The sequence below is a fragment of the Pteronotus mesoamericanus genome, unplaced genomic scaffold, assembly GCF_021234165.1.
Source record: "Pteronotus mesoamericanus isolate MK-2021 breed Mesoamerican mustached bat unplaced genomic scaffold, CSHL_Meso_final contig_657, whole genome shotgun sequence".
NCBI classification, from domain to species: Eukaryota; Metazoa; Chordata; class Mammalia; order Chiroptera; family Mormoopidae; genus Pteronotus; species Pteronotus mesoamericanus.
Window position 1 is genome coordinate 10271603 of NW_026555229.1, and position 72089 is coordinate 10343691.

A 72089-nucleotide genomic window follows, 5' to 3' on the forward strand; every position below is an offset into this window, starting at 1 on the left:
GCTGAATGAAACTGAGAAATACCATGTCACAAAAACAGGTCAATTTGGATTGGTAAAAGAGAATCCGGAAAAGTTAGAACAGAAGGGAAAGAACCCAGGGAGGTACCTGTTATTGTGTAATACCTGAATTGGCCTCTTGCTACCAGTCTAGAGAAAAAGACATTCCCAAAAATAGACAGTAGAGAGATGAAAATAACCTGATCTTTGATAATATACATCACTCAGTGCCCAAATCAATGAACACGAGAGCCTACCCAACTTTCAACTCTTGTTATGTGCAAAAAATAAATTTTCCTCATTATTTGATGGTTTAAGCATGGGTTTGTGATACTTGTAAGCAAGGCACCTCAACTGACATTGAAACTTTTTGTTTTTCATTATAGAATATTGTGTTTTGCCCAAAGAGATGTTTAAAAATTAAATATAAAATGTATTACTTTTATAATGTCTGAAAAATGTCACTTCTTAAGGGTCTTCTGTTAATCAAACATATTCTGCTGACTCTCTGAAAAAAATTATCAGATGATAGATGTTGTACTATAACAGTGTACTATAACAGTATTACATAATATAATCAACAATAGTCACCATGTTATGCACTGGGTACTCAGACCATATTCATTTCACAGCTGTAAATAGGACCCCTTTCACCAGCCTCCCCCTATTTTCTTCACGTCACCCTAATTCTGACTTGTGTTCAGATAAAAAATCTTAAGATTCCTCTGTATAATGACCAGTTTGAGCCCATTACTCTGTGGCAAACTAAGGCACCTGTGAATTTTCATAACTGAATTTTGCTGCGTCAGCAATTATCCTAAGACTTAGACTCTATTTCATAAATGTTTTGGACAACTTGCCCTTCGCTCATATTGCCTAAAGATTGAGCATCCACTGGCCTTTCTTGTTGAACATGTTAAGAAAAGCACATTTATGGGTCTAAGGGTTTTCTGACATTTAGATATATTCTCATTTATTTGTCCTCCAGATAATTCCTGCAGTTTTTGGCCTAAGTCTATCTGCCCTACTGAGAATTATATTATACATTCTTATTATGGAGTATAATGAGACTGGTTTAAATAAGAATATGAAGTCACCAGAAAACACCTAAAGTTAAATCAACAGTTTTAAACACCCCTTATTAGGTGTTGGAATATTGCTGAGTTTAATTATTTTTCTTTAACGCCCTTCAGCAGATTTGGTATGTTTTCATGATTAATTAACTATGTTTCATGATTTAGTGAAATTATAATACTGTTTTAGATGCATAATAATTTATCATCCATGCACAGAGGTATCTCTTTTTTTTCCCTCTAGTTTGCACTTTATCAGTTTAATATAAAACCTAAGATAATAATCTAACAACTTCAAACATCTAGGGATAAGAAGTTGAACTCAATTCCTTGAAACCTTTAATGTAGGTATTATATTGCCCACACTAAAAACAGAATGCTCCATGTGATAAATGATTTTTGTTTGCTGATTGATAAATATATTTAATAAAAAAGTTTTATTAACCTCATGAAAATGAATGAATTTAATGTAAAATTGTAGCTGTACCACCAATTTTATTATTTATTTGACTTAGAAAGGGAGGAAGCCCTTTCTTCCTTCTTAATAAATGATGTAGTCAAACTTACTCATTTTTTAGATGAAAGTAAGTTCTACAGAGGAGTAGCAACTCTCCAAACATCATATGGCTTTCTTTCTCTCTTTTTTGGGAGCTGGATGTAATTAGGGTGTTTAAAAATCAGGCTTTACCAAAGGCATGTTTTCTATAAAGTTCTTGGGATAGAGCAGTGAGAGTGAAAATACACAGAAAGAAGGCGAGGGCCGTGGTTGCAGAACTGACATGGGCAATGACTTCACTAAGCCAGAGAGAAGAGCATGGCTTCTTAACGAAGTGAAGGACTAGCAAAATTGCAGGGATCTAGGAGGTGGAGTCATAAATCATAGAATAATAGAAATGATCAAAGCACAGAGGATCAAGGCAGAAAACAGTGCAGGGCAATTGCCTCAAAGAGGTAATACGGTGGATGTCCCAGGACTCTTAGAGACAGACTGTTAAGTTCCATGGGAGAGACTTTGCACGGAAAGGGCATAGCAATAAGCGCAAATCTCCTGCTCTGTCATCCCTCTTCCGCCCTGCTTCTCCCACACAGGTTTCTCTCTCTGCAAAAATAAATTCAAAACCTACTTAGGAACTGAAAGCTTCTGGAATGAACTAACATAAAGGAAGGCAATTCAGGCTTTGGTAAGAGGGGGCACTTTGGCCTATGTTACTAAGTGGAAAGAGGAGATGATACTGAAATTCAAGTCAGGCGCGTACATGGTGTTCACGGAGCATCAGGACAGAGCTTACCCTCTACTTTCCACAGGGTAAAAAGGGACCCCATGTCTGAGTGGTCCAGCCTCTTCTTCCCTGGGAGGTGTCTCCGTCCTGGGAGGGTTCTCATGTGGCATTCAGGAGCTACTCACTACCTGAATACCTGAACTGAGAGGTAAGGTCTTTGAATTCTTTCTTGCCAAATTCCCACTACTACTAAGGCATAGGTAGATGATCTGAAGTCATTAAGTAAATGAAAAAAAAAAGTGATATGGGGGGAAAGGGTAAGCAATTTTGGAAAATAAATGACAAATTAAGTCAACTCAGTGATTTCATCACTAAGCAGTGTCTGCATGTAGGGAAAAAAATGCAGGCATGTATGTATTGAGTTCAGCTCAGAATTTAGTTAAATTAAGGATATTGTAGAACTTTGTAAAGCTCTTTACAAATGTTAGCTTATTTATTTAAAGTATAAATGAATATATGTCCCTGGGACTTGCAAGGCCCCAAAGCCTTTTTTTTTTCTTTTTCCAGGTTAAGCTTGCATTGAGTACACAGATCAATGCTCAAACAGGGCACAGTGGGAACCTCTCTCCTCTGCTGCTTGTGCATGTAGAGCAGCCGGAAGCAGCCAGGCAGCCTGAGCCAGCTCCCAGCATGGGGTCCCTCAGAGCTCCTCCAAGACTGGCCCTTTTTCTGTGGGGAGATTTTCCAGTGAAATGTCCCTACTGTTGACATATTTTTTTCCTGGGCAGGAGGGATTGAGGGCAGGAGGGAGTAGGGATTAAATCCAAGGTGAATCACCAGTTTCTGAGCCTGGTGGTGGAGCAAACATTGACATCCCACCTTCTATCTTGAGTAAAGGAGACAATGTAGCTTCTTGGAGGGAGGAAAAAAGGACTCAGTATCAGGAATGTCAGGTTCAATGGGAGTCTGAGCAGCCCGATGCCTTGGGAAGAGACCTGTATTTGGAGAGAGGAGGCCTGGTTTCCAGGTTGGCCCTTCCATTAGCTCACCTTGGAATCTTCAGGAGTTCATTGGATCTCTGTTTCCCCATTCTTAAAAAATGGGATATAAAACTCTGTTCTGTTTACCTTCTGCACTGGTGTGGAATTCATGTAAAAAGCAGGTACCAGTGGACAGGGAAACGGGAGCTCCCCTGCCTGCTTCCACGGGTGCTCTGCTCCGCGGGGGGAAGCAGGGCCGTTCCAGCCCTGCTTCTTAACACTGTGGGGCGGTGTGTATATATGGTTTTTCTCTTGGTATTTGGCTGAAGGAGGTTGGTGATTGCTACTTTTATTTTAGGACACTTATTTTTCTGGTCCTTTGGATAGGGGAAACAGGCTTTTCTTGGAGAATTTTTAGAAATATTTCTGAGTTCATGGACATGGACAACAGTGTGGTGATTGCAGAGGAGAAGGGATGGAAGGAGGTAGAAGAGGGTTTGGGGAATAAATGGTGATGGAAAAAAGAAAATTAAATTTAGAAAAGTATATTTCTGTACCTGTCCTGGCTCGGTGGCTCAGTTGGTCAGAGTGTTGTCCTATGCCCCCAAAGGTTGCAGGTTTGATTCCAAGTCAGGGCAAATGCCTAGGTTGCAGGTTTGATCCTGGTCAGGGTGAATATAGGAGGCAACTGATCAACGTTTCCTTCTCTCCCTCTCCCCTTTACCCCTCTTTCCCTCTCTCCCTTCCTCTTTCTCCAAAATCAATAAATTTAAAAAATATATATATATATATTTTCCCCATCCACTGGTATCTGCTTTTTACATAAATTCAACACCAGTTCATAAGAAAAATAGAACAGAGTTTTATATCCCATTTTTTAAAAATGGCGAAACAGAGATCCAATGAACTCCTGAAGATTCCAAGGTGAGCTAATGGAAGGGCCAACCTGGAAACCAGGCCTCCTCTCTCCAAATACAGGTCTCTTCCCAAGGCATCGGGCTGCTCAGACTCCCATTGAACCTGACATTCCTGATACTGAGTCCTTTTTTATATATGTACATATATGTGTATATAATACATATGTGATATGTATGTATTCTATATATACTTTTTTTCTGGTGCCTGGCAGCAGTTCTGGGTTGGAGGCTACTGCAGTGCCCTGGCCGAGATACATGGGAGAGAATAAGAAAACTCAGGAAACCCATTGCCAGGTTGTTCCTCAAGTCTTGAGTCCTCCAGGCAGTCCACGTTCTTGTCACACTCAAGGGTCTCCCTAGGCTTGTTATATGATGTCCAGGGCTCTTTAGTTGGGCCAAAGGAAGAAGGACGCTCCATCCTGACCAGAAACAGAAGTCCTCTAATAGTATGCTTTTAAGTTGTAAAGGTCAACACAAATATAAGAAAGTACTGTGAAGATTAAATTCCAGAAATGATATAGACAAGTAACAGGAGAGAAATTATATTATTTCAGAGAAAGGCTCTTTTTGGTCTCTTTAGGAGTTTTTTTAATTCTCCCCATAAATATGGTAATGATAAATTTTCAGAAGTACTTCATTAAAACAGGTTCTTTCCATGGACTAACTTCTTGTAGAACTTTGTTATACAGATTATGATTATTGTGTCTTTTAAATGTATTCTGTAACTCTTTTCAGAAATTCAAAATGCACATCCCTTCACTTAGTGAACAAGTATGCTAGTCATTTTCAATGCCTGAATTGACAAAAATAGAAGTCTGTGTTGAAGCAAACTCTTCCTTTGTCTTGTTAAAAAATTAAAATCTCCACTTAGCATCTGAAATTCCTTGTCTAGTATGATATCTTCTAACTAGAGAAGAAAAGGGGCTGGCTAATTTTGTTCTTAATCTCAGTCTCATCACTGTGTAGTGTCCTATGGTGACAAAGCACTGTCCCTCGCATCACAAAAACTGTAGCCTCTTACCTGTAGGTGATGTGTTCCAAGAACCCCAGTGGATGCCTGAAACCTAGGATAATACCAAACTCCATAGGCATGCTATGTTTTTTTCTATACAGACATATTTTTCACTTAAAGGAAGCACTTTACAACTTCTCTTTGGCATAGCCAAATCACCAGCATCACTACTCTTGCACTTTGGGGCCATTACTGAGTAAAATAAGGGTTACTTGAACACAGGCACTGTAATATGATGACAATCAGTCTGGTAACAGAGGCAGCTACTAAGTGACTAATGGCCAAGTGACATATACCCTGTGGATATGCTGGACAAAGGGATGATTCCCATCCTTGGCTAGATGGAGTGGGACTGAGAAAGAGTTTGTCTCACTACTCAGAACAGTACACAATTTAAAAAGTATGAATTGTTTATTTCTGGAAGTTTTCATTTAATATTTTTGGAACATGGTTGACCTCAGGTAACAGAAACCACAGAAAGTGAAATTGCAGATGATGGGGGACTGCTGTAAATTTTTAACTTTCCAACTGGATTCCATTTTGTAGTATATTATTCAGTGTCTAGAAATCATTTACATCTCATAAAAGTCTGTACCTTGGCTATTCAGTGGTTTCAACTAGTTGTGCTTGCATAATGTGCCTCATGTAAATGATGCTAAACCTCATCTTACCAAGATCTCTTTCTAAATATGTGTTGACCAAGAATATACTCAGCTTTATGTTATAAGATCTAATGGATGAAAAAAGGTAATTATTATTTAAAAATACTATTTATAATGATTATGATGAAAGTTTCATGAGGAATGCCACCCAATGCTTTATATATACCTTTATATGTTGATAAAAGGCAACAAAGTATGTTTGTGTGTGGAAAGCTAAAAATGCTACTTGAATATTATTTTAATAAAGATATAAAGATATAGAAGAGCTACAAACTGATCTCCATAAATGCGCTTTGCCTTTTCATCTTAGGGTTGGACAATTTCAGTAACATTCACCAAATCTTAATTTAAAGAAAAATACCTGATATATTATTAGGCAGGGATTTTTAAATGTTGCTAATAAATAGAAAACCTCAGTTAATATCTATAGATGAAAATAACATACAATAAATTAATAAATTAAGTAAAGGAAGAGCATACTATAAATTAATGTATGAGGAATCTGGCTGGGCTGTTTTTTAAAAGTTAATTTAATTATCCAATATTTTTTGGACTAACTATAGAAGTAGAAACTAATTGGGTTCCTGCAGTGAAAAGGATGAAATTAATACACAAGTGAAGAAACACAAAGCCCTTTAAACTTAACAATGGCCATTTATGACTTTAATTAAGCAGACCATCTCACTGATAATAAACTTTTGACCTTGTATTTTTGCTCATTATTTTCCTGTTCCAGATTTTAGTCATTGGTGTCTGGCTCTGAAAAACACTTGTGACTCATTTGTGAGGGGCTCTTGTGTTTCAACATGCTCATGCTGATGGTGACTTTTCTCTGTGCCTGCAAATATGGCTACAAAGTCCAGTAGATGTTCAATTGCACCTTCAATACCCTTCTCATTTGGCTGGCCTTCAATCTGTGGTCAGAGCTTCCTGTCATTGTATCTTACTCGACATTTGAATTCTTAGTTGACCCAAAGCACTCATTCAATTTTAACAGCTTCACATTTTTAAAAATTCCAATAATATAGACCTGGCTACTTCTTACCTTCCCACCCACATCCAATCAAGCATACCTCTAAGTTGACTTACAAACATCAAGACACTTTTAAGGTATTCTGTCTTCTTTATGAGGAATAATTGCACAGCCCCCTCTGGAAATAACTTGAAAGATCAGCTCTGCCTGAGGTGAGGTGGTTTAAGACAGCTTCAAGACAGAAGGCAGTCGGGGACGGGGCCCCAAATCATTGAAGACTGACCCATGTGGCATTCAAAGTCACCCCAGGCTCATTATACTCTACCTAGGAGACTGTAAAATTTAGTAGTTTAGAGAAAATCAGCTTCTAACCTAGGAGGTGCCAGTGACTCATGTAGCTGCAGGAAACCACTGAACATAATCAAAAACTGTTTCCATGGGCCTCGGTGAATAGATGGACAGTGGTGAAAAGTTACTTCATTATTGGTAGGTTGTCTCTTTCCTCCCTTCAGTTTTTTCTCCTCCTCCTCTAATTGAATGTGGTGTGTAAGGTCCTCATTTCATAAATCAGGTCATGCGTTTTTTTCCACATGCTATTTCAAAGAAAATAACTGGCCTTAAGAAGCTATCTCCACTCAGCTACGGCTGCTCACTCTCAACCCAAAGTCCCACAGGCTTTTCTGACTCTATGTACCCTCCACGGTGCCTTGAAGCACCTCCTCTTTATATTTTATCATCTCATTTCTGGCATCATTATCTCCTTGGCCATTCAAAGCAGAGAGCTTGTTCCTTCCTCCCTGGTTATACATTCCTCTATTTTTCCAATTTGTCACCCCTCCCTCCTCCCCCCATATACTCACACCCTGAGGGGTTTCTTACCGGCTCTGTTTCTTGCCTGGATTACAAGAGCCTTCAACCTTCTTTTTCTGCCATCAGTCTTGCTGGAGCCATTTTATCTTCTTATTAGTATTAGATCCATCATCAACAATTGTCTCTTGATGTAAATGTTACTGGGGACTGGGAAGGGCATACCACAGGCCTCCATTCCTTCGCGCTCTGTCAGAGATCCAAAGGTAGGGACCAGAGAAAGAGAGGGTTGGCTCTAAGCTGCAGGTTTTCTGAGGCCCTCAGCCTGGAAGTAATTTTTTTTTTGCCTCAAATGAAGATCCTGGCTACACCGGAATACTAGACTCTGAAAGGGAGAGGCAAGGCTTGGTCGTCAAAATCATGGTACTTGTCAGTGTCACTCTTGATACTCAACAAAAGTATGAAATCAGAAATAGAGCATTTGCTTAGAGCAAAAACAAATAAGGAAAATATAATACCTAAAAAAGGCAACCCATGAACTCCAGGGCCATCTGAGGTCTACTAGGAAACTCTTTTCAATTGTTTTTATCACCTACTGTTGGTGCCTGAATTTCCACAAAACAATTTAGTTCTCTAACTCAATGTACTGCTTTCTTCAAGAACAGATTTTTACTTAGAATGACCTTATACTCAGCAATTAATGTCAACTATCTCTCTATTCTCTCTCCTTTCCTCTCTTACCATTTTGTTTCTTCCCTCTCTCTCCCCTTTTTATCCTTCCTTTCCTTCCTTTCATCCTTTGCATCTGGCTTTTTTCACTTATCATAATGTTTTCTGGGTTCATTCATGTTGTATTATGTATCAACATTTCCTTCTTTTTATATGGTCAAGTAATAGGCCATCATATAGATAATACCAATTTTGTTTCTCCATTCATCAGCTGAATATCTGGGCTGTTTCTGCTTTAGGGCTGTGATAAATAATTATGTTATGAATATTCACATACAAGTTTCTGTGTGGACGTATGTTTTCTATTCTCTTGAATATATACCTAGAAGTGGAATTGCTGGGTCATGTGGTAATTCTGTTTAACATTTTGAGGAACTACCAAACTGTTTTCTAAGTGAGCATACCACTGTACAGTCTTGCTAACAATGCATATGGATTTAACCTCTCCTCATACTCACCAACACTTTTTTTTGTCTCTTTGATTATAGTCGTCTTAGTGGATGTAAATTGTTTTCTATATTGCCTGTTAATTTCACATATGATTCTAGAATCTAAATCTTTATTTTTTCTATAAATTTTGTAATTCATCATGGTTCCTCTTAAAGTAATTATATTTCAAATCCTTGTGATATGTTTACAGTGACTCTTATGTAAGGGGAAACCTAATAATAACAGTAGATATTTAATGAACGTACACCATGGGTTCAGCTCCTCACAGCCACCCTGTCTGCCTTGACAGAAAAATTTGACCACATTAATCTATTATTCTGAAAAGTTATTAAACAAAACACAGCTACTTTAAAATTTATTTATAAAACTCATCTTCCCAGCTCTCATTTTTTTCCCAAATATCTGGTTCCATTTCTGCCATGAGTACCCTTCAAACGTTTCCTCTTACAAAGGGAATTCTTTTTCCAGAAGCTTTGACACTGTAAACACATATGGCAAGTTTATTAAGCCCACAGAACCCCAGACAGTAAGGGGGAAAGCAGAGTCCTTAACATACCATTCAAACTTCCAGGAGGTTCTCACCATGTAACCCCAAATCAATGGCTTTCTCAGTAAAAGGGAGGGTGGGTGTTGGGGAGAAGCGAGAGAATGTTTCACTCTTAAAATGGTTCAAGGATGGTACCACCCAGGATGAAAGGACAGCTCTTAAATTGAATAGGGGGAGGACTCACTTCTTTTATTAATGAGGACAGATTATTTTTCACTTCTGAATCTTGCACCCAAGAGAATAATCACCCAAAAAGGATGATTCTTTCTCATTGTATACTTTTATTCTGTAAATGTTCGAAAGCCAGTGTGTGCAAAACCATTTAGCAAAATGCCACTGTGGGGTTCATGGTTCGTAATTTTAAAAAAACAACAACCAAAGGCTTTGCAGCACCTTATAAATTATGCAGTAAAGAGTTTTGAGTAAGATTGAAAAATAAGAATAAAACCTACACTCCCAGCAGGCAAATATTGCTTGACATTTTTAATAATAATGAAACATAAGACCTCAGTGGGGCTAAACTAAAACACATTTGCATGTCAAAGACTAGGTTCTATATAATTTGTTTAGGTTTCTTTGCTAGCTTTTCTCTTTCTTATGGAATAACTTCAAGGTTACAAAAAATATAATAAATGTCTAAATGGTTGGGGGGAGGTATGAACACAGGTGAAAACAATTGATTTTCTAATCAGACTTTTGAAGGTAAGACATTTGTATGCAAGAAGTGACTTCTACCCTTTGCTTCTTTAATGCAGTTTTATTTTCAGAAGACAAAATGAAACAAAAGTATTGGCCAGCTTACACTTATATAATATATATTCTCCTGACCATGCATAAATATAAGAGCTTATACTCTATTCCTTGTCCTGAGGCAGTTGGCATAATTGTCACATTTTGACCTCTCCTTGGGAGAAATGCTGTGACAACACTCTTCTAAAGTTTAATACTCTTGGGTTTGTTCACCCATTCTTGTTCATTCCTCTCTTCAAGAGAAAAGAGAAAAAATCAGGGCTGTGATTTATAGGGAAATTGGGTTTCATAGATTCAGATTTTGAATTTAAGCAACACGTTATGTAACATTGGTTAGCCTGAATGTTTAATGATATTATAAAACAAAACAAAAAAATTGTATTATAATTTTAAAAACATCATTTTTTTCTATATCATGATTGGGTTTTATTTTTCTCTTAGTAAATTGAAAAGTACTTTTAATGGCTGCTAAGTCTATATAAAGGGATAAAAGTTTTCTATAGATTTTTCTCTTTTTAATTAATGTCATAAATTTTTTGTGGTGGAGAAAAAGTGTTGAAAGAGACTAATTTATGCTTAAAACATTATTTTAACTTATCAGCAAAGCAACTTGTGGACTTGTGGCTAAACAGTTCAGTTGATTATAACAATGCCTGAAAGAGAAAACAGAATTTTTCAAGAGCTTACACTTGACAAATATTTTCCAAAATTAGGATTTTGTTGAACTGACCTTCAATGCACAGGAGAGATGTTTGAACTCCATTTGGGGTCATGTGCTGTAGGAGATCTCTGTTGGTCTGGGTTTGTTCTCTTCTTGACTGTTGCCCTGCTAAGGTGAAATCTATTTCTCCGGGGTGGGACCGAGTGTGCCCAAGTGCCTCACATTCACTAGGAACTCAAATATTTGAACAAGGATGTGTAGATACACAAATGAATGGGTGAAATGAAATTAGGACTCATCCTGGTTTCTTGGGAGTGATCGTGTTGATTCACACATTGCAATGGCATTGACAGGGCAGTTGGACTTACGCAGTTGGATACTCCCACAGAGTGAACTCTAGGTTATGGAGTCACAGCTCATTTACAGAATTTGAACTGACTCATGAATGAATCAATTTAAAATGGGAACCTGGATATCATTTGTTTTGCTGCAAAGTTAGGTGGAATCATTGTCTAAATCCATGGTTTCTCCTTCCAAACTCCTTCCCCCATGGGCACCCACTGTAGCATTTTTCCAGTCCTAGTGTTCCTGATATAGCTGGGTTTCCAATTCTGGCTCTGTCTCCTTCTCGCCTATTTTGGTTACATTATCTAATCTCTATTAGCTGAAATTAGTCATTTATAAAAGGGCATGCGAATACCTATTTCTCAAAGTTATGAGGTTTTAATGCAATAATGTATGTCTTCTACTGAGTAGAGAAAATTGTAACAAACAAATGCTACCATCAGCCACAGCTGTACTACCAACACCACCAATGAGGAGTAATATGTTGACAAAGTTATGAATTAGTAATATAACCTAATCTAAACCAGTCAGTGTCTTCTCTGACTATAGGATAATGCCCCTCAAATGGTAAAACACTGTGACTCAGGCATAATTATATACTTACTTAAAAATATTTTTAGTGAAGGAAATTATAAACTTTAGTACAAACTCAAATTTTTGGTTGTTTCTTGTGTATTAAGATTTTAGTATCATATTAATCCATGAGAAAGCAATATATTTTGACATGATCATGTCAAACACGCCTTGACAAAATACAATTTTCTTCAGATGTTTGTAAAATATTACTAAATATTTGTTACCCATGCTCTACTTTGAATATCTACTAGACTATAGAATACAGTCAATTTTTTTTCCTAGTTTTGATTAGACTACTTCTAATTGGGGGAAGATAAGATTTTTTTTTAAAGCCTGTTAGAATAAAGTTAATGTCTGTATCAGAACTGGTTACCAAAGCCTTTTTAAAAATGTTGTATTAAACTAAATAATTAATAATGATTTAGTGTTAAAAAATCACTGAGAGAACTGTTAGAAGTACAATTTAGAATTTCTTTTGAAGTCTATAATGGTGAAAAACAGATTATAAGTGGCTGAAATATCTTCTGCCTGCCCTTTTCCCATACCCATGTGTCTATAAGTAACGAAAATAAGGCAGTATACAGAAATACAAACTATAAATTTAAAAGAAGAAAATAACTTCAATTTAGTCATTTTATAGATAAATATCTATATTATTTTCAGCTTTGTTGAGTTATGATTGACAAAATTATACTATAAAAGTATGACATGATGGTTTGATATATGAACACCTTGTGAAGGTATTTTGACCAAGTTACTTAAAACATCCATCATCTCACATATTTACCTTTTTTTGGAGAAATACTTAATATCTTCTCCTTAGCAAATTTTTATTAGACAATACAGTATTATCAACTAGGGTTATTAAGTAGATCCTCAGACTTTTATAACTGAAAGTTTGTGCCATTTTACCAGCACCTCCCCATTTGTTCCACCCCTACTCCTGGAAAATATTATTTTATTAACTGTTTGTATGAGTTCAGCTTGTTGGAGTTTTTGTTATTGTTGTTTTTTTTAAGATTCCACACATAGGAGTGTTTCCATGCCGTATTTTCCATCCCTGTCTGGCTTATTTCATAGCATAATGCACTCCAGTTTCATCCATGTTGTTGCAAATGGCAGGATTTCCTTGTTTTATAAGGTTAAATAATATTCCGTTGTATGTGTGTGTGACATTTTCTTTATCCATTCATCTATTGAGAGATGCCTAATTGGTTGTTTTTATACCTTGACTATTGTGAATAATGCTGCAATTAACATAGGAGTACAGATAATCTCTTCTAGATAGTGACTATGGTTTTTTTGGATATACAACCAGAAGTGTGATTGTTGGGTCATATGGTAGTTCTGTTTTTAAGTTTTGCGTAATCCCTGTGCTGTTTTTCATAAGCCTGTACCAGTGTACATTCCCACCAGCAATGTAAAAGGAGTCACTTTTCTTCACATTCTCACCAACAGATATTTACTATGTCTTTTTCATAATAGATATATTAATAGGTGTGATATGTTATCTCATTGTGGTTTTGATTTACAATTCCCTAATGATTAGTGATGTTGAGCATCTTTTCATGTAACTGTCATGTGTATGTCTTTTTTTTTTTTTTTTGAGAGAGGATACTCAGTGAACTTTACTGATGCCTACAAAAAATAAAGGAAGAATTATAACTTTCATTTACTCATAGTTATGTTATATAAACTGTTTGGGGAAAAAATAAAGTCTATTCCTTCGCCCATTTTTAAATTGGGTTATTTGGTTTTTGCTATTGTGTTGTATGAGTTCTTCCATATTTTGGATATCAACTTGTCATTGGAAAAAATGTCTTTCCATTTCTATTGGGATCTATGGAAAACTGAGATGTCATAAGTCCTCAAAAAATATCTCAAGAAAAGGAATAAAGTATCTGTTTTTGTGTCTTTGGTAAGTGAACTTTCCTGACTTACCCATCACAGGAGAAATTTTCAAGATCTGCATATAGTCTCTGCAATTAATGTAAGAGATTTGATATGTGCTCTGTTAAAGATGTAAGTTAACTGCACTTATTCCAATGGTAATCATGTATTATCTATATCTGCAACTGTGGTGCTACAGAAAAATTCATAAATCAGAAATATTGCCATATAAGTCATTTCCTTGGGAATTTGCAATATAAACAAGAATACAGAAACTACCCTTGGCTCTCCATGACCTTACAGTCTGTGAAGGCAGGGGCTATATTCCATACTTTTTTATATGCTAAATATTATTTCAAGTAGTAAATAGAGAGATATTTATAGGGGAATTCTTTTACCCAAAAGTAATAAAATGCAGAACAGTAGTCATCAACTTCATAAAGACAGGGACAATGTCTACATTTTTTTGTTCTTGTATCTCCAATAGTATTTGGCACATATATTTGGCACACATATTTAAATAGTAATTTAAATACACTTGTTAAGTGAATTAATGAATCAAGGAATAAATGAATTGAAAGCAAAAGGGAAACCTGAGAAAACTTATGGCAGCTAAAGAGTTTGACCTGTGGGAGATTATTAAATATTTTAGATATATTATGTGTGCCCTTTAGAGGTTAATCCAGAATTTGTGATTCAGTTTTAGGCAAAGATTCAGTTCAACATAACAAGGAATACTCTTATAATTGCTGGTTTAGTAGCATCTCCTGCTAGCATATGGGCTCTCTGAATGTATGTCCATGTGTATCTAGTTCACTCTCGAGTCAAATGTCTCTCAAAAGCCAGCCTTTTAATAAATGTTTGCATAAATTAATATATACATAATTATTAAATTTGCTCAACTGTACAGGAATAATGATCTTCCTATCACTGTAGATGTTCTAGAATTGTCCAAATGATTATCCTTGGGTATACAGCAAGGATTAAAGAATAGAGGATAAATTAGAGAACACACAGTGTCAACCTCTTTAATCTAACTTTGACCTTCTAGGATTCTATTTAATCAGAACAGGTATTTTCCTGCACATGAACTACTTTTTTATCCAGTTGTTAGGTAGGGAAATCTACCTTCCCTACCTTCAAAGCCTTTCTCCAAAGAGTTACAATATCTTGATCAATGGTAAGGAGAAAAAGCTATGTGATTTCATCCTCAGCCAAGTGGGGAGGAATCTATTTTTATATTGGGACTTAATGTAAAGGTGCTCTCTTTCTAGAAGATCATCCATCTTGACTGCAATCTTGTTACCTATCTTTTAGAAGATTCATGTTGTTCAGGCCAATAGTCAAAGCCTCACTTGAGAGCATAACTTAATAAAAGGTTAATCCTGAATGATGCCAGAAAGGCTTGTGTAGATATCTCATCACAGAATTAGGGAAATAATTGTGGGAGATGTAAAAATGACCTAATTTATTACATATATACATATGGGGTTTCTATAAAAAAATATGGAGGACATATTGGGCAGTTAAAACTTAAATGCCATTTTGAGCTAAGTTAAAGAGGAAAGGGGAGTGGCAATTTGGGACATCAGAGGGCAAAAAGGCAATCACATAGAGATGGAAAAGTAAATGTTTGGTAAATAAATGTTTGCTGGGCCATGTTTAACAATGGGACACAGAGAGGACTTTGATCAAAGGGGCTTTGCCAGGTTCCTCCAAGTTTATCATACTAAGTTGTGTTAACTTAAACTTATCTATGGTGATATCTCCCTTCTAGAGAAATTCCTCTATCTGAATTCTTTTAGGCAGTTAAGGGGAAAACCAAAGTTTTTTCCTGAGTCTTTTCTTAAAAGTAACCAACTTAAAATAATCAATATCCCCAAAGGCACATTTTGGAGTGGCAAACTCGGCTTCCCCTCATAACCAATAGAATCCATATTATTAAATGTTCCTTAAGTGTTGCTCCTGAGTATCATGTGGAAGCTAAGTGTCACTCTGATGTCTGTAAATTATGTGTATGTGTGTCATCCTTGTGGACAAATCAACAGTGTCCAAGAGCTGTAACGGCTATGTCCTTGGTCTCTATTATCCTTTCAGGAGAGCTTTTTATTAATGGGAAGAAGTCACACTAATTGGATTTTTTTTTCCTGGGTGGAAATACTTTGAAATTGAAAGACATCCCCAGAGCAAGTACATAGCTCTTCCTTTCAATTCAGAAGAGCTTCTCTGATTTAAAAACAATACTTACTGAGATTCCTTAATCTGCCTGGAAATGATTGTGTGTCACTCAGACAAATGCAGCTAGCTGACTTCACTTGACCTCCCAACCACATGCCAACAGGCAGAAATGCAATATTAACTATTTTTATTATCCTTCACCTAATTATATTGGATTTTGCAACACTGAAAGAAAAAAATATTACAGAAAGCAATGAGTACAGAATACTAAAAGATCAGTAAAGATAAATAGTTAAAGCCTCAAAGTAGAGACTCTAAACAACACAGTTACAATGGAATTTGCCCAAAAAGACCTTCATCCATCATGAAACCATACACACAAATTTATAAGCTCTCTTTTAGGGAAATGAGCCAAAGAGAAACAATAACTGCTTGGTTTCACATAGCACTTAATTTTATGTAGTAGTTACCACTCTAAAGGTGCATTCTTCTGGTATTATACAATTTTTATTTGATGTAACAGTTAAGAGACATTCCCAGGGTCACCCAGTGGGTTCTTCACAGAAACTAGACTAGTGATCTCAAAGCTCTTTGGGTTCTAAAGCCACAACAGAGATACCCATTCCGGTGAAATTTTGCTATTAGATTCTAAGACTTTTCAGATCTTTCGAACTTATCCTGGGACTCCTTATTAGAAATGTTTCTTTACATGAGAGTCATTTCCAAGTTCAACATTTTGAAGGTTGTAGTTTCTTGGCCCCACCAATGCAATAATAGAAGTATAGTGTAGGAAAAAATAATTTTAAAAAATATGGAGTAAAAGGGTATTGAATTTATATATTTTGTATATGTGTTTGAAGAAATGTGAACAGTGTCCTGAAAATCCCTGGCATAATTACATTCTTGTTTTGGAACTTTTGGAAAGTAAGTGTAGGATGAGAATCAGGAACTTCTTTTCATCCGATGTCTTGGGCCAATGCTCCTGAGTGCAGGTTTGTGGGTCAGCTCCAGATTTTGAGAAAGTTTTCACCAATGAAATTACAAAAATCAGTACAGCACAAATTTTTTAATAAAGCCAATTTTTTGGATGTTCTATATTCTGAAAGTATCTCCTTTCCACTGTTCAATGATGATTTCTCCAGCGGCATCCCTTAATGAAATGTAAATATTTACCTTGATCAAGGACAGATCCATTTAGTCACATTGTCATTTTAAATCCCAAATTGTATAACCTGAGATGTGTTAATTAGAAGCTAGGAGTCTCAATTTCTTTTAATCTATAAATTGAGGATTATAATACTAGTAATTTTTTTAGGTTTGCTCTATGAATTTTGTAGTACAGTAATTTGGATAAAAGCTTAGCCTATTCCTAGCTAATAGTAAGGACTCAAAAGTTGTTATTATTTTTATTAGCATGTCCAGGATCTTTTTAGCACATATGATTTCATAAGACTTGAAGCAGTACACTTATCTTTTTTTTTAATAGCTCTTATTTTGTATGTTACTCTGAGAATGTTCCATCTTCTAAATACCAAGAGGGGCTGGCTGAGTTTGGTCAAGGCATGGTTGGAGAAACCTAAGAATATTGGTTTGGAACAAAAATACGGGTTTGGAATATTGGTTACCATCTCAGCTCCAAAAATTACAAGCTCTGTGCGTTGAGTGTCAGTTAGTTTCTCCAAGCCTGAGATGCCTCATGTAAAATGCATAACCAGACCTGCCCCAGAGGGTTTTCAAAGGACTAAATGAGGTTCCCCCAGGATGTCCCTACTGTACCTCCCATCACATGATATTCTTTAAATATTAGCCTGAATTGGGGACAGAAGGAACTCCCCATATGCCATGTCTACTATTTGATAATGGAACACCTCCTTGAATATTTAATTTTCCTTTTCCTTTTTTTTTTTTTTTTTTGTAGAATTTGAGATATAAGGTATTGGAGATTTACTACCACAGTTTATCATCTTAATAACTCAATTTTTTCTGTAATTACATGTACAACTAGAATTAAACCCTGAGGGAGTAAGTGGTGAGGGTGGCCAAGCCCTTTAATACCATGGATACAATCTCCTCTGTGAGAGCAGAACATTTTTCCTTGGTGCATGGGAGATACCTGGCCTCATAATGGAGCCCCTGGAACATAGGAATTGTTCCTTAGTTACCCTGGTAATGTGGGCTGAGTCTTGCTGATGAGACAGTAGGTTTGGAATGAGAACTCTCCAAAACAATCTATACCAGCATTTCCCAAAGAGTAATGTTCAGAGCATTCATCCCAAGAAATGTTTATAAAAATGGCTCCTTCCCTGAGGCTCCGTAAGATGTCGCTCTCAGGAAAATCCTGTGGTCTGAGTTCTAATACTGGCTCATACAGGGGCTCTGATTTGAATGTGTACAAATCAGTGATTCCCACCTAAGTTCTTTTTTTTTCCATTTGTGTAACTAAAGGGTAGAGCTATAAGAGATGATGCCCTAAGTCTTTCCTAACCTCGATGCTTTTGCCTCTATGAATACATATTTATCTATTTTCTTTATTTTTTCCATAAATCACCAGATAATGCCTTGAATGTTATTGGCATGATGTCAGCAACAGCATTATTTTAAAAATTCCTTTGTTTCTCCCACAAACATCCAGTAATTATTTTCTAATGCTTTTATTTCCTAACCCAAGCCTATGTCTGCTGAAATTAAAATAATAATGAAATATAAGAAGGAAAAAACTACCATGAAATTTTAATTATGTCTGTCTTATGGATTACAGATAATTTTCTATGCTTCATTTTGCTGCTCATTTGGTATATTTCCTACAAAAAACTGGTGTCTGTTTTATACCTTAAAAATTAAAATGAATTAAAATAAAATTGTTCATCTTCTGATATTAATTATTCTCATTTGTCCTGCTGCTGTTTTCTCACAGGTGGCATGTTTTTAATCTTTAACCCTTTATCTTATTTATTTCCATGTGATATTAATCCTCTTTAATTAGATTATAAGCTCCTTTAGCTCAGAACCATTGGTTGAAAAAAATAATTCTGTGACATATTTATTGCTCATGTTTCTTTCCTTTTAAACTGATGAAAATGGAATGTTGTTTTTTGTTGTTTTTTTTTTTTCCTGGAGGAAAACTTCTGTAGGTTTTTTGGTTGTTCCTAATTTTAAAATTTCTCTCTGTCTTAATTCAGTCCTATTTTTATTCATGATTTTATGATTTTCAAAATTTTAGTGGGTTCTCAAATATAGCGATAAACCTCTGCTTAACCCAGACAAGTTTTAAATAAAGGTCCATTAATAGGAATGAATGATAATGAATACATTAATTTGTGTTTTGTTTTACTAAGGACGAACCGGGTACCCTTTCTTACCGACTCCTCTTTTCTGCCCTAAGGAGTCAGTGTTGTGGCTTCAGGACCTAGATCTTCTGCCTCTGATAGGGAATTCAGACCTCTGAAGGGGAGTTTCCAATCTTGGTTTCAGAAGGTAGGGGAAAAAAGCCTAGGAAACAAGCACAGGTTCTCTTAGCCAGGGGTACCCAGTGGAATCTACCACTCTGTTCTAGACAAGAGTGATTAGCTGGTCCTCCTGTGAGACATTGGAGAAAACAGGTTATGGGGTGCATTGCAATCTTTGACTGGGGCAAGGTTCCAGTGAGGAAAATGAGGCCAAATCATGCAAGTGCAACCTTCGATCCTGTATTTATCTTGTGTTGATAATTTTGTTCTCCATAGATTTTTTTTCATTTATTTTGAAGATTTTATATTAAAATACTATTTATTTTGATAGCTGATTTTTCTTCCCTTTTTTTTTTTTTTTTTTTTTTTGCACTCCCTTCAAGTTCAATTGTGTGCCTGGATAGGGCCAATGTGTTCTTAGGCAGGAGCTTGAAATTACCCTGTATTCTCCGCAGCAACCCTGTGAAGTTGGTCTTATTATCATTCTTACTTTATAGACTGAGGTGCAAATACATTAACTAATTGCCCAAGACTACACAGTAAATGCAACCCAGGGCCTGAAATGAGTTAGCAGAACTGTTTCTCAAGTGTACTCTAAACACCACTCACTTTCCACTTTGTAATAGACCTCACCACTGACTATCGCACTCCAGTCAGCCCTCATCTCCCATTTATAGTACCTGCCTAGCTCTGGGAAGTATTTGCATATGTAGCAGCCAGTATACAGTCTCCTCTAGCTGTAGCCTTTTATAAAGGATGACATGGTTTCAGTTCAGTCCCACTCACTGCAAGGGGAAAAGGTGAAAGGCTAGATGGCTTTTTCCTTCAAGTTTATTTGAAAGAAGAGCTTTCCTTCAAATAGGAGTAGCTCGATCCCTCCATATTTCCCCAACAAAACAAGGAAAAAATAAAAGCAAAAGTCACGTAAAGGTAATGATGTCCCCAAAGGCACGGTCAGGATGACTGGTCTGGCTTTCTATTCTAAGTCTTCTTATTGATGTAGTTTGTTTGAAGGTTATGACAACTATGGGCTATTATATTTGTGTCCCCCTGAAATTCATATATAATACTCTAACCCCCTCCCCAATGTGGCTGTACTTGGAGACTGGATCTCTAAAATAATAATTACGGTTATGTGAAGTTATAAAGGAGGACCCTAATCCCATTAGATTATAGTCTTTGTAAAAAGAGACACTGAAGAGTTTTGTCTTCATCTCCCTCTGTGCCCACATGCCAAGGAAAGGCCATGTGAAGACATAGCAAGAAGAGAGCCATCTGCAAGACAGGAAGAGAGCCCTCACTAGAAATGGACCATGCTGGCACCTTGACCTTGAACTTCTAACATCTGGAACTGTGAGAAAAAAAAATTTATTTTGGTTAATCCACCCAACCTGTGGTATTTTGCTATGGCAGCCTGAGCTGACTAATCCAAGGGCTAACAGTTGCTACAAAGATGTTTGCATTTGTTTACATTTACTTATGCTGTTTAGGATACTCATGGCCTCCAGAGCTGGTGGCGTAATGTGGTTTTCCTGTTTCCTTTGAGCTGTCTCTGCTCACTTCAGATTTCTTTATATTATCTGAGGAAAAACAAAAATGTTCTAATACGTACCTTAAAAAAGAATAACAGCTTCCTTTTTGTCTTACCTATTGAAGAAAAGAACTCAGTTGCTACTATTGTCCCATCAGCCTGAATTGAGACATGGGAGTGTTTTAATCTCTATTGCTCCTACACTACATGGTTTGGCAATTTGGGGAAGTGTTAACTTTTCTGTATCTCAAGTCTGTATTTGCTAAAATGAGAATAATGACAATTACTTCAAGGGAATATTGTATACTTTTTTTTTTAACCAGAGCATTATACTAAATGAAGTGAAATATAAACACACTTAGCACCTAGCTTGGCTTCATTTCCCTAATTGAAGTTGTCCTTGCTTGCTCTCCAGTACACAGTTGCCTGGAATAACATGATTATGAGAGCTGGTGGCTAGTCCAGTGGTCTGCCAAGCCCTAATCTTGCCTGCTATTTCTTAAGTATGGCCCAGATCTAAACTTTTCTTAAGAAGTAGTCATTTATCCAGTCCAGACTAGAATGGCTATATCCTTACCTTGACTTAGTCCAATTACCAGACAAGATAATCTTGAGTGGCCTTTGTCTTTTTAATTAGTAAGGCTTACATTTTTAATCCATAGGAACATGAGACACTTCAAACCAATGTGGTATTTGATAATTCCAATCAGAAGCAGCAAAGTTTGATCTTTTTGCCTTATCAATAACTTCTTATACAAGGGCTAAACCAGTGGTTCTCAACAAGATGTGATTTTTGCCTCACAGAAAAACATTTGGCAATGTCTGGGAACATTTTTGGTTGTCACACCTGGAGAAGGGCAGCCAGTGGCATCTAGAGGGTAATAGAGGTGAGCAAGCACAGGACAGCGCCCACCCCAACAAATAATAATCTGGCTCTTAGTGTGAGCAGTGCAAGGTTGGGGAGCACTAATCTACACTGAGCTGGGCACCCAGCCCACCCCTTTAGACTCTCTCCAATGAAATAGGTGTTAATCTTTCTGCCAGCAGGAGAAGGGTGGGCAGCTTTCCTTTGCCATGATCATCATAGTTATCGAGTGCATATCATGGATTCAGCACACTAGAAATGCATGGGTTTCCCTCAAAACAAGATGTGGGGTAATTTCCACATTAGATTAAAGGCTACAGCTTGGAGACAGACAGATTTTGGGTTGGTTTTGGCTGTATCACTTACCAGTTATAATTTCATAAGTAAGCAACTTAAGTTTTTAGAGTTTCAGCAACCCTCAACAGGATGGATGTAACAGCATTAAGAAATTTTATCTATAATAAATATCTTTAGCACAGTGTTTGTGACATGGGAAACACTCAATGCACTTTAGGTGTTACCATTTTTGATACACTCTATCATTATTATTATCGTCACTTCTCAGCCTGGCTTAGAGCCATCTCTGTGATACAACCTGAGCTGTGTATTCATGAAATGCCACCTTTAATGAAAACCATCTGTGTCCGTTCACCCACATGTAACTCAGTGGGGAAGCAACCTGAAGGAGGTTAAAGGAATTCAAGCATCCTGGGAAAATGACATTTCATCACCTTGGCTCCACTTTCCATTTCCTTTTAGATTGATTTTCATGAAAGTATATGATGTGGGCTGACATTGGAGGAAAATGTCAACCCCTGAATGTGTTGGCTGTTGACAGACAGTAGTACCTTCCATTGCAAAATATTTTCATTTATTATTTTTCCTTCCAAGAGAATCTTCATTGTTTTCTTTGGCTATTTCTGAAACATTCAGAGCTTCTCCAGCTGCATGCATTTGTTATTTTTATTAGTTTTACCCATTAGGTTAAATTAAATTAAATATTACTGTTCCATTGTATGGAAAAATTCCAAAACTGCCTAGCTTTGAATGGGGTGTGATGTAAAGCCCAAATGATGTCCTCAGAGCCCAATCTGTCTGCTGTCTACCTCCTGACTCCAATCTCGCAGGAGTTTTAGTCCCAGGATCCATTGCTGCCAAGTTCCTTGCCAGCACCTCTGGATCTGTGCCTTCTCAGGTTGAATCTTATGACATGCTGTAATTTTTTTTTTCCTATTCACAATTCTCAAAGGCAACAGCTGTTCCTTAGTCATGTTTGAGCACTTTGCAACCTAGCATAGAATCCTATACTCAGCAAATACATGTATGCCTCAGTAGGAAAAACAAGAGAGTTGAGTCCCAGAGAGAAAATACATGTATCTTAAATTGTAAAACTGGTTAGCAGCAGAGTATAAGAAACATTCGCCTACAACACAAGGTAATCCAACGTCCGTTACCAATGAATGTGCTAAGATGATGTGATCACCAATGAAATCTGAGGAGAGGTCTGCTAGGGTGGTGTTCTGGGAAAAAAGAGGTTTGGTTTGGTTTTGTTTTTTACTTTTGATAGAGACCTTTTTACCTTTGCAGAGACACATGGAAAGAGACAGCCTCATTCTTTGGCACAGTGCTGCTTCCCAGCACGTGACAAATGAAAGGAGGTGCCACACACATTGTATGGCCATTGGAAGGGCCAACACAGAGCTGGAAGTTAGGAGGAACCTGGGCCGTGATGCCGTTATTTAATGATCCAGGTGTGTATTTAATAATCCAGGAATTTCTGGCTTCTGCAGCTTTTCATACTATGCAACACAATAACCTATGTTCATCACTGAAGCCAGCTATGATAGCACTTCTGTTCTTTGCAGCCAAAAGCATCCTTACAGGTACCAACGGAGTCAGGGCTTTTCCCAAGAGATCAGTTCACTTGTGGAGAAACAAGACCCTGGTCTGGAAAATAGAAGCAGTTTTTGCCTGGCTTACATTGATGTAACACACTGTCATTTGATCAGGCATTTTATGTATTCAGAGCCTGCAGATGGTACATGGGCCTCTTTTGATGTCCTTGCAGCAATAGAGGAAGATTAAAAACTTAGATCCTACCCTTAAGGAGCTTATAGTCTCCCCCAAAGACTTCAGGGCTGGCCTGTCCAGCCTGACAAGGTATATCCCAGAATGCTAGTCTGTTTCTTATCTCAGCACTACCAGGTACATGGTAGGCGCACATTCAACATACCGGTTAATAACTGATCAGGTGGCCTGGGCAATGTGCATCCACGGAGACGTATCTCCAGAAACAGAAGAGGAGAAAATAAAAAAAGTACAACCCAACTTTCTTTATGTTATGAAAACAGTATTTCGCTTTGAATTACTGGAAGCCCTGGTCTCAGAAATTGAGTGACTGGCATTTAGAGTTGTAGTTTCAGAGTGAATGAATGAGAAATGTATCTCTGATGAAAAAACAGGTGTTCTATGTAATACCTTCTAAACTAATATCCTAACATGGTAATTACTTTTTGTGTACTCTGAACGATTTTTTAAATTTTTTAGTTATGGTTAAAAAACACAAAATTTACCACCCTGACAATTTTTAGCTGTACAGTTGAGTGGTGGTAGGTATAGTCAGATTGTTGTGAAACAGGTCTGTTGAACTTTTTTATCCTGTAAGGCTGAAACTAAACCCATTGAACAATAACTCTTGTTTTCTCCTGCCTCCTGCTCCTGGCAATCACCATTCTACTCTCTATTCCAATGAGTTTGACTAATTTAAATACCTCATACGAATGTAAACACGCAATAGTTGTCTTTTTGTGACTGGCGTATTTTATTTAGCATAATGTCCTCAAGATGCATCTAAGTTATAGCATGTGACAAGATTTCCTTCTTTCTTAAGGCTGCATAATATGCGTTACATGTGTATGCCACATTTTATTTCTGCATTCATCCATCCATGGACATTTGGGTTGCTGACACCTCTTTGTTACTGTAAATAATGCAAAAATGAATATAGCTGTGAAAATATTTCTTTGAGATCTTCCTTTGAATCCGTTTGGATACATACCCAAAAGTGAGACTTATGGATCATATGGTGATTCTATTTTTAGTTTTTTGAAGAACTTTCATAGTATTTTTTTATAGTTGCTGCAAAATTTACATGTCTCCTAGTAATGCACATGCTCACTAACACATGTTATATTCTGTTTTGGTTTTGCTTTTGTTTTTGGCAGTGGCCATTATAATGGGTATGATGTGCTATCTTACTGTGTTTTTGATTTGTATTTCTCCAGTGATTAGTGATATAGAACATTTTATAGTGTGCTTGTTGGATATTTGTATATCTTCTTTGGATAAATGTCTGCTCAATTCCTTTGCCCATTTTAAAATTGCTTTTTGGTGGAGGGTGTTGTTGTGGATGAATTGTAACAGTTCTTTATATATTCTAGGTATTAATTTCTTATCATATATGTGATTAGCAAATGTTTTCTTCCCTTCTGCAGGTCATCTTTTCATTCTACTCTTTCACTTGATGAACAGAAATGTTTTAGTTTGATGTAGTCTCATGTGCCAGTTTTTGCTTTTTTTTTTCCTATGCTTTTGGTGTTCAAATACAAGAAATCATAGCCAAATCCAATATCATTATGCTTTTTTTGATGTTTTCGTCTAGTAGTTTTATAGTTTTCGGTCTTATGTTTAACCTACTCTGAGTTAATTTTTCCAAATGATGCAAAATAAGGGTCCAATTTCATTCCTTGAATGCGGATATCCAGTTTTCCCAAAAAAATTTGGTAGAGAGACTGTCCTTTGCCCATGGGGTGATCTTGGTACTCTGAATGAATTTGTAAGTCTTAAAACAGATAAAGAACTGAGGCTAGGTATATGTTTGGATAAATGTAATGCTGTTTTGTTTCGTTTATGAGTTCAGTCCCCTTGGAACTACTGTGTATTACTTGAACAAGACACAGAACCAGAAATTCCAGCCTTAAGGCCTTGAATTCTCACTCTTTTGTGGTTTGTTTTTCATGTGCTATAAATGAAACTACTTATTTGAATTAATTCTGACCTCTCACTGAGATGGACCAATTAAACCTAATTTCTACAGTTGATGTATACCATGTGGCTTTTTTTTCTAGAAGTAAAATATAGCTCTGAAGTTGCGATTTTATACAGCCTTTATGAGACCCTATAAGACAATTTAAATGGCATGGATTACATTTGCTCTATCTCTTGGTGAGTTTTTATTAATGGAATGTGAGACAGTATAATTCATCATGTATTTACTGAAATTCTACTTTGTATTTAATGGACTATTGGATAAAAGATTAAAGAGATATTTTTCTTTTGAAGGAATAGAGGGTTTAGTAGACATAATACATGTATTTAATTATAATATATTAATGCAAATGAATAGCAAGATCTGCATGCAATGGAGGAAGTTCTGATCTGGTTGAAGACACTCTAAAAGGCTTCCTGTTTTAGCTGGTACTTGAAGGATGTTAACAGCTACACTGAAAGAACACCTGTAGTTTTCCCAGCCACAGCTCCAGCTGAGATCCTAGAGACAGACAGCATTAGATATGTGAACAAGTGAATCTTGAGACAATTCCAGAGCCCGCAGTCAAACCACTCCAGCTGAGGCCAACAAGTAAAGATGAAGTCAACCCACCAGCTTCACACAAACTGCAGAATTGTCAGCAAAAGAAATGCCATTGCTTTAATTTACTGGGTTTTGAGGTGGTTTGTTATATAACAATAAATAATTGGAATGTATGTATACGAGAAGCTCTTAGGGACTGTTACATCTGGGTGTCTTCAATTTTGTTTTCCTTACCTATATTTTCTATTACTATTGGAGTGAAAATTAATTACTTATATAATTAAATTAATAAAACAGTGGAAGAAAGCTCATTCACAAATGTAATATTGCATTCCCATTGTCTCTCCAAGATATTGCAAATAATTTGCTGAGCTGAGACATAAATTGGGGTAGGAGATTAAGGGCAGAGAAAAATTGGTTTTAACATTAGAGGTAGGTTAAAAATTTTTAGTTGATAAAATGAAAATAAATTCTTGCTGATTTCCCTGAGCACACATATACTATCTCATTGTAAGATACTTAAAAATATTAACGGGAAATATGTGATATAGTTCATTCCTTCCAAGGACTATTGGCTATTTTGAATCTCATCATGAAACTAGATTAATAGAAAGGTTACACCTTATGAGTTAGTACACAGGAAACATCTATATATTTATTTGTTTACTTACATATTTATTTTTCCTCTCCTTTGAAATCATAATCATAGTAATAATTATTCCACTTATCACACAAAAGCCTGTAAGTCACCCACATAGATAGAACTTAATAGTACCAAGTAAAAAGAAAACAATATTAAGGAGACAGGGCGTTTATATGCTCATTAGATTTGAGGGTATTGGAAAGAGTAGCAGTATATAAGAGGTTGGCAAAATTGTATTACCAACCTAATCAATGCCAATGTGGCATTTTTGTTAGTGAATAATTAATATAAATAATGCTGACTTCATTTTAAATATCCTATATACTGAAGAAAGTAGGGGATCGATGGTGGGAAGCAGATGGATCATTTATTTCTCAGTTACAGCTGACACATTAGTTACAGAAATTTTCATATCATTTATTTTTTATAGTCCATTTTACAGCTGCGTTTATTGTTGTAATAAATAAATACATTATATCCTCTTATTAGAGCAGCAGTGGAAATTTCTTATAAGAAAACACTCACAGACTCACGTGACACAAATAGCCCTAATGAAACACCAGTGAGGGAGAATGTTTACCTGGCTGACGAAAGCCTGTGTGTGGTTGAAGATGAGGGCAGCAAAATGCAGTCCAATAAAAGAATAAAATGTTGCATTTTGGATAGAAGTTATTAATAGTGGAGAAGCTGTACATCTCACACAGTCCTTCTAAGACTACAGACCAACTTACAAATCTGTGTGTATATTTTTCCAGCAACAAGTGAGTGTTGTAAACTATCATCCAGGACACAGCTAGATAAGTTATTGCTTCCAGCTGAGATTCACCCTACAACTAAAACAGCATCTACCAGCCTGAAGGAAATAGCCGCACCAACTTGCTGTTTTATAGCTTTATTCATTTTATTAGGAGAAAGTGGTGTTTATTAACAAACAAATAGCTGGATTGCTTTATTTTCTCAGAGACCCCCTGTTAGAGCAATGTGGGATAGATCTTGGCCGAATCAATGAAGTTGCACACACTTATTGCGCACCTACAATCCTGCTAGTACTGTGTTGGGGACTCAGCTGATCTACTTGTGTCTGTGCTGACAGGGACTTGCAGAAGTAGTTGTGCAATTTGGAAAACATATTCCCTGGTTATCTGACTATAATATTCAATTCTATCACTATGTTGACATACTACCCATTTATTGTATCCCTTGACTGCTGTAGCCTTGATTAATTATTTACATAGCCCTCCTCTTGTCTTTTTTTCTTTAATCCTTGAAGAGTTCTTGGTAAACTGAAATTTAGCAACTAGTAAGGCCTTGAACTTGGAGCCACACAGAGATATGGATTATAATGCTGGCTCTTCCACAGGCTACACATATGACCTTAGGGAACTCATCTAAATTTTTTTCTTAGTTTTCTTATCAAATGTATCAGAATAATAATTGTATTTATCTCATAGGATAGTGAGATTACATGAAATAGTTACTGCAAAGCCCTTTGCAATGTTCTTGGCATATAGGAAGTGTGATTATGTTAAATGTTTATATTACATGTAATTGTAGTATAATGGGATATTTATGCTGAAATAGAGATACAGAATTCGCTGCTATGGGAGCACAATGTGCAGCTACCATTTAAAAAGAGGGTTTCTGGGAGAGCACTCAGTGAGCAAGAAAAACTATGCCACTTTTTAAACTGTGACTTTGGGAAAATCATTTCAGCTCTCTCTTTTTCTCAGTTTCTCTTCTTTGTAAGATGTATGCCACCAAACCAGAGGGCATCTGATGTGAAGTCTCAATAGGTTAATGCACGTACAATATCATGTATGTGGTTGACACCCAGTAAATGTTGATTGAATGAAAGTCTGAAAGCCTGAATACAGATTCTGTTACTATTTTCACCTTACAGGTGACCAAAATGAGGGTCAGAGAGGTCCATTTTTCAAATGTCTCACAGCGAGTAAGTGATGGAACTATATGTTCCAATCATGAAGCTAAATACATAGCATCTTTTCACAACAGTCTGATAAATACCAATTCATCTCCCTTCCATATTAGTGAGTTTGTTTAAAGACAAAAAAATGTAAGAACTGTGTCTGAATATTTACAAATGAGTTATTTCTAAATATCTCTAACTGACATCTTTGGCTCTTTGAAAACCAAAGTTTGTTACATTTCAATTTCAGTAGATTGAGTTAAGAAGATAAATACTATATCAAATTGTGATAAGTGATCATAATTATTTCCAAACAGGGCTTTATTTGACAATTTTTCTCTTGGACATTACTGTCTCTTTAAAGTAAATATTTATTCATTGTATTCAGGTCTCTGGGTGGGTGTTGCCAAGTGAAATGTATATGCAATAAAGAACATTACTGTGAATTAAAACAAGACCTGATGATTTCTGAATGTCTGTTAGATATACAGATTGTGCGTTACCTATGCAGAGGATTGCAATGTCATGCCAATAAAAAGAAAGTGGAAAGAAAACTTTCAAGTCTGTTATTTGAAGAACAGTAAACTGGAGGGGTTTAGAATGTTGTTAGAAGATCCCTTAATTTTCATCAAAACCAACTACAAAAACTTCACTTTGCTGCTGGGATGCTGGTGATGATGCCTGGCCCTGATTCCTATTTTTATTACACTTGGTGGTGAAAACCCTTACTTTAACACTCACAGCTCTATTGACATGGGGTGTGAATGCAAATACCTGGCTAAATTATTCAGCAAATCCATCAGTATTCAGGATCAGCCGTCTTGAGGGAAAAGGGGAGAAGAAAATCACTGACTTGCCCCCTGTAAATTCAAAATGATCAAGAGTCTGAATCTGCCTTTAAGTGAAAGGTAGGTAGAGTGGAGGCTTTCATTGTGGATCTTACCAGTTAGGATTCTGGGACTACTCTCGAGTCCATTCCAGGTCACCATTTCTGCCACCACTTCTCGTTACCTCCATATTCTCATCCAAGCCATTTTCAGGTCACATAATGAATGACATTTGTCAGCTATCGTGTTACAAAGCAGGAACACTGTAGCAGTCTTTTGTTTCCCATCGTTGTGCACAAATTAAACCTGCAGACATTTATTGAAACTCTATACTGGATGCATTGCAACTTCACATTGTGCTTCAGTACCTGGAGCTCCACAAATACAATACCAGAGTCTTTCCTATTCCTCTTGTTACATTTCCTCTATGTAAACTCCCCTTATGCCTCAACTCACAGTCGCCACTCTTGTCTTATTTGTTACAAAACAAACTAATGGCTCCATTCTTTGAACACACCCTATTATGTCTTACATTATTATCAAGTTATGAAAATTAATGAATTTTTCTTGGTTATATGCATTATAAACCCAATTAAACTCAATGTCTTAAGAATTACATAAAATCAAAGAACCATGCCTTTAAAAATTATAAATTTTTTGACTGTCATAGCCACAAATTTATTTGTTTTAAAAGATTTTGCTGATAGGATGTCTTGATTTTTTGAAAAATAAACATATGTGGTCCAACATTACACTGTGTGCAAAAACTCAGAGATTATGAGTCTTTATGTTGATAATAAGGACTGGTTCATGCAGACACCCTGTAAATGTTACTGAATTACACTATATAAGTGTATATTAAACTCCACAGATAATTAGTAAGTTCTACTATCTGGGGATATAAAGATGAAACAAACCAACCCTGTTTCTTTTACCATCAAACTCTTTGTGGCCTGATAGAGTCATGCAAATAGACAAATTTTAATATTAAACTCCAAGGGTAATTAATGAGCCTAAAGAATTATGTGTGGATTACAGATAAGAGTAGCAATTATCCCACCCACTCCAGGAAAATTAGCTAAGGCTGTGCCAAGGTCTTTTCAATTTTCTGGGATTTGAAGGATTAGCAGGAGCTTGCCAGATGAATAAAGATAGGGGGACATTTGCTGCAGGGAGAACAGAATTTACAAAATACATAGGATTGAAAAATTCACTGTGTGCTATGAGAATGGTGAGGACCTTATTGTGTCTTTAACTGTGGGCCTGATGGAGAAGTACTTTTTAAGGGGAGACAGGAGTTAGATAGGAGAGAGGTGAGGTGAAAGGAGGAGGAATTATCCCTCGAGTCAAGTCCCAAAGAAGGTGCTTTCCAGATCTTTCCTTATTAAATTAATTTGTCAGCATTATGACAATAAAAGGAAAGGGAAGTCATAGAGACTCTCAAGGGGCAAAAAAAAAAAAGTATGAGTGTCATGATTTTCTGGAAGGGAGTCAAACCTTCTGAGTTCTTTGTTACCTAGTCCTTAAAGAAAGGCAATAGTTCAGCCCAGTTCCCTGCAGGTAGTCAGTTCTCTCACACTGCGACTTGTAACTGATACCCACTTAATTTGCTCCCAGGATACACTCATTTACACAGAAAATTCCAGGTGTCAGCATGTTGCATTTTGCTTTGGGCTTTCAAATCACTTTCACAAAAGAAATGACAATAGCTGTGATTATTTCGCATTTATTCTTTGTGCCTGGAAATTATGCTAAGCACTTTTATTAAGTGTTTTTATTAAATGTTTAGAACAGTCTTATAGTTATCAGTATTACCTCTATTTTGAAAATTAGGAAATTTAGGCCTAAAGAGTTCACGCAACTTACCCAAAGTCACACACACAGCATATGTTAAAACTTGTATTTTAACCCATGTTGGGTAACCATTTTTGAAGGTGATAGAACTGGGCCAGAGCCCGGCAGTGGATTTGCAGTCAGAGGGGCTGAGTACAAACCCAGCTTTCCCACTTAGTTATGTGACCCTGGGAAGCCTCCCAGAGGAGGTACAGTTTTCTTATCTGAAATTTAGAAAAAAATTAAATGTAGGTAAACTTTGTTGGGCTTGGGACTCGGGAGCTATAACAGAGGTCATAAACACAATGCATTTTAGCCTTTACATGAGGCTGTATGGTCACTGCACGACATGAATCTTTATTATATTATACATGTAAGTAAGGAATCTGCTCTGATGTTATCCACAATGTCCACATTGAATAGGTGGTCAGACCCATATATCTGTAAAGATCACAAGAAGCAGCAAGAAAAAATCGCGCCAACTTCAACTGTACTGACAATATACAATTGAAAAGCTGGTATGTAATGTGCATTATATATTTTTGTGTATCTGAAAAAGCTTGTAGTAAATTAAAACATTAAAATAGTTTCACACTGAATCTAAAACATGATCATGTTTAGTATTGCTTTGGATTTTCTTTCCAGCGATTCCTCCCAGAGGCTTCCTTTGGGCTCTCTGCCTCTTAGACTCTGACCTTCTCTGAATGTTGTGCTTACAGTCCATACTTTGTAGCTCATTACTGGAGTTTTTGGGTCACAGAGGATGCACGTTTCCCTTGTCTCTCTCCTACCATTACTAGAATCTAGATGGAAAAGATTTTCTGACCTACTTTACTTTTTAAAAATATTTAAAGTATGCAAGAAAATAACTGTCAGTTTAAATTGACCTGGATATGGACCTTTAAGATTTGATAGGGAAGGCAGATTGATAGCTGACAGCATATTGGTGCCAGCCTAACAGCAAGGATGTCTCTTGTGCTGCAAAGCCTGACACTGGTCACATCACCTTCACTGCCCAGCATCACTCCTGACCACTGTGTCCCTCTGCCAGAGTAGAATATGGAGAAAATCCTACTGAATGGTGGCCCAGTCCCCAGCAGAGAGAGGCAATCAGGCTCTAATGGTTTTTAAAGATAGAGTATTTAAATGGAGAAAATAAGGAGAAGGGGCAATAATGACTATCAGCATTTATTAGATAAAACTGAAAGAATATTCTAGGATTCCTGTGGAAGAGGCAGGTATTTAATGTTCCTATATTCTTCAGGATAAAGTTCTGTTGCAATATTCTCTTTGAACTTTTATCTATATTAAAATTAACCATCAGGGGACTATCTTTTTCTCATTCTCTTTGTCTTAGCCTCTTTTGCATTATGGGGGTTGATTAAAGAGTTCTCTGGGATTCTGGATATTTCTCTGATCTAATACTGCTAACCAAAAAAAAAGAGAACCTGATATGCCACTATGTGGCACAGTCTGGATGCTAGCGAGCTCATGGGCAGAAGCAAAGAACCATATGAGAGAAGTATCTCAGAGTTTATATCCCCCAGTTGTATAAGACAGTGAGGCCCTTATGGGGCAATGGAAATGTCTAGAACTAAAAGGATGATAACATAGTGAAATAAGTTTTTCTCTTTCTTATAAAAACAACATTAAGAATGTCCATTTTGGAGCTAGGCTAAAGATGTGTAAAGACCTCCCTGGTCTCCTCTTTGGGATGGGGCCCGCCATCCCCACAGGGGGTTTCTGGAATCACAAAGGTTACTACACAAAAAATATACTATTTGATTTGAGGCGTTTTCTCAGGTTGTTCTCTCCCTCTCTCTTTATTAGTAAAGGCAGATACTGCTGGTTTTGTAATATTTGTGGGTTTTCGTTTGTTTGTTTGTTTTTAGCAGACACCAACTCCCATATAAAAGCTGAAAGTGTGAAAATGCCAGGAAGTTTTCCTGTTTTCTCAGCTTCTTTTGAAGTTAGGGTTACCAGCATGCAACCTAAGCCAGGCCAGTGGGACCCGATGGGAAGACTGTGGAGGGACTTCTGGGAAAGCTAGTGCAAGGAAACATTCTCTTCCCTGGATTTGGACATATTTCTCTAAGAAGCTGATGGCTGGAGAAGTGAAGACGTAGTATGAGCAAAAAGTGACCCAGCCTGGGTGTAAAGGTCAACTTGTTGAAGATGCTAAACGGAATCATGAAGCTTCTGGGTCTTTGATGATATAACTGAGCTGCCCATTTAACCAACCCTGGCACTTTCTGCCCCTTTTCATATAAGAATGTTCATGCACCAATATTAAGCTATTTTGTGTATATTTTAAACTAAGGATAAATGGTGTAGATATAACACCAAAGTCTTATACCTTGTGCATTCCTTGTAACAGTTTTTTTCATTCTTTCTGTCTGATTTACCACATTTTAGTTCACAATGAAACCCATGTGAAATGTCAGAGAGGCTCGAGACAAAGATGCAGACTCCTTAACTTCTGAGAAATGAATTATAAATGTTGAAAGAAGGAGCTACCAAAAGTACATGAAATATACTTTTTCAATTGTGAAACATAAATCTGGGTTTTGGTTCTGTTATGGTGTGAAAACTACAGTAAAATATAAACATGAATTAAGAAAAACAAAAATGAAGGAATAATGAAAAAAGAAAAGTAAACAGTTTTGGACACTTTAAGAAAATAGGGAAGACCACTGTCTCAGAATTAGGAAAGAAAAGCATGTCCTATGACAACACAGGAGCCCCCTTAGGCACCAGAGATATGTTCCAAGACCTCCATAGAATGCCAGGAACCCTGAATAATACCGAATCCTATATATACCATGTTTTTTAAAAATAAATACCTAAGTATTGTAAAGTTCAACTTATAAATTAGGCACAGAAATCAACAATAACCAATAATAAAATAGAATATTTGTAATAATATACTGAAGTAAAAGTTATGTAATTGTGGCCTTTCCCTGCCCCTCTCCCAACCTCTCTCAGAGAGAGGTTGATAACCTAGATGGCTAAGTAACCAACAGGAGGGGAGCATGTATAATATGGATACACTGGACAAAGAGATGACTTAAGTCTCAGATGGGACCGAGCAGAACTGCATAAGATTTTATCCCTCTATTCAGAACAACACTCAATTTTAAACTTATAAATTGTTTATTTCTTGAACTTTCCCATTTAATATTTTCAGACTGCCATTACCTGCAGGTAAGTGAAATCATGGAAAGAGAAACCATGGATAAGCGGGGAACTACTAGATTACATTTCATGATCAAAGCTAGCAATATTCATGCTCTATTTCCACCCTGGCATTTCAGCCAAGCACACTATCATGCCTGTGTTATGGATAGTCATCCCAATAGGATACGGGCAATGCAGACATGCTGATGCTTTGGAGAACCCACTTTCTCCTCTAGGTATCATAACCAGCACTCGTAATGAGAGTGACATCAACCATATATTTAAATTGTGGACATAATTTGGGCATATGCACATCTTTTTGCTTCTTTTTTTCTTATTGTTCAAATATATTTATCTCCATTTTCCCGCTACCACTTTCCCCTGCCCCCCTTCCCCACTTTCTCCCTCAATCCTTCCCTACTTTGGCTTTGTCCATGCATGCTTTATACATGTTCCTTGACTTGACTTTCGCTTCCCTTCCCTTCCCACCACATCTCTCCCCCGACGCCCGACTCTGTTGGTTTCTTTTTTCTTTCAATGTTGCTGGGTATATTTTCCTTGCTTGTTTTTTTGTTGGTTAGTTTCCACTTATAGGTGAGATCATATGGTATTTGATTTTGCCCCCTGGCTAATTTCACTTAACATAATGCTCTCTAGTTCCATCCATGCTGTCGCGAAAGGTAGTAGCCCTTTCTCTCTTCCTTTCTTTCTTTTCTTTCTTTCTTTCTTTCTCTCTCTCTTTCTCTCTCTCTTTCTTTCTTTCTTTCTTGCTTCTTTTCTTTCTTTCTTCTGAGTAGTATTCCATTATGTAAATGTACAATAGTTTTGTTTTGTTTTGTTTTGTTTGCAGTAACTTTTTTTGTTTTGTTTATTTTTTTGTTTTTTTATTTTAATTTATTTTTTCAAATACATTTGTCTCTGCCTACCCCCACCACTTTCCCTTGCCCCCTCCCTCCTTTCCACCCTTAACTCTTCCCCTTTGGTTTTGTCCATTAGTCCTTGCTATATGTTCCTCGACTTTCCCTTCCCTTCCTTCCCTGCCTGCCCCCGCCCCGGCCTTGTCTCTGTTGGTTTCTTTTCCTTTCAGTGTTGCTGGTCTTATTTTCCTTGATCCACTCATTTACTGATGGGCATTTAGGTTGCTTCCAACACTTGGCTATTGTAAATTGTGCTGCTATGAACATTGGGGTGCGTAAGTTCTTTTGAATTGGTGTTTTGGGGTTCTTAAGGTAAAATCCCAGCAGTGGAATTGCTGGGTCAACAGGCAGTTCCATTTTTAGCTTTTTGAGGAAATTCCACACTGCTTTCCACAGTGGCTGCACCAGTCTGCATTCCCACCAACAGTGTACTAGTGTTCCCTTTTCTCCACAACCTCACCAGCACCTGTTGTTTGTTGATCTGTTTGTGATGGCCATCCTGACCGGTGCGAAGTGATGTCTCATTGTGGTTTTAATTTGCATTTCTCTGATGGCTAGTGATGTTGAGCATCCTTTCATATGTCTCTGGGCCCTCTGTATCTCTTCCTTGGAGAACTGTCTGCCCAGGTCTTTTGCCCATTTACACATCTTTTTGCTTCTATCTTGCAAAACACAACTGTAGTTCTCAATGATGGTCTATAATGTCATAGATTTTTCCTTTTTTGAAAGGGTTCTAACATGATTTAACACTATGTTTTGATGCTTAAAGAAAACATGATTACACAATGTTTTCACCCAAATAATTTTATCCACAGCCCCTATTGCTATTTGGGAAACACTGACCAGTATGCATAAGCAATAAGTGAGTTATATTTCATTAGTATTGGCAAACTATTGTTTCATGAATGAACATATTTTCCAGAATTTGCCTCTCAGCTGTGTGAACCTGCTATATAATTTCTGTGATTCCCCTCTAGCACCTATGACTGCTCCTTGAGATACAATTTTTGAAACCATTATGTAACCTCTTCTAGTAAATAAAGTGTATTTTTTGCCTAAAAATGCACAAATGAGAGCTCTGAAATTTAGTTGCTGAATTGTTTTCCACATATGTCACTAAATTCTGTTAACTGGATTGTTGTTTTCAGTGGTAGCACTTACTGTTTAATCACCTTCAGTACACCAGATTTAGGCTGAAATAAACTATCTTGTTTCAAAATACTTTCCACTTAATTTGTGAAAACAGATTGATTTGCTTTAGAACTGAAGAATAAAAATGTGTAAAGGCATTTAAAGGGTGAGTTCTGTTTTCCAAAATATATATAAAACTCATTTTCGTATTTATTTCTAACCTGGTTGATATAGAACAACATTTTTAAAACTAAAATGTTCTCAACCTATTTATTAATGGACCATGGAAAAGGAAATCAAGATGCTGAAATTGTTCAATTTTTAAAAATGTTTCCTCAAAGGAAAAATTATGAAACCTTTATAGATTTAAATATATTACAGAAAAGTTTGATTTTGAGCAAAGATATTTTATATAGGCATGTTATTGAATAATCAATGTTCTGCACTACTAAAGTATCTTTTATTCCATAAACATGATCCAAAGCATTTGATTCAAAATCATTATTAGACATGTATTGTGGTTAAAGGAAATCGCTTACCTTCTTTCCAAAGATCAACAATAAAACTGAGTTAAGAGAAAATTTGTCACAGTTAGAAAGAAAAATACCATCATTTTATGAAGGGTACATGACATATAATTACAACCCTAACAATAGACTATCTTACCCCTATTTACAGTTATGAGATGCAAGGTCAAAAAAGTTGAGTGACTTGGTGATCATCAAATTCTGGTAGTAATGGAGACAGGATTACAACATAACCTGTCCTACTTCAAATTCATGCATTCAGTTACTGAATGCTGCTCAACATGTACATTCACACAAGATCATGCATAGTACATGTATGCACACCACACATGCATACAACAAATATGTGCACACAGAATATCCCATGTGTGTGAAGTGTAAGGGGAAGATTTTAGCAGTGCTCAAAGTAAAGGTAATGGGTATTAACAAGAACAGACCTCTCAGTTTTAATATTCTTCTCCAACCAAATCCTGGAATGTGTCATTTGACTCTTAGAAAAGACAATATTGACTTAGGTTATGTGAGTTCTATATTTTAAAGCATAAATATGATGTTAGGGAAATTTGTAGTAACTAGATAGAGATGTATTCAGAAACATACCGTATAGATAAAAAGAGCCCAGAACACAGATCCTATTATTTGGTTAAATAACTCTCATTAGTTAATAACTGTGAGCAAAAATGTGAAAATGTTGCATCTACACTGTGTAGTATTATAGATCATATTTTTAAATTTCAAATAAATATTAATAATCAATCAAACATACTAAGCCCAGAAGAATCATCCAAAATAGCACACACATTTAAATATTAAAGAACTGATTAAGGCATCATCCACATATGGCTTAAGAATAGGGAATAGTGAATACACTGTCTCCTTTTCTTTGGCTTGAAAAGAGACAGTGTAGAAGTAAATTGTAGAACTAGACATAATTGTATAATTAACTGTAACCTATAATTTCTTCTAGCATTTAGCCAAGGCTTAATAAATTATTGGTGAAAGCTTGAATAAATGATAATAAATTATCCTATTGTTCTGTAACAAGTGGAAAATATGCTAATATTAAAAGATCATTATGTAAGGCAAAATATCTAATGAGATCTTTTATTTTTTATTTATTTTACTCTTTAATTAAAATTTCTTCAATTATAGTTTACATTCAATATAATTTTGTATTAGTTTTAGGTGTACATAATAGTGGTTAGTCAATCGTATACTTTTAAAAAGTGTCCCCCCCAATATTTCCATTACCCAAGCAGCATCATACATAGTTATTACAATATTATTGACTGTATTTCCTATGCTGTACTTTACCTCCCCATGACTATGCTGTAATTCTCAAGCACTTCATCTTTTTCATCCATTCTCCCAAACCCTCTCCCCTCTGGCAGTGAGAGTTTTTTTAAATGCAGTTTCTAAGGATGTTTCCATTTTGTAAGCATCGTGAGTGTAACAAACAAATCTTACATTTGAGTCATCAGTAAATACTTGATTAAAAAATAGTACTGAAATTATATTTAGTACATGTTCCACTTTTGATTGTTTTAAGCAAAAATAACCATAAGCCCTCAAGAAGAGGGCTTGTTCATTTTCTCATAGAGTATTTATTTGAGAATAGTGTAATTCTTAAGTTCCTCTTAGAATATTATTTAACACTAATACTGTGGGACCCTGGCCAGCATGGCCTCAGTTGGTTGGTGTGTCATCCTGTGCACTGAGAAGCTGCAGGTTCAGTTCCTTGTCAGGGCACGTACCTGGGCTGTGGGTTGAATCCCTCGTCTAAGCACATCCAGGAAGCAGCCAATCAATGTTTCTCACTCTCACATCTCTATCTCTGTCTCTAGCTCTCGTTCCCTTCATCTCTCTCTATAAGCAATGAAAAAAATGCTGTTAGATGAGGATAAAATAATAATAATAATACTGTGGATAAAACAATTCTTCTAACTCATGTTTCAGAAATGACTGAGATTATTAAGTATCTTACAAACACCCCATGTGGGGAAAAATATCCAAGTTAATTTTACTAAGAAACTGTGGTTTCATTAACACTGATGAAATATAAGAGAGTTGCCTTAGATTCTGAATCAATCAATCTTTAATGGCGACTGCTCAGTGGCTTGCAGAAAATAAATTCATCTTGTTTTGGAACAACAGTAAGTATATAATAGCAAATAAAGTTAAACTTGATTCTAAAGAAAGACAGCAATGCTGCCTAGCTGGCAAAATAAAAGAAGAAAACATTCAGCTCAGATTTGTTATATTATTAATCTACTTCCTTTTTACAAAATTGTTAATATCTGTGGCAGGAAGCGGAGCCTCATAGACTGACTTCTGTAGTCAGCAGCCTGGTTGAAGAATGAAATTACCTTGCCTCAGAATATGATTTGTTTGCTTATGTTACTTGTAGTGCAAATAAGTTTTACTTCTAATTTAAGCTTTAATGTTTTATATGAAATATGTAAAAATATTTTGGATATTCAACATCTTTTCCTATATTTCTATCATTCTCAAATAATCAAAATTTTTTTCTGGATGAGTCAATGTAAATTGCAGAAGCTGCTATTTCATTTGTGTAAGTTTTAACCGCAAGATTTACTGAGTCTCAATGACATCTAAGGCATCATGCAGGCTAGAAACCAAAGATGCAGAGAAAACCTGTCCATGAGGGGCATCTAACCTCGTCAAGAAAAGGGAGTATGCGCGGGAAAAGATGAAAGCAGTCCCACGAAGTGAGCCCTGAGACCCAAGTTGGAGCCCTCGCCCTGTGCACGGGGGAAGCGAGGCTTAACCGCTGGATGGATGAGGGTCCTTTCAGTCTTCAGTGAAGAGCCCTCACCCCAGTTCTTTTCATATCAGAAGTAAATAGCCTGCTTCTTGCTCTTGCATATTTTTTAGAATTTCCCTTAGGACTTTGTTTTGGCACCTTGGGCTTCCTCCAAGATACTGATGTTTACTCATGGAAGGATATCTTGCCTTTTGTCTGTGCAGAAACTTTCATGCAAGTTAAGATTACAGTCCATATGAAATTACCACATTTCTGTGGCTTCTGAATGTGAACAAGAATGTGAATATATTAGAAAAAAAGATAAACACCCTTAAGTACCAATTAAACATTATAAAATAAAAGTATGTGTGTGCGTTCATCCATGTGTAAGATCCCAGACACTCTCAAGAATAAGTAAGAAGACATTAAGAAGACTGGGGCCGCAAAAACTAAACCACAGGATGAAAAATACCAGCAATTGTGTTTATTATTAAGATGAATCAACACCATAGTCAATCCAAAGATTTCTTACTGACTGTGGAAGAAGCCCACCTATTTTTCTCACTGAAACAAAGAGAAGCACTCTGGAGAGAACTGGATGGTTTAATTAAATTACTGCCCCCAAATTTCCACCTTTTCTTTGGACAGCCTTCATGATTTCATATGTCCTACCCTGTAAGGCCCCTACGTTTACCTTTAAGGATTAAGGGTTGATTATATTGAGGCAGATAGCAAGATTATTATACTTTATTGTATCTTTTATACGAGGGAACAATACAACACAAGTCAGACCATGAGAAAATATGGAGAGCAAGGAAAAGAGGAATCACCTAATCAGTATTTGGGGAAAATGGAAGGATTTGTTAATAAATTAATTTTCAAAACTTTTACATGAACTAACACATGCGCGCACACACAAACGTGCACATACACATATAATTTGTTTTTAAGAGCAAAGGACAATCACATTGACCTCAGGAGTTTGTTTTGACCACCTGATCTTGCAATGACGCAACTGATCCTGGGCCACGGTTTTCACGTCTTGTTTCCATCTTTCCAAGCAAATTTGGAAGATTTTATTAAAAACTCAACTCTTCTGAGAAAATGATACACCTGACAAAGCTTCTGCCATTTCTCGCTTATGACCTCCATCATGTGAAAATATTTTTAAAAATCTGGGTCCTGTCAGAGTCTCTTTTGCTCTCAAGCTGGTTGTTTTCATGATTCCAAGTCCAAGTGTAACCTCTGGCCATTTGAGGACAACAGCATACAATCAATGGTTTGCAATTATATGTTCTATCCATTTATCTGGTAGACTCTCTACTCTCTGCTCTAATTTTCAGTTGTTTGTTTCTAAGTATTGTTATGTAGGTCCATGCCCCGGTTAGGAAACAGAGACAAATGTACTCCTTCAATGAACCGAGGCTAATTCAAAGGTGAGGATCATGAAGGGAGGGGAATTTGTTTCTGCTCAGGAGATTGCCTTCCTGAGAAAGATCATTCTCCCCGCTGAAGCTGCAGGATGTTTGCAGTTACCAGCCATGCTTCTCTCTGTGGTATGATGTGAAGATTCACTCTTGACTTGTCTGGAATGCACTCCTGCTGTTATTGCTACTTTTAAATTCTAGTTTTTGGTCTCTTTCACTATGTACCTACATCCCATTCCAGCTTCTCTTTGTGTGTTCTCTGCTGGCATTTCGGGCTTTGATGAAAATGAATTCCTATGGTTGCTATTCTCTGGTTTTAAATTTAAATATTAATAAGCATGTGATGGTTCTCAGAGAGTAGCAGAGGTACATTTTTATTTTCTCCTTGCTTGAATCTTTCAGTGCTTTAGATTTCTCTTATGTACAAGACACAAAAGGAAAATAATCTGTCTATCTTAATACAAAATTAAAATCAATGAAAGACAACACAAATTCTAGGAAGAGTCATAGGATAACTTTTTGAAGATTTTAATAGCTAAAAACTGTTAACAAAGAGAGTGTTGTTGAAAGTTGTTGTTGGTAGTGGTTGTAGTATTAATGAACAGAGTCAGAAGCTAAGAGCTGGAACAGGAGGCAGATTACCTGCAGATAACATTAAAGCTGATTCAGGAAATCCAGGTTCCAGCTAGGTCAGCTGGTTCCTTTGGTCCATCCCCAACCTCTCCCATTATTACCGTGTCTCCAGCCAAACCTCCATGCATCTTCTTTCTCCAAGGCTTCATGTACCACGAAGCAGTGCACTAGATACCATGTTTGTAGCTCCACATTGGAGTTAATTTAAAGCCATAGGCAGCCTGCTAGGTTTGCATTAGAAAATCTAGAATCAGGGGCTATAAGAGAAGCAACAGGAGATAGTGAAAAACAAAACCCTTGGTATCATAGTACCAATATTCAAATCCTGACTCCACCACTCCTTGCCTATGAGAATTTGGACAATTAACCAACTTCTGTGAGCCTCCATTTCCCACCTCTAAAATGGGAAATATATAATGCCTACTGTGTAACTCTCTTTGTGAGGATTAATCGGTATATATGAAGTAGTAGAATTCACGGTGTAAACCGATTTCTGTGTCTCTCTAACTCTCCATTCATCATCACTCATCTCTCTGTCCCTCTGTCTGCCTAATCATCTGTCTCCAGACTGTGCCCACCGGAAGCCGAGTATTAAGGAGCCTTGCCAAAATACAGGAGCTTAGGTGTGATTTTAATTTCTGTTTACTTGCTTGTCACTTTGCACTGAGGAGAAAAATCGACTTAGTGGCTGCAAACTGGAGTCTCTCCCTCTTCCTGCTGTGAAAGGTGATGCTGCAGAGGTTTTCTAAGATCCCCATCATTTTGGTGATTTTTATCAATTTTTCAGTAAACAACATTTTCATTACTGAATTATGCATCTAGTTTCTTTCATCTCCTTTTTGCTCACGAAGTTCATTGTTGTATTTAATTATAATTGCTTTATAATTACCATGTTATGGCATTAATTGATGTTGCATCAAGCCACTAACAATATTATTCTGCATAAAACTCATAAACTCTCAATTACCATACAAAGCCCATAGTTGGTCAATTGTTGCCTGTTTCTCTTCTCTGGTGGTTACTTTTTTTTTCTTTCTAACAGATTTGAAATGATTTTTTAATAGCTTAGATGTTCTTAAAGTATTTTATGCTCACAGTAGGACCATCTGTCTACACTGTCCTTTCCACAGCCTCAGTCTCTGTTACTAATAGCATAGGCTAGTGGTCAGGAAACTGATCTGTGATCTATTTCTATATAGCCTTTGAGTTAAAATTGATTTTTACACTTTAAGTGCTTTTAAATGAACAAATAAAACAAAGAATATGGGATAAAGATCATATGTGGCCTGAAAGCATAAAATATTTACTATTTAGCCCATTGCATAAAAACCATGCCAATCACTGGACTTTACAGTTCTAACATTCTAGAATTGAATCCAATAAAATGCAAGAATCTTTAAATTACTTACAGGTTAAAAGAGCCCTATTCTCCACTGGATGTGACCAGAGAATTTTTGGCTATCTTCGAGTAACTATAGGGACAGAATACTCAGACCTCTACTGTCATATAATTTCAATCACAGGAAATTTCTTTCTTTTATTAGACTGATACTAGCCTTGCTATAGCTCGCATCCATCGGTCCCAGTTCCACTTCTATGTGGTCTCAGTACACATAGAAGTAGGATAATCCTGCAGACATTAGGACCATGAACTTAATGAGGAAGTCAACATGCCTTAGTGGCAGCGTCAGTGGCTTCACATGCCAGGATTCTTTAGCACTCTGCAAAGTCAAAGATCCATAATGTATCAAGAAGCATTCTAATTCCTATAGCAACAATCCTAATCATGCCAAAGAAGAAAATAACAATAGCAGCTTTATCTATAAATCCTGCCATTTACATGCAATGGCTTGTGTACATACTGGCCTTAATGATTCTATCTTTGGTATCAGCAGAAAAGAATTGTTTTGCTTTCTGAAACAAGTAAAATGAGAGGTTAGAATACATATAAAAATATTTCCTGCATTATGATGCATGGATTAATAAAAGTATTAGCCCTGTCTGGGTGACTCAGTTGGTTGGAGAATCATCCTGTACACCAAAAGGTTGTGGGTTTGATTCCCAGTCAGGACACATTTCTAGGTTGCAGGTTCAATCCCCAGTTGATGTTTCTTTCTCACATTGATATCTGTCTCTCTCTCAAACAAAAATCAATAAACATATCCTTGAGTAAGTATTTAACAAAAATTATAATAAAATGAAACCATTAAGCCATCCTAATAATACATTTAAAAATACTCTACTATGGATAAAAGAAGTAAAACCATTCTATGTTTTAAAAGTTCTGAAACTTTGCAAGTTCACTGAAAACATGTAGACAACAAAGGTACAAATTTATAACCCATTATAGAATATCTTTATATATCAACATGTATTATGTTTTGTTTTATTATTATTGTATGATCCCTCAAAATCTTAGGGGAATCATATTCTTCCACAAAAGAAGAATATATCAGGCTAACATTTTTAGAGGTGATGTTTTTATCCTTATTTATTAGCATAATGCTTTATTAATTATAAGTCATTGATATAATTTCCTGTGCTATAGCTTTGTCTTCAGCTTAAAATCATGGGTTTACTGGCCCCAGAAACTTACTTTGAATTTGAACTAAATTATTAGATTATAGATCCAAGGAATATAATTCTTGAGAAACAGTAATTATACACAGTTTCTTTAAATGGTGGGATTTGATGGAATTTTAAAGAAAGAGCTAGCACTAGCTCTAATAGAGATTAAAACTCTTTTTTAAAAAAATGGTGCTGTGTAAAGAGACTTTCAGGGAGTCATAAAACTTGCCTGGCCAGCCAAAGACGCTGGGCCATGATACTGAGCTAGACTATACCTGTGGGTGAGAACTGCCTGTCCCCAGGTGCTGGGATTGAGAGAGAACTAGAGAGCATATCTTACTTTTCCAGCATGAAACATCTCTCTCCAGCTCTGTCCCACTATCATGCCTCCCTCATGAGAAAAGCTGCGTGACAGGGACAGGTGCAGACCCATTGTCTTTCATGCGGAGTGTGTATGTGAAGCCCGGGTAAAATGGCTTTTGGCTCCAAGGCTTGATCTGTCTCCTATTACAGGCAACATACTATTTAAAAGTCTTTAAAATAATACTTATTTAAAATTGTGTTTACGGTAACTGAGTTAGCTTCCAGGAGAGAAGCCTGTATTTTCAGGAAATATAAGCAAGTGTGTATTTAGTATCCATTGCTATCACACGAAGGTCTTACCTAGTCCTGTCTGTTGGGAAGTGAAAGTTATTTGTTCCACTGAGAAAGGTTCTTATCCACGATATGAAGGATATCTTTACTCAGCTGTGAGTGTGTGTATGTGAAGCCTGAGTAAAATGTCTTTCACAGAAGAGTAAAGATATCAGAGGTTAAGGAACTTAAATTTAGCAGAGGTCAGTTTCCAGACTGCAGGTTATCAGGTTTGTTTTAGAGGAAGAGGCAAATCTCAGTTGCTGAAGAAAAGTAGATTGAATATATTCATTAAATTGAGGTATCAGAAGGAGGGGCAGGAAACTTAATCCTGAGAGGAAGTGTTGGAGGTCAGAGGCCCTTCGAGATTCTGGGAGAAGTTGATAAGGACGTAGAGTGTGGATATTCTGGCAAATGAAGTAAACAATTTCAGGCAACTTAGATGAAAAGGAGAGCTTTCTGACTTTATACTGTACGGTAAGCACTTCATACTTTCAAAACATGCTGCACACTTACTGAGTTAGAATATTCAGGGAAAAGCATTCTCTTTGGGGTTTAGACATCAATGGGAAAGAAGTCCGTAAAAACTTGTTAGAAGTATGGACTCATTGTGTTATACATGGCAGAAATATAATACAAACTGGTTTAAGCAAAGGTAAATGTATTGGCTCGCCAAATTAAAAAGTTTAGGATAAGCCTGGATTCACAGGCTTAAGTTACGTCTTCATTTAAATGGCTTCGCTCCCTCTTTCTGTTCTGCATTCTCTTTTGGCTTCATCATAAAGCTTACTCCCCATTTATATTGGCCCCTGCAGCTAGCTCAAGGTAGACATCCTGTATTATTTACAAACCAGCAAAAGAAGTATTTTGTCTGCCAGTGATTCTAATAAAGTTCTATGAATAATTCTCATTAGCTCAGGTTGTCTGAGCTTGGGCACACATCTGCCCCTCAAGCAATCAGATATGATATTCCAATTGGCCTTTTCTGAATCACATGCCAATTGCTGGAGCTCAGGATGGGACAAACTTCTGTATCTCAACAGCATGATTTGAGAATGACAGATGGGTTGTTAGCAACAAAAATGACCAAAAAAATGTGGAGGGGTTGAGTAATGGGCCAACCAAAACAATTTTTTCATCTGTGCTTTCATTCTCTCCTTTAAAAAAATATATTTATTGATTTTTAGAGAGAGAGGAAGGTGGGGAGAGAGAAACATCAATCGGCTGTCTCCCATACAGGCCCTGACCGGGGATTGAACCTGCAACCTAGGCACATGTCCTGACTGAGAATCGAAACTCTGACCTTTCGGTATATGGAATGACACTCCAACCAACTGAGCCACACTGGCCAGGGCTATGCTTTCATTCTCTTGACTTGACTTGCCAGAAGCTTTGGCAGAATGGAAGATGATGACAGTGCTTTACTCCTCCCAATCCTTTGCCTCAAAACCACATGTAGATCCCTTCTACTTGTTCTCAGGCCTCATTTACTCTGCTCTTCTGACAAATACATATCTCCTTACAAACAGTTCATTAGCTTTGATGTCTGCCTCAAATTTCTTATGTGTGTGAAGGACTTCTTAAGGTTTGCTGCCATCTTTTCTGAGTATTCTCGTGGGCTTTTTCCATTTTCCTGAGGCTCATCACTCTAGGGACACTGCTAGCTTCATCGATATTTGTTAACTCTGCTTGACATTCCGGGTGTGTGCATTGAAGCAGTGAGGGAGACGGATGGCGGTCATCAGACCCTTGCCAATGCATTGTGTCAAGTTCTAGGAAATCTTTATAATAAAGAGAGGGGCAGGCGATGACATCCTGATTGCCCAGTTTATCATAGAACTAACAGGAAAGAAGTAATAAGTGATGCTGCGTTTACTGAGGCAAGAGAGAGGGATGGCTTGTTGACAATGTCTGGGAGAGTCTCTTAATTTTTATCCAAGTGGAGACATATCCAGTCCTGGAAACTGGCCTGTACAGGATTTTCTGCTCTCCTTCTAGTTTGGATCTCAGTTAACAGAGTTTCTGGTACCCACCCTGCAGCTCACCAGCTCTACAGGGGGTCCTGTCACAAATCCTGCACTGGACAGGCATTTCATTGACTTATGACATCTTAACTGTACAATTCTGTCTCAAAAATGTTACTAGAGATTGAAGTTGATAAAATGCTGAGTCAACAGTGAGTGGTTCAATTCCCATGGGGCTCAGTTAACATCACACTGTTTTTTGGCTTCGAGCTGTAGATTGAATCCTCATTAGTCATCTTTAAGGAAGGGTGATTATGCCACAAGGAACTTGAGGGAAGAAGGCATATTGGCTTCACATGAATGGATTTTTCTTATGGGAAGAATCCTCTGAGTGCCTGTTACTGCCGATGAGCCAGGAGCATAGTTTTAAATATAAAGCACACCTAGCATCTAGAGCAGGAATCATACCTGGATGGCAAGGGTGGATGGTCAGCCTTGCTCAAGCCACAGAGAATTGACCAGGGTTCCTCTTCTCACCATCTACCTACAGCAACAAGATAGATTTCTAAGAGATTTTAATAATGGATCTTGTTTTCTGTTCTCCCTCTCTTCCAACAAGCTTTTCTATAAATACCAAGGAGAATGCACCACCTCTATGCAAACACTTCTAGAAAAAATTAGTTATTCTATAGTGAATTTTAATAGTGTGACTATATTTTAATTTCTGACATTTAAAAATACCTAAATTTAGCATATCAGTGAGGGAGGAGAAAGGTGGAATGTCAGCCGTGAAGCCTGGATATGCCCTCCTTGGGAGAATTATGCTAATTCTCATGGCCAATACAAGCCAAAAGTGTTCCTAAAGTCACATTTTCTCTTTTAGAATTTCTTTGGGGGCTATGAGAAGGCCCATGCTGTCTAGGAGACTGAAACTTTCAGGCAGGCTGGGTCTCTGGCATACAGCACAACGCTGGAATATAGTAGACACCCAAAACGAGTAAAGAGAATGGACCAACTGTCCTGTCGTCAAAGTGTTTACATCCCGGGAGTAAGGAGACAAAAATTATACAATACAAATAAGTGAAATACATAGTATGTTAGTGAAAAAGTAGAGTGAAATCAAATACTGATATTTTATTGAAGGGATCTGAGAAAGGAAAACAAAGATTAGCTCCAGCACTTTGCTCTTTCTTCTCCAGACATATCTGCCACTTTTCTTGAAAATATCTGACATGACTCTACCTTAGATCTTGTTTATTCCCTCTGGCTTTTCTTTCACATCGACATGACTTCCTTCTTCACCTGACCACCTAATTATACCTAACTCCCATCCCCATCTCTTTTTATCCTTCCCTGAATAAACAAACTGGGTGGCATGGATTTACAGTGTGGTTGAGAAAAAAGGAGGACTCATGTAAAATGTTAGTGATCTGAAATTGTCTATTATTAAGCACAAAGTTGCATGATGTAGGCTGTTGTGTGAGTTAAACAGAGACAGAGATCTGTTAGAGCAAGCCTAGTAGGGTATTAGTAGGTCTACAGGCAAAGTAACAGCATAAGAAAGGGCACTAATATGGGAAAAGCAGCCAACCACCTGGTAACTTTTCCAATGAGAACTGTATTATGATAGATGCTAGGAAGATAAAATTAGAACTAAATCAGTTACTGTGGGGAAAATGTAGATCCTCTTTGGAAATTGAAATGACCTTTTCTTTGTGGGATCGTAGATTTTTAAGGACCATTCAGGGCTGAAGTTCCTGGGCATTAGCTTAATACCACCAGAGAAGCGAGAGTCATGAAGAGGCAGAAAGCCAGTGATGGTTTTGAATAGTTCCTTCTTCCACAGACATCCTTTAGATTTCCTTCTTTAATTTTTTAAAAATAGTTTGACTTAGAGTAATTAAGGTTTGGCTAATATAGTACATAATAATGAAAGACATAAAAATTGATTGAAGCAGAGGGGCTGGGGAAATTATTGAGAAAGAGTATCCCAAATTATCTCATATTAATACGGAAACTCATTTCATTGTAAATAGCCACTCAATAAATACTTTTATTTGTATATGTTAATAAGATCCTGTAAAAATGTAGCCTAGCTGAGCAAATTTTGAGATCTCCAGGTAATAGATAAAGCAGGAAAGGGCCAGTAGTTGTTACGTAACATCCAAGACCAGTCTTAACTTTTTTTAATTTATGGGGAAAAAAACAGTAAAGGCGTTAAATACACACACACACACACACACACACACACACAGCAGTATGGTGATATCCAGAGGGAAAGTTGGGGGAGGGTTAGAAGGAGGTGGAAGTGGACAAAAATGGGGGATAAATGGGGATGGAAAGAGACTTGGCTTTGGGTGGTTAGTGCATGATGCGGTGTGCAGGTGATGTTTTATTGAGTTGTACACTTGAAACCTGTATGATTTTATTGGCCAGTGTCACCCTAATAAATTCAATAATAATTAATTAAATTTAAAAACAAAAAAATGATAATAACTTTAAATGTAAATGAATTAAATGTTCCAATCAAAAGACAAGAGGTGGCTAAATGGAAAAAATATATATATATTAAAGTTTGGCAGATATTGAGAAGAAATGCATTTTTCAATAATGAAGCATCATTTATTTATCTTAGAATAGCTGCAATATGATTTGTTTTATTAGTAACTTCACCAACTAACTTCTGCTTTCAGAATAGACACTGTCTTTCTGGTCTACATGCCCTCATTTCTTGTGTCCCTTCACAAGGTAGTCAGTCAGTCTTTCTCTTTTCTCTCATCCCTACTCTCTCATTTCTGAGAAAGAGGGAGAGAATGCTAATATAATTAATATGAACTGGACAGGTGACTGACAGATAACTTGCACATGATAATTTTTTTAAAGATTTTTAAAAATTTTATTTTTAAAGAGGGGAAGGAAGGGAGGAAGAGAAGGAGAGAAACATCCATGTGTGGTTGCCTCTCACAGGCCCCCTACTGGGGCCCTAGCCCACAACTCAGGCATGTGCCCTGAATGGGAATCAAACCAGGACCCTTTGGTTCTCAGGCTGGCACTCAATCCACTGAGCCGCACCAGCCAGGGCTGCACATGATATTCTTAAGGGAATGTCATTATATCTGTGCAGTATCTACTAAATGCCACACTTTCCACTCTCCATCCTGCATACACCCCAAAAGTGAGTAGTGGTTTGTTTAAATGAAAGTAAACTTTGCTGAGAAGCTCTGGTGTCTGATGGTGATATTGTATTCTGATAAAGGTTGATGTAATGAGTGGAAGGGAGGTATATTTGAGTTTATAATGAGGATGATCCTTCATCATTTCTGACAGATCCTGTGCTCTGAATAGGCAGTGATGAAATAAGAGCCACAGGACTCATAAAAACATAAATAAGCTGCCTAGGAACAAATTCATTGAAACTATGCCGTGATTAACTCCAGAATGCCCACATAGGCTTCTCTTGCCAGAACTCATGAAAATTACTCAGGTAGGAAGGAAATTAGAACAGTATTAGTGTTCCTTCCAAGGGGCAGCTCTTCCCTCAAATATCTTCACACACGTAGATCAGATTTGAAGGGAACTATGAACTATTAAAACATGTGTAGGACGTCCTCACAGTTTCATAAGGAGAGGTGAGACCGCAGAACCGCAGCTGTGACCAAGGCAGATGTAAATCCAAAGGCATACCCTCTCACGGATTCCTCACCAAAAAGCTATTGGACTTCGTTCAGCAGTCATGTAACTACAAGCAGCTTCGGAAAGGAGCCAACGAGGCCACCAAAACACAGCACGGGCACCTCTGGGTTCATTGTGAGGGCTGCAGATGCAGAGCCCCTGGAGGTCATCCTGCACCTGCCGCTGCTGTGTGAAGACAAGAACGTGCCCTACATGTTCGTGCGCTCCGAGCAGGCACTAGGGCAGGCCTGTGGGGTCTCCAGGCCTGTCATCGCCTGTTCTGTCACCATCAAAGAAGGCTCACAGCTGAAGCAGCGGATCCAATCCTGTCAGCAGTCCATGGAAAGGTTTAGTCTAAAATGGTAGCTTCTGCCACACTCTCCCACTGAGTCCTTCCCCTGGGGCTGGGTGTCATATTGTCTGTGTTAGCATGTAGTATTGCCAGCTACCTGCCATTGTTATAAAATATTCTAGTAAATCTAGTTTGTACATTTTTGTATTATTTTTTATTTTGTCTTACAGGTCATCACCCCACTCTCACCCCCACCCCTGTCCTAAGTCTCTGCCATCCTTGGTCCTTCTCTCTGCCATCTCTCCTCCCTTCTGAAAAACGAACTAAGGTCCAAAAGAGGTGGAAGCAGAGTGGTGACACCATTCAGCAGCATGGAAGAGTCAGGATGCAGATCTGGCTCCGGCTCTGAAGCACTAACACCCTGCTGTGTGCAGGACAGGGCGAAGTAACCACCACCCACTTGATTTCCCTCATGCCTGGCCTACAGAATCACTCCATACATGTTTAAATGGTATAGGGGTTTCCTCTGCTCTTTGGGGAATCATGTATCATTTGGGGAGGAAGCATGTGTTCTGTGTGGCTTTTAGTTGTATGCCCAGGTGTCATTTGCTAATGTACCCCTGCTGTTTGCTTTTGATAATATGATGTCATGTCCAACTTGCTCCACCCCCAGCTCCCAGCTGTGCCCCTGAGGGTGGCAGGGCAGCAGCATACCAAAGGGGCGTGTACTGCTAAATTCCAAAAGTGGCCTGGGCTAGTGAGACATGCGACGGTTGGCCTGGGTCTTAAAGAAGTCTGGAATGACAAGAGAAAATAGGGTCAGCTGGTGCCAGACCGAAGGAGTCTGGGCAAGCCATGGAGACCTGGAAGCTGCAATATAGATGATGCAATCCAAGGAAACATCCTCTCTCTGGGGAATAGAGGTTTCTTCAGTGGACACTTGGTTCCAGCTCTGAGAGCCCTTACCCCCACTTCCTGCCATGATGTGGGTCAGATGTATGTAGCTTTATCACATCAGGACAATGCTAATGTGTCATTCATGTGAGAGTTTTAGTAAAGAAATATGTTCATATTCCAAAAAATAAAAATTAAAAAAAAAATAAAGCATGTTCTTGAGACTGGGTCTCAAGAAAAGGCTTCAGACTAGGATGATTTGAACCAAGAGTCCAAAGGCAAGTGGACATGAGAGAGATGTCTCCTTGTGAAAGACTATTATAGGATAAAAGAGTGACCGGTAGAGTCTTAAAGACAAGAGATTAAGAAAGGGAACTGTTACCCACACCATTAAAGAAAAAAGGCAGCTGGCTTTCTCTGCATTATTCCTTTTCCCTGCCCAGGAGCATGAATGAGTTTTTCTGCCATTCTGAGAGAGGCACTTTTTGAGTTGGATTATATCTATATGCATTATAGGGAAAGGGCTTAAAAGCTCCTCAAAGGAATATTATTAATTTTTTTTGTTATTTTTCTATTCACCTTCATTAAATCTCTATACTGTGATTTAACTACTTCCCTCAGCTGTGAGTCAGAATAATGGCATCAGACCAAGCTTCCATGAAAGTAAATTTAAATAGGTACCTCTCCTGTGCTCCAATCTAATTATTGTAGGCATTGAGAAGGATTCTGAGGGCTGGCCTGGTCTCAGAGAGAGCACCAGGAATAAACAGTGGTGACCACTATGGGCATGCAAAAGTAGAGAGACATCGTGACTTACATTTTTTAACCCTTCATCTTTAAAAGTATACCTAAGGACAAATATGATTTAAATATATATTATAAAAACCATATGTTATCAGGACTGATGCTAGGGATCTGAAATTATATGGACTAGAGGTGGCCCTTGACATTCTGTAGGGAATCTATTTAGATTCCCTACAGAACGTCATCTTTGCCTCCATCTTTGTAACAATGTTCAATTTTTACTAATCATTTACTATGTGTCAGACAATGTTAGCAGTTCTCTATATGTATTCTCTTTTTTTAATCTTCAGAACAGCATTATGAACTAAGTATTTTTATAAATGAGAAAACAGGCTTAGGGAAGTAAAGTAATTACTCTTGGTTACAAAACATGATTAACTACAGTACCATTAGGAAATAGCACTAATTGAGATAAAGATACCAGACTGTCAGGTAGGAACAACCTCCAGCTCATAAATGGATCTTTCTTACCAATCTCAGTACTAACTCGTTCACACTCCTGCTAGGTATGCCGAGTGCGCTGTCTCACTGAACCTGCACAGCGACTCTTTTGGGTCACTGAATATTCCTAAACAGTAGCTGGCATACTCAATAGTAAATAGTTAGAACTTAATTGATACACGATAAGGAACAGTCGTAGTCCTGATTATCTCTCTTGGCTACATTTAGAATATTACCTTTTTGAGAACAGAGGAGCAAGTGGGCAAGATATTGAAGGACGATGTTCATTCCCTATAATGGAATCATTCAATAAACTTGTGCTCAAGTATGACTATAGAGGAGATCTGGAAGTAGTGGAGTGCTGTATTTGTCTTTATTGGAAGATAATATCAAACACGACTTCAAAGCAGGTGAATATTTTATAAATCTCACTTGTTTTTATACTTTATTATGCATCTCATTTCTTTTTTTTTATTTTTTTTAAATTTATTTACTTTTTAAATACATTTGTCTATGCCTCCCCCCTGCATCTCATTTCTTTTTGGCCAGTTTTATATGGTTTACTTTAAGGGCCAAAACAGCAATGGAAATTAAAACATTAATAAAGAGGAGGAGGAAGATGTTTTCTGTCAGCTATGCCTCCATTCCTTTATATAAAGTGTCTTGAGAATCCAGTTCAAGTGATGAGTTTTCATCAGAACTTTAAAGTACCATTTCTGATTTGACTAGAGAGGTCAAATCATGCTATGCTCATCCTCAGTCCTTTTGCCAGAAACCTCACATACAGATGGTTATAATTCATGCAAGTAAGCAACAGACCACATAAATAATCCTTCAAATTCAGGCATCATTATGAATAGAGTAACCGCTGACTTCTTCCACTATTTCTCACATGCATCCTCTTTTGAAAGGAAAGCTCTACTTTCCTTTACTCCTGTAATTATTCTGTTATTACACCTGAGAAACAGAGAGCATGCTGGGAAGAAGACTCTATAGATAGAAATGTAGTCATTTATGTACCAGGTTTCTAGAAAGAAAAGGTCTTTTAATTAAGAAGTGACAGAAAAGAGCATAAGGCCTACATATCAAATAGAAAGCATCCAAATTATCTAGATGGAACTGTAAGTGCAAGTGAAATAGCTGACAAGGATGGTAAGCACTGTGCTGTCATGAATGGAGAAGGGACTTTGGACTTCCACACATCCCGCATCAAATCCTGTAAGCAGATCTAACCAGCTAGGAGACTGGGCAGGTTACACAGTATTGCTGAGACCTTTGGTTCACCTGTGACATTGAGACCTGACAAACCAGGATTGTAGTGATCATTACATGATTAAATGTGCACAAGTACTCTACATCATAAGAAACAAAAACAAAAAACAAAACAAAAAAAACAACCAACAACAACAACTTGGCAAAAGAGAAGGGAGATACATAATGAACTATGATGACAAGTGAAATTTATAAACTATAGCCGTTAGTAGTTCGATAAACACTAGTTCCTTTCCTGGCACTGCCCCACGCCTCAAAAAGACATATGGGGTTTCATTTTTGCTCTAAATCCCTATCATTTCAGGAAAGATTTGATTATGTAATAAAAGAGGAAATCAGAAACAAAAACAAATCTGCCCTGGACGGGAGGGAGGTTCAGTTCTTTGCTGAAGAATGTTGATGGCCACCTTGGGGTAGAATAGAAGGCTTATCAAGTTTTGTATTTTCCCAAGAAGACTGACAATTGATCTAGTCCACTCTGATGTCCTCTCATCTTTTTAGATAACAGAAAATAAATATCTCTGTAGGAAACATGTTCTCCCACATACCCCTGTCTCCCATCTGCCCAAATGTTTAAAGCAGATGCTGGTTCTAGGTTTAGGCTTCTGTCCTAAGATTCATCAAATGAAAAATTTCAAGAATATCTTATTTGAAATAAAAAGAAAAAAACATTTCTCTTCAGAGATGGTAAGCCAGGGGCCACCATATGATAACATTTAATCCAAAAGGAGCCGGGTACAGAAATAGAGGTGTAGCCTATGTAAATATAAACATAAACACCAGGAGGTGCTATAGAGACACAAAGGAGGGGTATCTAAACCAATCTGGATTTTGGGAGCCACAGAAACTTTCCAGAGATGTTCTGAATTAGCTAGAAATCTAATGCTGGTAAAGGACGTCATAGAAAAGAAACAACACGTGCAAAGATGTTGGGGAATCATAGAAGAGATTGGAGGTTTTAGAAATGGAAAGAAATTAAGGATCTTGGAGTCATAAATTATGAGCAAGGACCTTGTATTTTTGTGATGTTGTAGGGCTTCACATAATTTGTTTAACTTTATTTTAAATCCACATCCCTTAACTGCAAAAGACAAAGTTAATATCCACCGTAAATAAGTAAGGCAGATAATAGGAGTCCTAAATTCTGAAGTGGAGAACTAGAATTTTTTAATAATATGCCAATTCAAGGATATGGGATGGAATATAGTTATAAAGAAGGAAGGTGCTAGATAGAAGGTACTACCAGGAAAATAGTTTACACTCTTAGTAAAGAGATACATTCAATCTTACTTCTATAATATTTGCTTAGACTGTTTTCTTGTGTGCATATAAAATGCACCCCCTCCAACCTCCATTCTATGTCTTTTCCCTTCTTTAAACCCTCAGATGTGACATCCTATACAGAGCTACGGGTTGGCAAGTTCTTCCTACCTGTGCCTGACACACGATTATGACTTGTCTGTCACAAATGTGGCTTTATCATTTTCTGTATTATCACAAAATGCCTGTACATGAAGCTCTCCTAAGTGAAAGAAATTCTGGGTTTGAGAACCATTCTAGGAGAAAATCTTCAGAAGCAGCCTTACCTGGAGCCCCTGGAATATATGATTTCAATTGCTATGTATCCTGGCCACAAAACATTCTTTCCCTCTATAATAGTTCCTTGACAAATATCTATATTTTTTTAAAATTTCATTCTAGGTTTTATACTGGGCACAGGAACAGACTTTGAAACAAAGTCATCATTTGTATAATTTCCGCTCTCACAACAGTTCCTTTCTTATCTAGGCTATATCTTTTTTTAATCTTGTATGACAGTTATTATAACAATGTTGTAGTAAAATGAACAGGGGTTTTGGAGACAGGCTTTCCTGAGTTCAAACTGGAACTCTTAACGCAGATATATCTGTGAACTTTAAATATTTTTGCACATCTCCAAACCTTAGTTACCTTAGAGAATAATAATACTGACTTTGTGGTAGAGTTAAACAAAATAATGCACATAAACTGCCTTGCCCTGTGCATAGAAGTGAACCACAATGGTGGCTTTTTGTTTTAACCTCCTATTAATCTGAATATTCCTTGAAGGCAGCAGCCTTTTGTGTTTTGATCTAAATATCTTCCAAAGCACCTGGCTGAGTGCTAAGCAAATAGTGAAGATTCAATAAAAAGCAAAAGGATACATAGCAAAGAATATATTCCTGGGAGAAGTAACTTAGTTATTGACATTTTCAAATATATGGAGTTTGAAAGTAGCTGGGGGGTTATGAGAGACATCTGCGTGCGTGGGTGTGGGTGTGTGTGTGTTTGTGTGTGTGTGCGTGTACCCCCTGCATGCACAATGGGTGAAAAGACTGAAATGTCAAACTAAACCAACCTTCACTATTTTACCAAGATACAACTCTACCATAGTTTGCTATGAAAGTCCAAATTGCCTTCTTCTGTTGTTTGGTAGAGGGAAGAGCATTTTTTTCAGAACCAAAGCGGGCATCTGGATACAACCTAGAAACTGATGTGACAATGGCACTTCTTTCAGGAGCCCATGCCATTCTCAGCTGGGTCACAGAGTCATGATGAAGAGTATCTGGTATGATACACAAGTAGAGACAGGTATCCTCCAATCAGGGATGTGTCTCAGACAACGGGGCATTCTGTCTTGAGGTGCTCTAAACACCCAACATATAACCTCGCTAGAATTGACCTTTCCCCCACCTACCATGATACTGCAATTTAAATGCTTCCTATGGTCATGGAAATTACATGTCAGAGTAACTAATTACAGATTATAAACATAAAAAGGGAACAGGAAAGAAGACTTACAGTAACTACTGAGCAGACAGAGTTAGGGGTGGACCTAAGCTAATTGGCTTCCTGATAGAATTCTTCTCCAGGGTCTCCAGGGAGCCCTTTAATAAAATTAGTGTTTGCCAAGATTAGAGGCTCCAGAAAGCCCTCAGGTACAGTGCAGAGTGGCTCAAAGGAATAAACTGTACTAGGCCCCAGGGTTTCTGGACTCAAACAGGATGGCATCCAAAAACGTCTGATACAGCTTAGTTTCAATTATTGTATTCAATTTCTCCTGTAATGAGGAACAAGGAAACCTTATTTGCATTTCATGGGTAAGATGAGGCTGAGAAGCAGAAATATTTACTCTGTTAAACAATTCTTGAATTGAAACTCAAGTGGTCCCATGATCACAGGTAACACTCTACCTATAATATCTCACAGCCAGGCCATTAATAAACGACTATTGTTTTAATAATTCATGAAATGTATATTGCATTCAACTCTGTCATTTTTCTAGTTAAATGTGCCTAATCACTTTAATTAGACAAATGATCAAACACAGATAAAGCAGAGGTTTTTACATTGAAGTCATTGTTACCCTCCAGATGCTCTAATAATAATATGCATTCAGAAAATTATCTAACAATACATTCTGAGTCAGATGAATTGTAGAGAGTAGGTACACAGAGATAAGCCCAGGCTGTGATTCTAAGGGATATATTCTCAAAAGACATGGCATTAAGGTGAATAAGTCCAACTCAGATGTATAGAAAAATGAAATAAGAATTTGTAAGCCTGAACATTATCTTTACTGATGTATAATCTTGTATGATGGACTGGAAGGGCTCTGTTTGCCTCTGAGGCTTTATCCTGGGATAAAGAATAAGAAACAACTGGCCAGCATGGTTATGCCACATTAAAAAAGACTTTGCTTTTGGGCCTAGGGTGTTGGATTCTTTTCCCATGGAAAAAGAAAATAGAGTGATTGTCAATGGGAGAGACAGCCTTGTGAAGTAATTCTGGCCTATGTGTGCTGATCATGAATTAAAATGAAGGCACCAAAACTGAAGCTTCAGAGTATATGAAACATCTAATGGTCTAAATAAGATGGAAGAGTGAAAGCAAAGACAAGGAGAAAGATTCTAGACGTAGTAAAGAGGGCAATCTCACTGTGACTACACTGTTTTCAAGGAGTCCTGGTTTGTCTTGTTTTCTTTCCTCAGGAAGCCTTACCTAGGTTGTATACAAGGTAAGCACTCAAGGTATTTGTGGTACAGAGAGTCAGGGATTGGCTTAGAGGAAAGAGCATCGAATTAAGACAGGGCAATTTGTTCTATTTTTTGAAATTATCATTTACTGGCTGCGTAAACAAAAGACAAATTCATAATCTTTGGTAACTAATTTTTCTCAGTGTAAGTGGTCTCAAAGAGCTGCTGTTGTTCTTCTGGCTTTACCACATCCCTCATCCTTCCCAGGAAGCTGTATTTTTACCCTGGCTTTTGTTACCACTTAAAAACAGATAATATCTAAACTGTCTCTTCAATCCAGATTTCTCTCCAAATTTTGAAATCATTCTGCCAGCCTGATTGCCTAACAGCTCCAGCCAGATGAGCGGAGCTGTCTCCCAGTCAACAGGTCAGAAAACAAAAAGAAAGACCCCCTTCCCTTTTTCGTCCCATCGTCATCAAGAGTCTACGTCTCCTCCTTCACTCTTTATCCTAATGGATAGTGACTTCTCTCCTTCAAGCCTTTCCTTTCTCAGAGGAATGTGTATGTAAACTAGCTGGGGAAAAAATGAATTTTTATCAGTAGCCTAAAGATGGTGAGTAGAGACAAGAGGGAAGGGAGGGGCAGGGAAAGGGAAGGGAAGGGGAACGTCAAGGAACATATAGCAAGGACTCATGGACAAAACCAAAGGGGAAGAGCTGAGGGAGGGAAGGGGGGAGGGGGCAAGGGAAAGAGGTGGGGGGGAGGCAGAGACAAATGTATTTAAAAAGTAAATAAATTTTTAAAAAAAGGAAAAAAAAGAAAAGAAATACAAATGGCCAATAAATAAATAAAAGATAAAAAAAAAAAAGGTGAAAACCAAATACGTTAACTCTTCCAAAGGCACTTTTGTATTATTATATATAATACTTTACATTGGTAGGAAGCTGTGTAATCTATGAAATGTATTTTCAAAGAAAATCATGACTCAAAGACATAATAATCAATTTTAATGATAAAATTTATTCTGTAATGAGAGATTATTAGAAAATAAAAGTGTTTGATTAGGAAAACCATCAGACATCAATTATGCTTCAAGAGACATGGAACCAACTCTCTTTTCTATCCAGAAACAGTCTGGACATATTTACCACAGTTTTTTAGTACTTGATAGTTGTTTACAAAATACTGACTTTAAAAATGAATAGATGCTTGTCTAATTTTCATTGTGTAAACATATGATTCAAGAATTAAAGACATATATACCATTATGCACAAGCAGCTAAAACAGCTGCCTCCCAAACACAAAACTCCAGGATGCCAAATGCAGAGTAGGCTGAGGACAGTGAGCATCATCCCTTGATTCATAAAACTATACATTCGTCCCTCTATATTTTCTCCAGCTAAATCTCTATGGCTTTTGTTTATAAATTTCAAAACATCGCAGGGACACTAGACTCTGTAGACTCCCAGGGATCATGAAATGAGAAATATAATAGGGTACAGGATATAAAGGGAGGGGGGAAAATGAACCCCTCTCTGAATGAAAAATATAATGCATTCAGATCTACCTTCCTAGATTCAGAGTGGAACAGAACCTAAAAAAATCTTCAAGAGTTATTATTTTGTATATTCTGTGTTAAGATGACAGGGATAATTGGACCAAGAGATTGTAATCTTTCATTTTATTTTATTAATGTATTTAATAGCTTTATGGTGATATAATTCACAAATCATAAATTTTACCCATTTAAAGGGCACAATTCAATTTTTTTGGAATATTTCAAAATTTTGCAACTACCATCACTATTTAATTTTAAAACACAATCTAATTTTGTCACTCTTCAAGAGCAGTTTAGAAGTTAGATTGATCTATCCCCTTCCCACAGCCCCAGAAAACATTAATCTACTTTCTGTCTCTATAGATTTGCCTGTTTTGGACATTTCATATCAATGGAATCATACAACATGTGCTCTTTTTGTCATGAGTTTCTTTTACCTATATTAAAGTTTTCAAGGTTTATCTAAGTCTCAGCATGTATTGATGCTCCATTGATATTACTACCGAATAATATTTCCTTGTATGAATATATGACATTTTATTTTCCAGTTAATGAGATGACAGACACATATGGGTTCTTTACACTTTGCCAATAGTGAAAAATGCTGCCAAAAACATTTAAGTACAAGTTTTGATGTGGAGCTGTTTTCGGCACTTTTGGTATATATCTAGTATTTAAATTCTTAGATCATATTGGTAACTCTATGTTTAACATTTTGAGAAACTTCTAGACTTTTCTGAAGTAGCTGCACCAGTGTACATTCTAAATGGTGGTGTGTGAGGGTTCCAATTTCTTCACATCCTCATCAAAACTTGTTATTATCCGTCTTTTCAACTATAGCATTTGGTGGGGGGTGTTATATTATGGTTTCTATTTTTATTTCCCTAGCGACTAATAATGTTAAGCATCTTCCCACAAGGTTATTGACCATATGCATTACATCTTTGAAAAACTTGTATGCTTTGAGGATGAATCATGAGCCTAGATTTTTGGCACAGGAGAATTCTCTAGATTGATGATTTATAATGATAAAGCCAAGCATCTGGTAGACTAATCAGTTTTTCAAGGCTTTTAGAAAGATTTGAAAAGGACCTCAGCTACAATCGTATGGCCAATAATTTACTAACTGAAGTATAACATTCAATTACCCAATTTTTAAAATATGTATTTTACCTATCATTGTTAATAAGTCACTAAAACACATTTGGTCTCACTCAGAATCCACTCTGAGTATATGATTCAGGGGTTGGCCTGCACACACAGCACTTTTCACATTTCTCAAAAGGGAATAAGGGAGTGAGTTGAGATGTTGAAGTCACTCATCTGGTACCAAACAATGAGAGACTGCTCATTAGCAGCCCAGTGGAGGCTTTCATTTTGAGAAACTCCAGAAACCAGATGCAAGAGATGAACATGAGTCGTAGTGGGTATGACTAGTATCAGCTTGCAGGGATCCTTTTATTATCTACCAGAACATGGGTTCAACTGCCTAATCTGAAAGGAATGGCCATAGCGAACATTTGTTAAGAATTTGTACTCTAAATCAGTATGCCACCCTATCCCTACTTAACGCATTAGACATCTCAATACAACTAAAACACATGTGTCCTGTTACAACAGTCCCATATATTATATAGCATCGTCATGGGCTCAAATAATAAAGGTAGATGTGCAAATGCTTATAAAATTCTGTGACACTGTACAAAAAGTAGCATAGTTAAGTTATATGCACACAGAAGCTATCCAGGTCACATGGAGAGAGCGATCCCTTCCCTATGTTTCCCTATGGCACAGGCACCATGGTGCACCATTAACAGCTGAAGTGCAGATTCAGAAGTTCAGATGATGCACATTTTAAAAGAGTCTAAAGAGCTATAACTTTAATGTAAAATCTGAATTTTATCTTAAAAAAAGTATTCAGATAGAAAAAATATGTCTGGGCTCTGTCTTGAGATAATAATACCAAGTCTGTAGAAAATTCTATTGTTATAATGAGCCCTTGAACAGTGGGGAGGAAACTATTATTATTGCATGAATTTAGGCGCGTGAGGCATACAATGATTATGGCAACAGGAATTTGGGCCAAGTGTTCTTTTCGATGGATGCTCTTCACCCCTACTCCAGTCTCAACTTTAAGGTCTTGGAGCGTAAATTTAATAGAATAGTCTTTGTCTTTAAATATCTTGCATTACTGGAAAATATAAAATGGATTTTAAAATATGGAAATCATTTCATTGTCCCGCTCCCTGAATTAAGTAAACAATCCTGCTCCCTGAATTAACTTCGGTTTTCACTTATCAAGGAAAACAGTGATTACAACAGAAAAAAGAGAAAATTCCAAAGGTGGATTAATTACCAGAGAACAGTAAGAACATAGACAACTAAGACATGGAGATGTATTTGGCAAGAGCATTTTAATCAGGAAGGTAAACAAAAGGTTGATTTCAAAGCCTGAGATGTCAGGACAACATACAACAACCTTAGAGGAGAGAAGCCAGGGGAAGACATGGTAGGTGTCTTCAAATATCTAAAAGGGTGTCAAATGGGAAGAGAGGTTAACTTTGTTTTTTTGGACCCCAAGGGTAAAATGAGTGTCAGCAAGTGGAGTGCCCTGGGTTCAGCCTTGCTTGGATCCTAGAAAGATTTTCAAAACAGCTCAAAATGGACAAGGCTTCTGATAAAGTAGTGATTTGCTTCCTTCAGTCAAGATATGTAAATGATGTTTAAAGGAACACTTGATGGGGCTGTTCCAAATGAAGACTAGCATTCAACATAGTTAGGGTGAGGTAGATAATGACAGAGGAGGGGTCGAAGACCCTTAGCACTGTCTAGTTCATTTCAAGCCTGAGTGTCCCAGGGAATAATATAGAAAGCAGATTTTTAAAGCCTACTTTAGCCCAGATATTCCCTTTTAAAATACTCCGTGAAGTATATACTCTGGTCTAGATATTGTGATAGTTCTCTTTATATTCATTATATTATCTTTATTCCATCTCTCAGGGGTATACAGGAATTTAAAGATGAGAAAAGTGAGGCTTTGAGAGTTTATGTAGCTGGTGCACAACGGAGCAGGGATTTTATTTTAGACAATTTTGATTTCAAAGCTTCTCAAGCACTACACATACTGCTCACGGTGTCTTTTTTATGCCTAGAAAACACAGGATGCTCTTGAATACTGGGTGACAGATTTGCCTTCAGGTTTGTTAGCAGAGCACTCAAAGAAAACATTTCAGATTGCCAGGTTCCCTACCTGCCCCTGGGATCTCAGCTGGTTCCTTTGGGTTTATGAGTAAAAATTAATTCAAGGGGAAAGGACAAGAGGCAAGGCCAAGGAGGCAAAAGAAAATCTGAGAAAAATTTATTTTTAAATGGAACGTTGTTTATGTGATTAATGCCCCAGAGTGCCTGCCTATGTGTAATGCAACTCCACTCTCAATGCAACACAGAGCTTTCTCCAAATGAGCTGAATGGGCAGAATGTGATGTACATGTAAAGCACCCCCCCAAATACAAACACAATCAGGACGACCTGTTCCAAAGGTGGGAGCAGGCCCTCGGTGCTGTAAATTTCAATTTCCCATGTCTTCACATCAAAGGAAGGGCAAGTGCCCCTTTGTGATAACAGACAGCTCTGTTTACTTCTTCATTCTTTCCCCCAGGAAAGGAAAAGGGAAATAAGAAAATCATGTTTCCTTTTTTTTCCATTTCAAGCTGATGAAATTTTTCTAAATTAAAATGGGATCTAGATAAGTAAAGGTTGGTTCAACCTTGACACTTTCTTCATTAACAATAAATCGACTTCTAGCTGTCTCTGCTTCTGGCTCTTTTATTAAATCAAGAGGCTTGAAGCTGCCAACACTATGGGCTAATGCAACATAGAATATATATCCAGAGTTATCAAGAGTAGAGGCAAGAGGCCATTATTATTTAGGTAAGTATACTTATATTATATGTATAACAGCACTGTAAATATACTGTCCTATTAACTTTAAAGATAACTACTTTTCTGCATAAAACAGTGAGCTATGTTAAGAGAAAATACTGTTTTTTAAACACCTTTTTAAAAATTTTTTATTGATTGATTTTATAAAGAGAGAAAAAGAGAGAGAGAGGGGAAGAGAGCAAGCCATCAATTTGTTGTTCCATTTATTGATTCATTCATTGGTTGATTCCTATATGTGCCCTGACTGGGCATCAAACCCACAATCTTGGCATATTAGGATGATGCTCTAACCAACCGAACTGGCCAGCTGGGGCTGAAAGAATACTATTGACATGACTTATCACAGTTGTTGTGAACCTGACTGTCTTACTGAGGTAGTGTTCATTAGCTTCCTCTGCTGCAAAGTTAACTTCTTCCCCAGATGACTTGCCTTAAGAAGTGGGGAGTTATGCACAACCTCCCTGAAGGCAGAGTATCTACAAAAATTGCCAGTAGTTAAAATCCTGCTCATAAGAGATTTGAGGAGTTTTTGTTTTTATTTTGATGAGATGCAATGTACTACTTTTCATATTATGGGTTGTACCTTTGACATCAGGCTTAAAGTAATTTTGCAAGCTTAGATCCTGCATATTTGCTCCTGTGTTTTTTTTTATAAAAAATATTATAGTATTTCATTTAAATCTGTAATTTATTTGGTTTTCTTGTACAATGTCTGAGCTTTCAGTCTGGTTTGTATATTTAATTTGTTGATACCCACCTGCTTCAGTACCATTTGTTGAAGAGACTATTCTTATATTGAATTGCTTTTGCACTTTATCCAAATCCAGTTGGGCATATTTGTGTGAGTCTGTATATGGTTTCTTCATTCTATTCCATTGATCTATGTGTCTATACCTCTGCCAAGATGGCACTCTCTTGCTTTTCATAGCTATCTAGCAGACTCTAATATTGGGTCGAGTATTTTCTCCCACTTTACTCTATTTTTATAGAGTGTTTTAACTATCCTAAGACATCTGCCTTTACATATAACTTTAGAACAAGCTTGTCTGTATCTAATAAAACATGCTAGGATTTTGGTAGGAATCATATTAAACATCTTCCAAACCATGATCATGATATGTCTCTTTACTTACTTATGTCTTCTTTGGTACAAGAAGGACTTGTCTGTGTCTGTTGGCAGTTCTGAATTGGAGACTTTTGAAGTGCCCTGTCTTGAGACAGGGGAGAAAATAAGGAGACCCAGAGGACACACCACTTTGTCATTCCTCGAGTCTGAGTGTCTGAGGCAGCACGCCTTGTCTCTCCCACTTCCCAGAGGCTTTCTATGTTTGTTGCTGTGCTAGTCTCAAAACTTTTCAGTTGTAGGTGGAAGGACCTAGAAAGGATGGGAATACTCCTTCTTGGCAGAACCATTATATTTTCTTAGGTATAAATTTTAAGCCCCGAATTTGTTAGTTTATATTTATTTATTTATGCATTCATTTATTCACTCATTTATTTCTGCAGCCCTGTGGTAGGAAAAAAACATATGCTGTCAGCCTATACACATGTACATACACATATGCTTAATGGACATGTGCAGTAAGCAACTGCTTTTTCTGTGCTCTCATTTAGGTAGGCACTTTATCACAATTAATCAAAAGTGATTATTTAATTAATCATGAATCTGTTGCATGATTTGGATTTTTAGTATTCAATTTCCTACTGAAAATAAGTTCATCACTGTATTCATAGCCAAGGCCATTACTAAACTATTCTCAGCATCTTATTTTAATGCTATAGTCCCTAGATCTGTATTTCATACAATCATGGTTTTAAAATCAAATTATAGTCAGAATATAGGCTTATGTATTTCTAAATGAATGAAAATAACTTTATTAATGAATAAAATAACATTAATTAATGTCAATAATTAAGGTGCTCTTTTGGTTCCAATATCTTTCTTTTAAAAAAAAGGAACAATGAGTCTTTTAACCATATTTCTCCACAAATTAGGAAGGAACATGTAAGTGCAAGCAGAGGAAAGCATCTAAAGAATCATCAACAGTGAAGCTGTAGAAACAGAAAGAGAATTAATCTAAATATTTTATACAATAAGTTATAAACAAGGTGTAGCAAAAAGAATGGAGGAGCATGTTTCAGAAAATTGTTAAGGCTTATATGAATATAGCTGAAAACCAGTTCTGTATGTGTGCTTTAGATTCTCATTTCTGCATAGCAGTATATTTATTTAAACATAAAGTTATCTTGCATTCACATTTTTCCAAATCAAATTGTTTTTCAATTTTTATAAAATTACTTCAAGTATATAAACATAAGACAGTACAATATAATAAATCACTGCACCACAAGTCGTCAAACATAACCTAAATATAAAACTGTGAGGTAGTAAGAACTGATAGAGATTACCCTATAACAGCCTTTTCTTTCTAAAAGAATTTCTTTTTAAAATAACATAATGGTATATTGTTACTCATATCCAATAAGCTATCTGATTTGTATATACATGAAGAATAGAATAAAGACATTTTGATTTCTCACTTGACTACCTCATTGTATTTAGTGTAAAAAGCCATCAAAAATATGTTGCTGCTAATATTCTGTTACATAAAAAATAGTAAAATTATCCATTGCAAAAGTAGAAAGTATTAGATGCATTTTGCAAGAGTTAAGGGTTATATATCAACCATGTCTTCATGAATTAAGACTAAGTAAAAAAAATAAAAAGAATAATTCAGGAAATGGTTTACAGGGATGAATAAAATGTAAAATGAGATAGAGCTAAGATTTTTAGAGCCCAAACTTTAAGTAATCATGCACACATACTGGGTCTGTCAAGTTTCTGGGTCCTCCCAACAGCACGCTAGTTTCTACCGTGTGTTGCTGAGCCATCAGAAGGGCTGGATGCAAAAGCAAGTTTTCTGAAAATGAGCCTTGAATGGTTGGCAAACCCTCCTGGACAGATTGATAGCCAAGGTCAGATTTCTTGCCATGGCCTCCTCCATGTTCTGCATTCAGATTGTACTGTGTGTTGCCTGCCCTGTCCTGCACTTCCATCTTCAGTCATTCCTTCCACTTGGGGTGCTCTGCCTTCCCTTTTGCCTGTCAAAATTTTTTCCCAATCCAGATATCACCTCTTCAAGAAGCTTTGCTTGATCACCTCATATTGCCTCTACAATGTGAAGACACCAGTCTTGCCTTCCCCAGAGTGGCAGCCTTTTAGAGCCATCACAGGGACCAGCATATGGGGTCTTCTTAATACAAATTAATTGCAAGAAGGAACCAATGACCAAATCTTTTACTTCATAGTCTGTACATCTCGTAAGACTCTTAGCTCACATTATCTTGTTCCTAGGCCGTATTTTTCCCCCCCTCTTCTTGCATGTAAGCCATGTGAGGCCAGGAACTGTGTCAAGAACTTAGTGTCTTTCCCCTCCTCTCCGCCAGAAGCTAACACAGTATCTTTCATTGAGGAGGTATGCAATATAAGCTGTTTAAATGAAATAGTGCATAAATGAATAAATGAACTTGTACGTTGAATGGTTCAGCACCATATGACTATAATACCTAATCCCTTGCATCATTTGCCGGTCTTTCCTACCTTATTGAGGTGGCAGTTTTGCCAATAATGTACATGAACCACAGCAGCACCTGACCCTACACCCACTCTCCAAATGTAAACCTCACTTCTGTTTCATATCTGTCTTCCAAATCTCACTCCAGTTTATTTTGTGAATAATTATAATAGAGAGCCCACAGGGGAGGGAACTCTGGGAAACCTACTTCCATCTTAGCAAAATTGACATAGGGCAAAGCTACCAACAAGGCCATATAAACATATTTGGATATTATAAAGGATACATATAATAGATATGGTTTTTGTTTTGTCTTGTTATTTTTTCCCACAAAAATGTTGATCATTGAGACCACATAATTGAATCTCAATAGTGTTAATTTATTAATGCTTTAGTAACCAGTACGCAAAACAAATCAAAATGAACCCTCTCTTATTTATTTCATTAGTAAAGCTTTTAAAAGAAATTTAATGTGATACAGAAACTCTTTGACACTTCACTGAATGAATTTATATATTCCTCTCCTAATTCTTTCATTTTACTTTAGGCTCACAAAATACTTCCATTGTACTCTGAACGATGATTCAAGACATTACAAACACATATGATGTGGATTTTCTGCCCACAATCCATGTGGAAAACCAATAGAATAGCACAGTAGCAAGGGTTCAACTCTTGGGCAGTACCAGGTTTTCTGAGACCAGCATGGTGGGTTCAGGTGCAGAAATTTGTGAACATCTAAAATTATGTTTGCCTTACATCTGTCTCCACTCTTCTTTCTCCCCTCACTTTTTAGTCCCTCATTCTTTATCTAGTTATCAATTTTTATCAGCGTTATCTGCTTCTTTTCATTCTACTTTCCACCACTCTTCATCCTCCCAATCAATTCAAGTTCATATACGACAGGTTCTGTGATTAAGACCTCCTCTTATTCGCATTTATAGAATTTTTATTAATATTTCTTCATTTCTTGTCTATATTTTGGGGGGGTTATACCCAGCTTTTGAAGCCCAGTTCTGTTTTCCTTCCCCCAGGAAATTTCTCCTATGTTCTCTATTTTGGCACAGAACTCTTCTTCTAGAGAAATCTCAGCCACTAAGAATTTTGTCATGCCATACTCACAAATTCACAAAAATTCCTGCTTAGTATTCCCAGGAAAGCATATATGCAGGAAATAGTAGAAGCTTAATATGAGCTTGTTAATAAATCAATGGTTATTGCTGAAATAATGCTCTTATATAGACCCCCTTTTAGTCTCTCTTCTATTTATTTCTTGCATTTCTCCATTTTCTCTCAGTTACTACTTGTTTTTCATTTATTTCTTCTTGACCTGTCAGTTTCCTTAGTAGGAGATTATGATGTGTGCTCAGCTTGGGAAGGACCCTTCTAAACAGTCATCTGAAAGCAGGGTGCTGGCCATGTACAGTGCATTATTTTACATTAATAGGAATATTATGTAATAAAGCTTCAGATCACCTGTTCAGAGTTACTGTTATAAACAAATGCATGTTCACTATGTATCATTTGTAAGTGTGCATGCACTTGCTAATGGTACTAACTCTGCAGGGTGTTCCTCATGCAACTTTTGTTGCAGAGCCTTAAGGAAGGTTGCAATTTACAATTAAGATGATAACAGAAACAAATCTCTCATGGGGAATGCAAAACATTGGCAAATTCTTTATTCTCTTAATCTATCTGCATCCCTTCTGGGAAGTGAACAATTTCAGGGAGATCTTGAGAAGGGTCCTGCTACTCTGCAAGGTCACCCCTTGCTTGCTGTCAGTCTGCAGCTTTTGTCATCGTCACCTCTGTTTTCCCGCTCCCCTTGTTCCCCCTCTCTTGAAGACTCTCCGTGGGCGGCCTGGATAAAAAGTCTCCACCTTTCCCTCCTGCTTTTCCAGTCCCTCTCACCTCTGTTCTATTTTTCACTTCCTCTCTTGCTCACTCACGTTCTTAATTACACAACTTTTATTAGAAAAAAGGAATAAAAATAAAAGCACTTCATAGCTCACACCATGTAGGCCTAACCTTGCCAGGAGAAAATGTCCACAGCCCAGGGATATATCAGGACTATTTCTGAGGAACTGAAAGGCTTTTAAGTAAAGCAGGGAAGAAAACATCATAAGAATAGCTGGAAGTAGGACAATAAAGGTGTAATAATTCCAGGAACAAAACCAAGTATGTAAATTGTAAACAATATGGAGAGTTAATGCAGTCAGTTTGGGAATGAAGGTAAGATAAAATGTGGCAGGGAGAAAAGACACTTAGGAGATGCCAGCCAGAAAAAGCAGGAATGAGATAGTTCCCTTTTCCAATTAGTCAGTATTTAGTTTCCTACCACTTCTATAACAAATTACCAAGAACTTAGTGGCTTACACACACACACACACACACACACACACACACACATTATTGTTCTGGAGGTCAGAAGTCTGAAACTAAGGTCACTGGGCTGAAGTGCTGGCATGGCCGCTTCCCTCTGCAGGTGCTAAGGAAGAATTTGTTTCCTCGCCGGTTCCTGCTTCTGCAGGCTGCCTGCATCCATTGGCTCATGGCCCCGCCCATTATGCTGAAAGCCAACAAGGTAGCAACGTCTCTCCTTTCTCATCTATTTCCATCCTAATATCTCTTTGACTCTGACCCTCAAGCCTCCCTCCTATAAGGCCCAGATAATCCAGAACAATCTTCCCATCTCCAATCCTTAAGTATATCTCCAAAGTTCCTCTTGCCATGTTCTATAATGTGCTTATAACTTCTGAGAATTAGGAAATGTATGCATACCTTGGAGGGGTTGCAATGTTCAGTTTACCATAGTCGATATGGTTTGAATTTTTCTATCACTTAAATTCTGAAGAGTTGTTCTGAATTTTTAACCTACGCTCCTTAAATCTTGCAGAACCTGTGTCTGTAGGTTGTGGTCATGGCTGAAGGTATAAGAAGAAGGAGGAAGAGAATGTGTATGTGACAAGAAATAAGCAGAAAATTATATATAAAACACAGGAGTTTCATATACATTTTTGAAAGGGTGGTTGTATACTGTGTATGATGTAAATGATGCCAACCTGTCCTTGGGATGATGTCTGTAGACAGGGTCATCTACCTTTCGACTATATTCCTATGCCATCCATTAATTTCTCTGTAACCTTAGAAGTAACCCATTTTATAATTAGGGTGACATTATAATTGATCATCCAAATCAGAAGTTTTTGAAAGTGATAGAGGTGCTTTTTAAAAATTAATACAGAATAACTGGCATAAATTGTGGCTCTCCTGGGAAGTTAGGGCGTGACTTAACCCTGTTTATAATAAGATGTGGTGACAACATGGTATCTAAATCAATTTGTTCAAGTTCTAGGAAAGAGGAACTTATTTCTGTTCTTTAGAAAATAAAAGTGTAGAAAAGGTCACGATATTTTGTGGGTTTCTATCCCCCAAGGTTCAAAATAATTCATAAACTTAAGACATTGGACTCTTATACAGTCTATAATACTGGGAAAACCTCCAATATAGTGGGATTCTTCTAGAAATCATTCAATTATTAAATATATTAATTAATTCATTCAGTAAATATTTCTGAGCACTTAATATATACCAGTCTCTGTGCCCATACACGTTATAGCTACAGTAGAAGTAGATAAAGAATGCTGAGTGACAAGGATGAGGAACCAGGGAGGCCCTGTTTGAAAGGGTCAGGAAAGCATCTGACAAATTAGAAGGACGATGGAGGGGGTATTGAAGACGAAGGTGATTGGGTCTAGATCTTGAAAATCCAAGACTGAGAGATTCGGTTATCTTATTTTTCACTCAAGTGTGAATCAGCAGGGATGTTGTCAAACTCAGAACGATATGATCAAATTTACCTTCTAAGAAAATATTTCTGAAGACGTGCAGGGCAGGGAAGTCAAGTGGAAGAGTTTAGAATAGGGAAGACAACAATGATAGCTATGACATTTTCTGAGCAATTACTGAGTCTGGGTCCTGTTATGTGTTTTTCATATTGTGAATTCCTATGTGCTGACAACTTCCTAAGCTAGTAATGATTGCTTGTCCATTTTTTAGAGGACACTAAGGCAGTAAATTATTAAGCATTAATTATATAAGGCCAAATAGCTAGTTAGCACAGAGTGCTGCTAGGATTCAATCTTGATCTGTCTTCAAAATTAGTCCCTTCCTACTATTTTCTCCCTGCATGAATAATGCCTGAATTAAGAGAATAAATTGTGGCAATATGGAGAAGAGACATAATTTCAAAGACAACTCCCTTGTCTTAAGAGTTTTGATATCCCCATCTTCTGAGCAGTGGTTTGCAGGATACAGGGTAGGAAACAAATTAGAGCTGATTTTAAGGTCCCTAATTTAGGGCACTGGATGTGCAGTGATGATCATTGAAACAGAAATTCTAGGTCATGCCCTATTTAAAGATCATATTCTCAGCTTCGAGTGTATTGGTTTGAAATTCCTACAGAACACA

At 37.1% G+C, this 72089-nt stretch overlaps 1 pseudogene; it reads left to right on the forward strand.

Moving 5' to 3' along the window:
• Positions 1–4153: 4153 nt before the first annotated feature.
• Positions 4154–51209, forward strand: LOC129077042 (NHP2-like protein 1; annotated as a pseudogene).
• The last annotated feature ends 20880 nt before the right edge of the window (positions 51210–72089 follow it).